Consider the following 67,779-nt stretch of genomic DNA (forward strand, 5'->3'; position numbering starts at 1 on the left):
AAAAAACATATGGCTTTATTTATTTTTGTCGACAGTATATAATTACATAGATAATTTAAAAAAAAGTTTACTAGTAATATTTTAGTTTTACAAACGTCATATTATACAGTCGTGTGACTGATGTCACGTCACTTCCGTTATATATTTTTCTTACGGTTTTAGTATTACATGTTTTCAGTTCGCTCGTCCAGCCAAATTTCAAGCCTGCCGTAAGGAACTTCGTTCCAATAATGGTATATGTAAAACAAGTCGGAGAAATACGAGCGAGATGAAAACTTTACTATATATTTGCATTACAAACATTATTAACGCCCAATGAAGTGGGCTCGGGTCGGGTAGCGTTATATTATTGGTATTTATTTATTTATTTATTTAACACTTTATAGTACACCATACAAATAAAATAAGCAAGCAACATTAGCAATAATTTGTAGAAAAAAAAAAAATGTACAAAAGACGGCCTTATTGCTTAAGAGCAATCTCTTCCAGGCAACCTTAGGGCCAAGGAGATGATATATTGACGGTGTAGGTGAAGAGTATAATTTTATAAAAAATAATAGAAAGCAATTCAATAAATAAACATACATACAAACATGATAGTGGTAAAGATCATATTTAAGAAAAGGAGTTAATTTTTTAAGTTAAGACTTTTTTACGCAGTAAGCTGGTTAATGCGTGACTTCGATCACTTTGATTGTTGTATACAAAGGATTTGTACACATTTTATTGTTAATCAGACATTTCAGTCAAATAAAAAGTACCTGTCAGAGTTTTATTATGAATTTATTAATCTGCTATATATATAGGAATGTTTGTCTGTATGTCCTTTATAGAATCGTAAACTATGCATTTGATTATGTCTCTGATCATGTCTGATCTGTCATGATCTTTAGCATGTTGTGCATGAGTCCAAAAAGGTTTACGAGTAGGAATGACCAAAAAAAATAATACAAAAAAATCGTTGCAACGCCGCAGAATACAGCTAGTAAAAGAATATAAATGAATAAATATATAGTATAGGTAATTTTAGATAAACTATGGAAGTCTAGACTGTGTATTTAAACCAATTATGTACATAATTTATAACTATTCTAAGTTCAGTATAAATCGGCCCGTCATTTTCCAAGTTAAAACGGTAAATAGGTATACTAATCATTGTTTTGATTGTAGTAGTGTCATTAGTGCAAAGTACTCATTTAAAATCTATTGTACCGAAATATTTCAATGTTACCACCTTGATTATGATTTTTAAATTCATAGGCTACAAAACATCAAGCTATATAAACGAATATTAGCTTCATAACAATAGGTAACCGTAATAAAAAAGTGTGTGTGCAATTTTATCGAGAAAATAAAATATTGTGTTATATCTTATCTCTCCTTCACATTTATGTAGTTGTTTCTTTATCGTAACGCATTTTCGTTTAATATAGTTTCAAATCACAACGATTGTATAGAAGTTTCACTTCAAAAATATCAATAAGTATGCTTCATATGTTAATAGGCCATAAAGTAACAAGCTATGACTCGTAGACACAAGTTGTACGTATCTTGTAGTTGTTAATAGCTGTCTGTAGTCAATAATATCAATTTGCATTTGTCAATATATATAATTATATATTAAGATATAATACATAAATAACAATTTCACTAAAAAAATTGTAAATTCTACGAAAACAAACAAAATTGACATCGTAACAATATGTCGGAGCGTCTAGGAGATGGCGGAAAAAACATGGCGATCGACAAAATGGCGTAAACGCGGGAAAATGATATTAGTAACTTATAAATATGTAGGTATATGAATACTACTGTTTTTTTTTATATTTTGATGTAGTGACAATAAAAAGGTTTTATATTATAAATTAGCGTATTATAAAAAAAAAACTGCACAATCCAAATTATCTGTAACTAAACATATTTCGTTTAAACTTGTTTTATCATTTTATTTGACATAGTCTTACTCTTGAGTCATGCTGTGTTGTTTTAAAGCCTATCGACAATAAATAGTCGTTGTTACATCAAATTATTCTTTTAATATTACCGGTAGATTCTACATTAACGCAAACAAATAAGAAACTTAAATATTATATTCTAAGTATAGATAAAGACGTACACAAATAAAAATACCCCTAACCTTAATATTATTAAATAAAAATAAAACTACCTGACCCGGTGAACTTCGTACTGTCATAGATTTTTTAGTAATTGAATTATATTTCCCCATTTTTTTAAATTGTCTAACAATAAGGAAAAAAAAAGAATTCAATGCAGCTCGGTTCAGTCGTCTGAAAGTTATATGCGTACGAACATTTTAACAATTCATTTTTGATTTCCGTTTTTGCAACAAGTTACATTACAATTATTTCAGTAGTTTTTGGGTAAAAGAATAAAAAACAGCCATCCTCGCAAACTTTCGCACTTATAATATTATTAGTTTAAGTAAAACAACAAAAATAAATAATACACAATTAATTTTATAATTTTATAATAATAATATTACAAACAAAAATATTAAAATACGAACTTATCCAACTTCACCGATATCCCAAATAGAGGCGACCCTAATTCGTTGTACGTGTGTTTGCGTGAGACGATTGTCTCTGTGTGCTGTGATACAGTCAGGGTTGTCACTACGTGTGTTACTTATTTTATGTTATTATAAAAAAATTATTTTAAACTTTTAATAAATATTATTCATAATACTTTGTGGTAATTTCTATGTGTTATTACTATACTTTTTATTCTCTGTTTATAAGAATCTCGTATCATGCATGAGTGTTAATCTCTGAAACCACAATACCGATTTTTAATAAATTTTTGCACAACTAAGTAAGTTTCAATTAATTATCGCGATATTTTTATTGCACAATAATAAAAAAATATGGCAATCCGAAGTTCGCCAGGTCAGTTAATAAAAGTATGTAGAAAGATCTAATCTTTATGAAGTTAACTTCTTCAACTGTTAACTTCGTTAACTGGGTTAGGGAAAAATGATGAGAGTAAATTTTTACGATGCGCGCGCAGACCATTGCAAAATACCGATACCCTGAAGCTAGCTAGGAAACATTTTAGTTTTTCAAATAAAGTTGCCAACAAAGTACAAGTGAGAACATCTACGTATGTTTGCGTGAGAACTGGCAACTGTATTCACGGTACTTCGTCAAGTGTTTCTGAACTTACACCACGTGTTTTGTATCTGTCCGAATAATATTTATATAAATATACATCAATGTATATATCTTTAAATAATATATCGTGGTGACTGATATTTATTAACAATTAATTGATTTAAAGATAATTTACTGCGATAATAAGTGATAAAAATGATTTGATTGATGATTATTTTTCGCATACGGAACAGCAGCTACCAAATTTGATCGTCGAGTCAAATTGTGTTTTTAAACCACCCAGGAACCAATTGAAATGTATATCCAAACATTCAACCTAATTGATCCAGCCGTGTACGGGTAGTTATGTGATAAAAAAGTATATATAGTATAAATTATAATTATATTATATTAAGATAAAATAATAAATATAAAATAAGTATAAATCGTATGTCAGCCCTGCACCGTTTAGTTTGCATTCCGTTCACCGACACGCACGCCACAATCAAGCACAATACACGGGCAGATATAATAGTATTGATACGACTTTTAATATATTTAATTATTTAAATATTATTACTAGCTGGTCACCGCGGTTTCAAACGTGTTAATTTGAGGAAAAAAAATAGCTTATAGCCTCGGTAAATGGGCTATCAGAAGTTGTAGTACATTTATTTATTTATTTTTAAAAACACTAATATCTGAATAAATAGTGCCGGATGTTAAAAAGATCTAATTGGGAAATCGTTAGTCTAGAATATGCCTATGTATATTTTAAAGGTACTCCGTTGTTTTGTGTTAATATTTTTACTAAGGCTAATGTTTGACACTATATTCGTATTTTAATTTTTTTTCATGCATTCCTGTTAAGACTACACAAATATAAAACTAGTTCCTATGTATAATTTAGGTTTCTAATATTGAAAAAAAACCTATATTTTTAGGTCTCGAATCTTCATAACATAAACAAGAGCTCTGTTTAATAGCTATAAGAACTATATGTTACATTTACAAAACAATAAATTAAAATAAATTAAATAAAACTCCAACAAACAAAGTTATAATTATACAAACTTTTACTTACAATCAAAATTATATATTAAATACACAAAATAATCCATACAAAACCAACGTACACAGACATATACAAGACAATTTACATAACACGGTATATAAACACACACGTATATCGTTTTAATTTTAAAATCGCATGGACAAAATTTATTCAGATTTTACTTAAATAACTATATTTATATAAATAATATTATACATTAAGTTTATAATATTATATGTCTGTATGTATGTATTGATCTCGAACAATTGGTATTGTTCGAAATATCGATTTTTCATTGTGTGGGTTTACTTTTAATGATAATTAAAATGTTGTATTTGTAAGATGAGTATTCGAAGGTGCTTTTGAAGCCTATTTGTATAAAGTTGTTATCGTAATGACATTAATAACAATAATTTTATTATATTTAGAATTTTTAATTAAAGTTTATGATTATGTTATAATAATTGTGAAGACGGATAGAAACGCGTAATTGATTGGTCTTTATTTTAAATAATAGTAAGTAATTTTCTATTTTGATTTATTTTTGCTGTAATTACGACTATTAGAACAGTATCTATAGTAGGGATTATGTTAATAAATACAATTAATGTAGTCGTATGAATATTTAACAGTATAGTATAGTAATTTTATTAAATATTTTTTAAACATTAATACAAAAACAGAGTCGCGGTCATAACGTTGTTGTAATGAAAATTGAGTCAAGGATATTTTATGCTACAGTTTATATTGAAATCGGTTATTTTTGATAATAACCAGTTATGTTATCTGTGCTTTTTATTATATAATATATGTGCCCCGCGGTTTCACATACGTTAATTTGGGAAAAAAGAGGTACTAAAATATTATATAGCCTACAGCATTTCTCGATAAATGGGCTATCTAACACTGAACGAATTTTTCAAATCGGACCAGTAGTTGCTGAAATTAGCGCGTCCAAGCAAACAAACAAACAAATTCATCAGCTTTATAAATATTAGTATAGATATGAAGAACTTATAAACGTTAAACTAAGCCAAGATTGATAAATTCAGCCAGTAATATCCTACTGCTGGGCATAGGCTTCCTTCTCCATGTAGAAAAAGGGTTGGAGGAACCACCACGCTGCTCTACTACGGGTTGACGGATATCGATCGCAATCAGATGTCTATGATAACAACCGGAGCGACTGTTTAACGTGCTCCCCAACTTCTCCAAGGCACAGTGGGGAGACCCACAAGGATATCGTGACCGGGAACAAATATTTTACCACGAGCGCGAATCGAACCCGCAGCAGATCTTGTCTTGTAAACTGTCATATGCGTGAGGGTTAAAAAATTACATGGGTTATGTTTTTTGAAGTTTTACAATTTTCTGCGGGAACCCTATATTTTTTTTAAATCTTAAATACCTCTCATATCTCAGTTTATTTTATTATAGTTTTGATAAAATCACACACAAATATATCTTCAATGTATGGTATGTGCCTGTATATACTGTTACAGTTATATTCAAAATAAGACATTTTTCTAAAATTCAGTGCTACATTTTTAAAATGTATTCAGTGTGAGTACCTAATGACCTTTTAAATTATTCAAATGAATATTTACACGTGTAAAAGTTTAGGCTAAAAAAAAACTAATTTACTATTAATGAAACATAAATTAAATTATAATAAGATAGCTATAGTTATACGACCTGGTTTTGTCTGTGTAACATCTGAAAACGTAGCCTATGTTTTATTATGGGTCATCTGGGTTTCAAACTTACCAATTACGTACGAAGTTTCTTTGCAATTGGCACCGAAGCTTTTGGGTAAGTTACAAACATCCAACCAAATTATTAAAAAATTAATAATTATTTAAATATGACTAGCCCTATAGCGCAGCTTGTATTGGCCCTGCTTTCTTTTCCGCGGGTTGTGGGTTCGATTCCCACCTAAGTCTGGGTGTTAAGATTCAGCTGTTACCTATAAAACAAGTATTAAGTTGCTTACTTTAAGAACAGATGACCGTGTGTAAAAAAAAATGATAGCCTATGCTTAACTAAACATACACATATGTATTGCATATTTATCTTTTTTGCAAATTTATTGTCTAAATATTGACTTTTAATGTTTTACGAGACATATACTAATATTATGAAGGTGAAGAGTGTGTTTATTTGTTTGTTTAAGCGCGCTTATGTCAGGAACTATTGGATAGAAATGAAAATTTATTTTTGTGTTGGCTAGTCCATTCACCGTGGACGGCTATATAATATTTTAGTACGGTTTCCTCAAATTAACGGGTGTAAAGCCGCGGGGCACAGCTTGTTATTATACAATCTGCAAGTTTAAGCACCTCGCAACTGGGCAAGGGTCTCTTTTCCGTAATTTGGAACGGTAAAAATACATAAGTGTTAATAATAATAATCATGTCAATGATAACATGTTTTATTTGTTTTTATACAACTAGATCGGAAAACATGCGTACGGCTCACATGGTGGTAAGCGAATACCGTATCTTATAGACGCTTGCAATTGCGTTGCCGAACCTACTCCCAATTTCCATCTCCGATAATGTCCCATCCCCATTCCCCAATAATATAAATACATAAATAATACTATCATATAAACGGTACATAACGTTGAGCAGTTAATACCTATTTATTTCTAAAACAAAAACTGACTGCCAATCTCTAAATTGATTTACTTCCAACATCCATAAGGAAGAATTTCTCTTTTAAATGTACGCGAAATAATACAAAAATATCCTTTACAATAAAGACCTCTCATTCCTATTGAGAATATATATATAAAAAAAGCAACCAATCATTTTTCACAACGACCCAAATTGCTAGTCTAGCGGCAGCAGATATAAAACACAGTACACAACAGACCTATGTATAAATACATACGTTTTGATGTTAATCTAGATTCACATGCGGTTTTTGTGAAAATAAGATATTTTTATTGCATTTTTCATATTCAATCAGTCAGTCAGTTCAGGCTGTTGCAGTCCACTGCTGTATATAGGCCTTCCATATTACCCGGCAGACATCCCGGTTTTCCGCAATCCTCATGCAGACTACACCGGCTATCTTACGTAGACCGCCAGTCCAGCGGGCCGGATATTAAATACAATAGAAAAGTTATTCGTCCAAATATTACAAAGTAAATTTTTTTTTATTGTGACACATGAAATTTTGCATATGAAAAAGCGCGGGATATGATAAAAAAATTCGTGTCGTATTATTGATTTTGTACTAAAGCTTTTCTAATTCTGATTAATAAACTAAAAAGAAATATAGGAAATTGTAAATGAAATATACTTTAATATTTTGATTTTTGAAAATCGGCGAATACGAGTAAAACATACCACAAAACTGTTAAAGTATAAATTATTTTAGCTGTACATCTTTTATAATGGCCGCCATTTTTGCAACTATATTGAACATTTTTTTAAATAATATTTTTTTATTATATTATATATTACACCATCATGTAAGCGTGCCTTAAACAGACGAATACCTTGATAAACATGATGCGAAGCGGACGAGCTTGTAGCGATTCAAATGGAATCAATAAGTGTAACAATATTTATGACTTAGACTTTAATACTTCATAAAACAATGTTCCTTGCATTTTCTATGTACATAAAAACTTTTTTAAATATTTTTTAAAAATAGTTTTAAATTGTCAAAGTAGGTACTTAGTAACTGAAATGCTTTTTGTTCTATAATGTACGAATTATTTATTGTATACATTAAAAATAGATTACAAAATTGGTATTCTTTTATTACGATAATCTCACGATAGTTAAATTTTATTGATAAAGTACTTTTCCCATAATATAGGTACATAGTTTTTTATAAAGTAAACATTTTATGCTCCTAGTGACATCTAGGCTTACAATCTGTAACGTTTGAATTTGTTAAATATTATAGATGACGCTGAAATCGATATTTATTTTATATTGTTTATTTACATACTGTTTCACTAAGTTTATTAGAAATATTAAAATATTTTGAAAAATATAATTTAGATATAAAATGTATATAATTATAAAAAAATGTGTATATTTTAATTGTACAGTTACTGAACATTTCGTAACTTTGACATTTAAGTAAATCGACGCAAAATTTTCTGTTTTTCTAAAATACTATGTTTATATTGCAATATTATTGAAAATATTATCGTTTTTAACGTTTTAAACAAATTATAATATATTTAACATAGCGGTTAATAAGAACATTCGCCGTGGATCCCAACATAAACAGTAAATATTGTTTAATTTTCTTATTTTGGTACATGCCGTACAATATTGTTACATTCGCTACTTTCATATAATTTATTATTACTCATAATTATAACTACACGTGTAATATCTTGAAAACGGTTCGTAAAACGTATTTCTGTATAATGTACAATATTTTTTAAATTAGAAGCTATTTATAGTCATGAATTGAATTACCTAACATCCATACTAATTGATTATCGATTTCAGTAAAATCTACTGTAATAAATACTATATTTTAACTCGTATAAATTGTAAGAATAGGTGTGTTTATTGTAGAAAAATAGTACTATAATTTGATTTTTATGAGCTAATCAAATGTACCTACACAAAGTATAAAAGTATGTTACTCAGTAAATGTGTTCAAAATCAAAATCAAAATTAAAGACAACTTTATTCAAATAGGCCCAATGAGCACTTTTGAATCGTCATTTTACAAATTAAAACTTTAAAAATAAATTATTATATTTGTAAAAGTGAAGCTACCACCGATTCGGAATGTAGATTCTGCAGAGAAGAATGGGCAAGAAACTCCGCAGTTACTCTTTTGAAAAATAATATATAAACTGTGCTGTACAAAATTAGTAATATCTATATGTTTATATGCGTATATATATTATTATATATGTATTGTATGCGTATATATATTATTATATATTGCTAGCACTGACACAGGTAACAGTTGAGATAAATATAATATTATGTTAATTAAAATATAATATTATGCTTTCAGTCGAGATGTGCACGGGGGAGGCGTGGCGGAGTGCCGGGGTGGCGCGCTCGCCGTCCCACGAGTCCGTCACCACTGAACTGTCACTGTTCAGTGTCTCCTCGGCTGCATCGGATGCACGGGTGCTCAGAATATTGGCTAGCAAGGTTCATATCAAATTATGCTGTTAAATGTTTTCATAAAGTAAATGTGAACTTTTTGTTCAAGTTTTTATTTGTTTTTTTTTTTTTGATTTTTGTTTTCTGTTCTTTTTTTTATGTAACCTAGTCGGCAAACAAGCGTACGGTTCACCTGATGCTAAGCAATTATCGTAGCTCATAGACGCCTGCATCACCAGAAGCATCGCAAACGCAATGCCTACCATATCCCCAATTCCTCCCAGGAGCTCTGGTCACCTTACTAGCCAACAGGAACACAACACTGCTTGAAAACAGTATTATCTAGCTGTGATCTTCTGTAAGGTCGAGGTACCCCAGACGGGCACCTACCTTAGATGTAATAATTCACAGATCTAAAAATCTTTGTATACTCTATATTACCGAAACCATAAGTTAATGATTTTAGGTGTTTTTCCTTATTTTCCTATGCTACCTCAGTTATACATAAGTTGTTCATAAGAATTGAAAAAAAAAAAAACGTTTTTCAGGCTGGACAAGGTCCTGATCCTAATTTGAGGGTGGCCAGTCCTAATCCTGAGGGAAAATTTAAGTGAGTTGATACTAAATAAGTTATAGTTTCTGTAAGTGAGTGAGAGGATATAAAAATGAAAATAATTTAAATTATTTTTATGTTTGACTTAAACTATTTTTTGTGAAAGTTGAAATCCATAGACGTTTAAGTGAAACTCAGTTTTTTTTCACAAGAAAGAATTCTCGTTTTCTAGGATCACCAATCATGTCTCCAGGCGTTTTCTAAAGGACGATAAAACTGGAGTGACATTAATAAATATATTTGATAATACAGGCGCGGCTCCGGAGCCCTGCAGACGGGAGACGCTTGCCGGGAACTGTTGGCCGGCTGTGCGGCGCTTTGCGCGCAGCTCGGCCTGCGGCGGTCCTTCAGCGCGGGGGACGTGGCCGCGCCCGCCGCTGGCGCGCCTATGCGCAGGTACTGCACACACACACCGCACACACACCGCACACACACCGCTCACACAGCATACACACCGCACACACACAGAATACACACCGCTCACACCCAGCACACACACCGCTCACACACAGCATACACACAGCTCACACACAGCATACACACAGCTCACACACAGCTCACACACAGCATACACACAGCATACACTCAGCTCACACACAGCTCACACACAGCGTACACACAGCTCACACCCAGCATACACACAGCTCACACACAGCGTACACACAGCTCACACCCAGCATACACACAGCTCACACACAGCATACACACAGCTCACACCCAGCATACACACAGCTCACACCCAGCATACACACAGCTCACACACCGCACACACACCGCTCACACACTGCACATACACACACGCGCACTGCATACACACACCGCACCCACACCGCACCCACACCCAGCACACTACTCCAGCACTACAGCCCGTGCTCGCCCGCAGCGCCACGTCGGAGGTGGGGCTGTGCGCGGCGCTGGAGGCGCTGACGCTGAGCGCCGCCTCGCGCTCCTGCAGCACGTGGGTCGCGGGTTCGTAGCCTCTTGTTCATCCTTGCTACCATAGAGCAATAAGGAGGGGAGTAGCCATGTACAGGCGTTCTCCTCTGTCGAGGTGTAAGTCCAAATGGTCGTACGCATACAATAAAACTAGTCACTAGACCAGTCACTAGATCACTAGACTAAATCTAGTTGCGCGATTGAATCAACGTCCTTCAAAAAATGCCGAATTGTTCTTTTTTTTGCTGCAAAAAGAGATCTGCCACGTAAAATTTACTAAAAGATGTCGTTACCTTTCATAAGTAAGTATTTTTGGAACGAAGTTCCTTACGGCAGGCTTGACATTTGGCTGGGCGACCGAACTGAAAAAAATGTGATACTAAAACCGTAAGAAAAATATATAACGGAAGTGAGGTAATATCAGTCACACGACTGTATAATATGACGAATATGTTGAAGTACATAATAAAGGTTTATTAAACATTATACATATTTACAATTCACAACTTAAGAACTAAATATTTACAGATAGTTTTGCTATAAATCATGTCCGCGTGGAATTGTGCCAAGATTGCTGGCAGCATTTCCCCGTTGAATCGCTATGCCGATTCTCTGGGCAAAAAATCCACCAGCTCTCTTGTCACCAGTGGAGGCAATAAGGCGAGGAGTTATCTCATTTAAAAAATTTTTAGCACTGCTACTCCAAGCTCCATAATAAATAAAGTCCATCTCTATAATAACACCTTATCTTTGTATCACTTTAAATTAATTTTTCCCTAAACCGAGTACTTAAATTTATCGATAATGCGTATCGACAGTTGTCAACTACGGCTGTAAGCAACTTGTCAGTGTAGTTGCGGCATGTCATTATACTGTAATGACACAGAATGTGTGTGTGAAAAATGTAAGTGTGTTTTTAATTTAGTATGTGTGAGTTTCATAGTGACATGATTATTTTTGTGTGGGAATTAGATAGTGTGCGTGTCAGTGATTTTCCTCCGCAAAAAATATCAGACAGTTTAGTATCGACAAAAAACGCTATGGCGGCTCCCCTCCGTATTGCTCTTTGCTTACTATATACAAATATTAATATACAATTTATTTAAAAAAATTTTTTTACTATTTTATATTCAGAAAGTACGTATACCAGAAGTCTTCTAAATGCATTATCGGTAGTATTTCATTTGTACTAAAATATTACTAATTAAAATAATCCAAAATAACTTTAGCTAATTATAACCATTTATTTATCTATTTATTTTTATATACTTTATCCAGTTGGAGGGTCACAATTGCCGTCGCCACAGAGGTCTCATCCGGTCCAACCGCCTCATAGACCTCTGCCCAGCGACAATAAGAAGGTAATTTGAAAAACAAACACGATGCTTATTTATGTAGCCGTATCCGACTTGAAGGACCAAAAAATTACTTTATCCGGCCTGAAGGACCATAATCTACAACTTACACACATAACAGTATAAGTATAGGGGCTTGTTTTTATTCACTATTCTTAAAGAAAGATTGGAACCTAGTTCATAACATCAAACAACTTCAACCTAGGTCTAGTAGCCTAGGAATATAAGAATGTAGTATTTTAGTAAAGACTGCTGTCATAGTTGTAAGGTTTCTCTGTAAATAGCAAGTGGAATATGTCTTAGGGGTCGTCCATAAATCACTTGACCATTCAAAGGAAGTGTTCGGTAAAACATCACGCAATATCGCAAAGAGGGGGGGGGGGGGGGGTTTAAATAGAGATATCACGTGTTATTTTGCCAAAAAAAAATCATCGATGCTTCATTTTCCAAAATTTAATCACATCAAGTGTACCTGTATGTATTTAAAGATAGTATACTTAATAATTATAATTTACTTTGTAGAAAAAATACACGTAATTTTTGGGTAAGGGTAGTTTAAAACCTCATCGCATATCACCAAGGGGATAGGGTTAGGGGGCTAAAAAGTGGCTAAAAACACCACGTGATTAATGGAAGACTCTTTAACTAAATAAATATTATTGTAAGCTACAGTAACCACTTACCATCAGGCGGACGCACGCTTAATTGGTACCTTTGAAGTGTAAAAATGTAATGTGTACAACCGTGCCCAAGGTCCGTCAGAACTACATCAAGCGTCGCCTGCTGACCACGTATCGCGCGCTGGAGAGGATGTCGCAGTCCGAGTTCAATCTGGACAAACTTGAGGTAAGGGAGACCAGGCCGATGGCATATAGTTGGTTTAGTGTTAATTTGTACTTTTAAGGAAGTAACGATACCTACGTCAAAAAAAAGCCGTTTCAACTGATACCATAAACAGTAGACTTGGGTGAATGAGTTGTGTGGAATGAGTGAATGATACAAATGAAACATATCTCCAGCTCACTAGGTTTATGTCTCATTTTCGAGATACTGTCGTACTGAGCGAGAGTAAGCGAGACTGCGCTAGTGAGCAACTCGATCGGACGATGGCGTTTATCATGCGAAAGAGAGAGATAGCTAGCTATGGCTCCGTTTCTTTTCGATTCATATTTCACAAGGTCATAGACTCAATCGTCTTACTTTGAACAAGCCAAAAAGTATTTTTTGATGACAACATAAGGTTGCATTTTGGTTGTATTATAAAATTACTTCACTGAGCTAAATGAGCTGAAGAGCTAAATGAGTGATATATATCCTAAGATCAAAATGATATTTAGCAAGGCTAATAAACAGTTTTAAGGAATTATTGAATAAATTATATTTTGGAAATCTGAATTCTGATCTTATTCGATAGTATTTCGTGTTGGATTATTACGGGCTGTTTCTGTTTAAACGATCGCTCTGGTCTTAACGACCACTCTGATCTAGTAGTGCGTATGCCGCGTTGGCGCCTACACACGGGCGGTCGTGGGTTCAATTACCGCTTGGAGTGATATTTGTATTCGTACAAATATTTATTCGGTGTCTGTGGGTCTCCCCCCCGTGCCTTGGAGTGCACGTTAACCCGTCGGCCCCGGTTGCTATTATAGTCACCCGATAGCGATCGTTGCTCTTAGTAGGAAACATATCCAGCCAGTAGCGGGGTTGATAAAATCTAGTTTCTTGCTTCGACATTTTGACATAAACACTATATAATATACACTCGCGGTCGTCTGTTCCTAAGCTAGGTGACTGAAGAAATACGGCTCAGCCTGTAAGATCACACAGCGGGGTGTAGGCCTTTTCCCATGTAGGATCAAAGCTTCAAAGATATAAATTCGCTTATTTCTTGATTTGCCATTTGTTGATGGATGCATGATTTTGCATATAACTATGTGAAGATGAAATCTAGTATAAAAATAAAATTTCCAGGCCGTAGCATCAGTGCCCGTGAGTTCAGGTCCGGGACCCACCACACTCGCTGTACCCGCCAAGAACACTAAATATGTACACCCAGGTATGCGTATTACCTTGATTCATACAAATTTAATTATTACTGATTTTCAATTCAATCCAAACTTCTATAAGAATTATATGTAGCATCGTCAGATATCCCTTATAATATTTTATTTGTGGGGTCTTGATGTACCCCTTATTTATTGATATATGAAAACCAAAATTTAATTTTAGTTCATATTTACTAAATATACGAGACTTTTAACTATATTGCCTTGTTCCGAACTTTTACAAGTGTAGAATATGTGTAACACAATCCTGTATAATTTCGTTATTGGGGTCTCGATGTACCCCACATTATTTTGTATCCACGGCCATGACGCTATTGTGACGCGAAACAGAAGCTGCCAACCTGGCTCTGACGGCTGCTGACCTGGAACGTGAGCGCGGGCGCCCTCTGTCGAAGTACGAGCGCAACATGATAATCTTCAACTGGCTTCACACCCTCGACGAGGCAGCTCCCTTCTAGCTCCCCTCCATACTTTTCCACCCGGTCTGTGACGTCGTGACGCGTTCTGGCCACACTATAATAATACGACGCGTTCTGGCAAATTGTTATAACATTATGACGCGTTTTAGTTGCAGATTATAAAATTATGACGCATTTTAATCACATATTATAGTAATATGACACGTTCTGTATATGTTATTAAGTTAGATCAGGTCAAGATTATAAAGCTATGAAAAGTCGTAGCCATAGATTATAAATTATAACGCGTACTGGATATATGTTATAATGTTATGACGCGTTATAAATAATAATATAAACTAACTTTATGACGCATTTTACACAGAAATTATAACACCAATATTTAACTCAAATATTATAATATTATGACGCGTTCCGGCCACGTTCTGTAATAATTCTTCTAACCACGTTTTATAATGTCGACGTATTTTAATATTATTTGACGCTTCTATATAAATAATGTTCGTGTCTGACGATACGCTACACAATATTTATATATGGAACAGAGTACGTATAACAGTGTATATAATTATTAATTTTTGTTTTCGTTGTATGTGTGTTTCACTCATAGTTCTGTTGTTCTGACGCGTTACAGATAAATAAACCATACATAAATGATATAAATAATCAAAAATGTGTTTTTAGTTAATATAATTTTATGTAAATTATACTTGCTTGTAATTATATAACGCGTGATCTCAATGTTAATAATATATAATGATATTATGTATAGTAAATAGAATTAATGATATTCGAAATGACATTTTTCACACCTGACCTCCCATTGCTCAATGTTTTTGTCATTTTTCAGGTTTATTCAGTTTTAATTTTGTTTTCCGCCTGTTCAATGTGTAATGTTTACCTCAGGCTATAAAACAGCGTATTACGTCTCATAACAGCTAAAGCAGTAACCGAATATGACAGAACATTTCATTAACTTTAATAATAAAAGACAGAATTAGACCAACTATATAATATTTTATTATGTTAGAAAACAATTGATATTTGCGAAGTTTTTAATTTTAGTAATTTAATCTTAGTTAGTGCTCCTGGGGTCATTGTCACCCCAATGGAATCTCAACCCATGAATCTCAACACATTGCTTTAATTCAATAAAATTACAAAAATGTATTATTATAAATTAAATATTTTTCTTAGTGAATAAATAAAATAATATAATTTAGAAAGCAATGCTACTCATATAATTATATATTTTTAAGTAATTAGTTGACTTGAATTTCGCACCGCCATATTTTGTTGACTATTTTTTTTTTTAATTTTCTTGTTGACCTTGTCCTAATAACATAAAAAAGTCTCATTCGGTGGCAGACGCTTGGAACTTATGCGCGAACATACATTTCAGCGATTCGATTTTTATTAATGTACTATTTTAAAACAGAACTGACTGAATTATTTTTATTGTTTTTGACATTCGAATAAATTGTGCCCATGTTTATTTTTGCCTATGTCCAGCAGTGGACTGCCATAGGCTGAAGTGCTGATGATGATTTTTATTTTTATTTTTAGTTTTTTGAGTTTTTAATCTGATTCGACTGATTATTTTTCATTTTTTTTTTTAAATTAGGTAATTTAAGTTTCATTTTTAAATAATATTAGGTATGTATGTATAATAAATATAATATTAATATGTAAGGTTATCGATGCAGCTGATACTGCGTCGGATCATTTGTTTGATCTATACATATAAAGAAACATTATCAAATTCGGCATATCCTATTATATTATTTCGTCCAATAATTGCACTAGTATCATTCCTAATTAATAATATACATATATGTTTATCGAATGAATGTTTATGTAACTAAATTACATAAAAATGCATATTTAATGTGAGATTTAGTGATGTTCCTATTTTATTTATTTTTTATGAATCTCAAGTACAGATTAAAAATCGGTAATCCGTTGAAAATGATTATTATTAGTTTATAAGGTGGCAACACTTCAATTCTAGATAATTATGATGATTGACATGTTTTTTTTTATGTTCTTGTAATAATTATACAAATAAATATATTTTGAAAATTTATTCAAAATATTTTTTTGACTCTGAAGAAAATTTTATAACTTTTTTGTCACATGGTAAGTTTTGGCGGATAAGGGTTATTACACACAGCGTTATTTAATAAACGCGCAGTCAACACACTTGTAGGCTTTTACACACTTGCATAAATTTAAACGCTCGTTTGAATTGATACAGACGCTATGCTTAGCTCAGATGCTTAGCCGTCGGCACGGATATTGAGCGATGGCTTAACCTGTGCAAAAATGAATAGCGGGTCTCGTTTGTAGTAAAAGTGAGGCATAGGGCCGAGTAATAGGTATTCAATATTCATGCCGATATCTATACATGGGCGCACTGTACGGTGGGGCAAGGTGGGGTTCAAAATGGTGGCAATGGGTCCCACTCTGACTCGAAGACAATAATTGAGATTTTAGATTTTAATACGAAAATTTTAGGTAAACATAGTGTAAAAACCACCGCAAGATATTATTGTATTAGTGTAGATAGTGAAAATAAATTGAAAGTTGCAGTAAATAAAAATAATTTGATTTTCTACTTTGCCCCACGCTTACAAAATTCTGCGTACGCCAATGTACTATACGAACAAAGTCCTTTCAGCGTTACAAATTATTACATCTTTCGGGTCGACGCTGCGTTTAAAAAGCGCCGTGTGTACACGCCCTAAAAAACGGATTACCGATGTTCCATTCTATTGCTATTGTTTAATGTGAATAAGTTTAATCGTTTATTGTCTATCCATTTAAGATGTAAGTTATCTTTGAAATGTTCAAGTGTTATGGTAATTTGGGGGGGGGGGGGGGGTGGGGTTATGTGATACACACATACGTGACTGATATTTAGTTAAAAAGTATTTTTTTAAGTAAAAAATTAAAAATTTTTTGTTTACGTTTGTCTTTCCTCATGTAATACTTGAACTTTTCAATACAATGCATGAGATTTTGGAGATTGAATGAAATGTTACGAATAAAAATAAATGTTATGTGAATGATTAGGTTGTTTTATTTATAAAATACCTTCTGTTTTAAAATTGTAACACGTACATTGTTTGTTAAATATCATTAAAAAAATATATTAATTATCATATTATTTAACAAAATAATACTAAAAGAAGTCACACGTAATAATTTATTTACCAAGAACAAATTTATAACAGAAGATCAAATAACTGCTTGTGTTCCTGTGTAAGGTGATCGGAGTGCCTAGTGCGAGTTTTATTCACAGAAACATGAGAGAAACGCGTTTATACGTGAAGATTATTTTGCATGGGAATTTAAACACTGCAGCCTAAACGATAAAGAATAGTATACGATACAATCGATACAGAGTCATCTAGCGGCAAACGCGAGAACTAGGTTGAAATCCCGAATTTCCCATACAAAATGAATTTAATATTTACGCCCGTTATTGCGAGACGGATTAAACAAAACTCGCACTAGACACTCTGAGCTCCTTATTTTATTAAGAATTATCTTTGACTTGGCGATCGCTCTGGTTTAATCGAGCGTGAGCCGTGTCGGCGGCGCCTAAATACCGACGGTTATGTACAGGTTCGATTCCCACTCGGAGTAGATATTTGTGTTTATACAAACATTTATTTCCGGTCTGGTTGTTAGTCCTTGTGAGACCGTCCCCACCGTGCCTCGAAAAGCACGTTAGGCTGTCGGTCACGTTTGTTTCCGTTGTTGTTTGTTGTTTCATCGCTCAAACAACGACCTACTTCAGGCAACCCTAGGTTGAGAAGTTAGCTCTAAAAATATGGTAGGGGTGTAAAATTTACATATTAGTACCTATGAATATACATCCCTAATTATAAATATTAGAAATATGAATGTAAGTTGTTTTGTTACGCTTTCACGCGATCATCATAAAACTTTGTACACATATTCTTGGAGGTATTAGAAGATACATAGGATACTTTTTTATTTAAAAAAAATCAATGCGAGCGGACCCGCGGGTAAAAGCTAGTATTTATAAAAATAGCAGTGTCTAAAAACAACGAAGGGCCTGTTTCACCAGCTGTGGATAACGCTATTTGAGAGATAACAATGACAGTATCCGTCAGTAGAAACTTTTTGATTCATTATTATTTTTTACCATTAAATTCTACTATATTCATGAGATATTTCTATTCGCATATAATTATTAGTCTTAATTATTCTCTAAGTTTCAGTCTATTGATTGAGGAGAAACATTTCCTTGTGGCCTCTCGCTGTCAAAGTCTATTTGTATCGACATCCGTCAAATAGTGTCATCCAGAACTAGCGTAACAGGCCCTAAGACTTATATTTACTAACAATGAGTTGAGCATCCTTATGAATTAAGATTAAATCAATATTTTTAATAAAAATATCCTGTAATACTTATATACTAATTTACATTCTTATATCCCACAGTTGGGCAAAGTTGGGCTTATTGTTCACAGGAAGAAAAATAAAACAATTCAAAACAGTAAAATGTATATATTTATTATAAAATTTTATTAAATATGAATTACAAGTCTTATAGTTTATCACGATACAAATTATTACATTATTTTTTTTAACAGACTAAAAAGAATTGGTACCAATGTAGATACAAATTATTACATGTATATAAAAAGGTCTATTTAAAAAATTTCTATACATTAATTTCTAGCGATAACACCAAATACATACCAAAATATTTCTATTTATATATATATATATATATATATATATATATATATATATATATATATATACAGGGTGGGGATGACAATACGACAATAACTTTGACATCGTATATGTAATGATATTCCAAGCCCACATACAAAAAATCAATAAAATACATCCAGTAGTTTAGTCAAAAAATATGATTTTTCATTTTTTAAAATTACTACGTGTTGTATAATATTAATAAACGGTCACCCGCAGGTTAACGACCCTTTGAGCGCGATCGGTACAAACATAATATTACGCGTACGCGTAATTTAAAAACGTGCAAAATTGTTATCTATTTTGGTAGGTCAGTGTTGTGTTAAGACATATTAAAAACATTTGTTAAATAGTTTTAATATTCAGTATGATTCTAATAATTTTCTTTTTATAATTGTTTGTTTTTTAAAAATTTATTGTTTCTTTTAATGCTTAAATTTTAAATTCTCAAAATCTAAATTCTGAATCTAACATAGTTTTTGCAAGTAGGTAATATCACGGGGAGCACATATGGCATATCAACAATATTTAATAAATTTAAGTATTTCATTGACTATATTTATTTCAAGATCAAAATATTCGCGAAACTTTTGCTCGAGCAGTTCAACAAATGCAATAAAGACAACAAATAACAATAACAACAATTATTAATAATAAAATACCACGTTATTACATTAAAATATTAAATCTTGCAACAGCTGAAAAAAACAATCAACGTGGCACGTGTGTTGCAATGACCCTGAGAACGTCTAACGGTGTAAAGGACAACTGGCTGTGCCAGGGCTGCTAGAAAAATTTGTCACACTCATACAAAATTTTCTGTGGTCATATTTTTTAACAAAAGAATTTGTTGGCTTAAAATTCGTATCATTTTCGTTTCTTCTTATTAATTGCTAGGCTAATAATGTGCCCTTAAGGATATCATTGGATAAACTGTTTCTAAGTTTTGTTCTGATTAAATTAACTTCGCTGAATTCTCTTTCACATTACAGATTGCACTGTAATGGGGAAAACATAACAAATTTAAAGCAAATTGAGCCAGTGTTTTATAATTTTCAAATTGTTTTTTATTTCAAAATGTATTTTTTTTTCAAGTCGCAATTATTACCACAAGATAAATTATAAGTTTCATTAGAAAGCAAACAAATACAGCCTTTATATGATTTTTCAAAGAGTCCTCATTCATATAAAAGTGGTAGGTTCATTCAAGTAAGGGAAATTAACGAAATTCAAGCTTGCCGGTGAATGATGTTTCTTTAATTATGAAATGCTTCCAGGTAATAGGAATATAAAAATCGTACATTTTGCGTATGATTTTAGTCTAGCGATCGTACATGAGTAAAAATTAAAAAAAAAAATCGTATCGATTAAAATCGTACATCTGTCAGCCCTGGTGCGTAGGCTAGCGTAAACAAAACATGTTATAACCTGTTTTTGGTTTTTCCCTGAGTTGCCGCGTACGCGACAAGCGGCCAGTGGTCTCTGTGCCGTTTATTTAGGTACTCATGTTTCTTGATGTCATACGCGTTGATTTGTCAATTTTCTACATATGCGCACGAGTTTTATTCGTTTTAATTAATTATTGGATTATCTCGAAAGACTTGGAGTGATTGTGCGATATTTTAACGCTTTATTTTTATAGTGACAAGAACATTAACGTAGAATAAATGCCTAGTTTAATAGTTATGAGGTGAATTGTGCGAAATTAGGCGCTAGTGTTAATAGTAAGAATAGTTTTTATTTTATTTACAATGCCACGTTATAATTACACAGCTTCGGAGTACATGTTTTTTGTTTACGGAGAATGCCACGGCAAGGCTAATTTAGCAATACAGAAGTACCGGGAGAGATATGGGAACACCCGTATTTGTCCAACCGATGGCCGCACTATTTCAAATGCTTTTCAGAGGAGACGGGAAGATCAATGCTTAATCCCGCATTTTATGTGAAGTTTTGTAACAAACGACTTGTACTCAACAGACGTAAATACAGTTGATGAGTTAAAAAATAGAATTATTAGACCTTTTAATAAATTAAAAAATATGGCTACTAATGGCGACATCATGTCAAAATTAATGAATTAAATTATAAGAAGATAATTATTTTAGATAGAATTTAAAAATTTATTAACCTACAATGACCGACCAAACAAACCAACGTACCTAGTTCGTAGTAGTTCGTTGTGTCACCGCGCGTCATAACAGGTCAGTGAACCTATAGGCACACATGTTGTAGTATAATTTTATTATATTTTTCTTATTTAGTTTGTTTGAAAAAATCATTTTTTTGATTTTGACGTTAGAACTTTTTTGATGGTTTTGAAATACTCCTATAAACTAGTATTACCTGTGTTATCAATTTTTGTCGTATTGTCATCCCCACTCTGTATATATATATATATATATATATATATATATATTTAAAAAAAAAAACATCCTTTTCTTTTAAATTATTATTATTTTTATATGTTAACTACTAAATCTTAATTGAATTGCAAGTAATTGAGGGTAATGTACAGACAATTTTAACAGTTCCGGGTAAAATTTATCAAGGACTTTAGTCCCCGATAAGCTATCAGGGGTTTTTTCAAGTTTTAGTTACACGGCTTGTTCAATAGTTCATATCTAACGAATAAAGTGAAAATTGAAAAATGTCCCTTTCCCTGGAAACTGTCCCTTAATGTAGTCGTTTTTTTATGTATAAACAATATTAAATAACTAAAAAAATATTGTAAATCTTTTCAACATACACAAAGAAATTGAAACAATAAAATTAAATAACTTCGTGAAAAAAATAAAATAACAATTACATTTATTTAAAACATTGGTAAAATCAGTCTGTTTAATTATAAATATGGCCGTAAAATTGCTTTCAAATTAAAATACATTTAATAATTAAAAAAATAATAATTAAAAAAATATGACTTTATATTTAACAGTTACATTTGTACCGTTTCAATAAACAATTTGTTTTATCGTTGTTCATTACAAACATGTATTTATTTATATATAAAAAAAGGTACGTTCAAAACTAGAATTATAATAATGAAATTAAATATAAAAATTTAAATTACTTGATAATACATTCTCAGCAAATTAATACTTCTTCATAAAAATTTTGTTTCGTTTTTTTTTTTTATAATCAATTAACTGTAAATTATCTGAATATTAAAAATATTTCAACGTTAATATATTCAAAATATTTAATTTTATGAGCCGCTATTTCTTCACGCTTTATAGTCTGCGCGTTGCTACGGTATTTTTTTTTGGTTGTATCAACTCAGAAACCTTTGTGGGCTCATGCACAACACTTCGCTGAAGAGCATGACATTATCAAATGTATAACTATACACGATACGATACGATTCTATAAAGGACATACAGACAAACATACATTTTTATATATATCGATAGAATAAGAATATTACAAGTGCTAAATGAAAATTATTAATTTTAATAACAACAAATCATTCATATACTCGTTTTTACGTTTAACAATATTATTTATTACTTTAAAACAAAGTAAACGACATTTTTACGTATTAACGTATAAATATGAAATAAAAATAATTAAAAATATCTAAAATAAAAACTTTAAAGATATCTGTTAAAGTGTTAATCAATATTTGGCACAAATATCATTGCAATAATATATCTTTGAATTAACAAACTTTATTATGCAAATATTGTATATATATATATATATATATATATATATATATAAAACAAACTCACAAAGTAAAAAAAAAACAAACTCTAAACACATTTTCCTTGTTTTGGACGCAGTTGATTATATATAATTTAAAAATTGAAAGATCAATTGTATCCCTTTTTTATTTACTACACGGTAACTCATTATATACTAGAATATATACATTAAATTAAACCACACACACACACACACACACTACATATCATTTATAAGTTATATACAGAACAGATGACAGCTGGAGATGATCCTATTATGTTATGTTATCCTGGTACCTGATAACGATTGATTTTACTTTTTATATTCGAATAGCGTAAAACTAAGAAGGTAAAGCCGCGAGCCGCAGCTAGTTAACCTTTATACGAAGAACTAGTCTAACAGAAGCAGTAGTCTAGACACGAGATGGGCTTACAGCTGTACTTGGACTGCTTCTAATGACTGATGTTCTGTATGTATCTTATAAATGGTATGAAGTGTGTGTGTGGATTGATTTAGTGCGCTAGCACTTGTATAAGTAACAAAAACGATTTAATTTTAATGAATTTATAAATAAATTTAGTTTTGGAGTATTTTTTACATATTTTCATAATATCTCAATAAAATAAATTCCAATAAAATTATTTATTTATAGAAAATTAATACAATGCAAATACTAAAATATTTCAAACGCATATCACACACAAAACCCTCAAATATACATGTGTCAGACATAAAAATGTTAATTACTAGACATTTAAGAAAATCGATTCAATATAAAAAAAACAACTACTATTTAAAATGTGTAACTTTTTATGGCCTACGGCCTGTTTCAACAGTTATGGATAAAGGTTATCCTGCAAATAAGTTACGATTAAACTTTAACAGCAGATGGAATGACCATTAGGATGTTTCACCTCAATTAAGAAATTAAAAGTTCGAAATATCTCAAAAATCATAAATACAGTATAATTCGATAGTAAGAAAGAATAATGGATCAAGAAATTTTTACTGTCGGATACTGTCATCCGTCAAATAGCGTTATCAACAACTGGTGAAGCAGGCCCTTAGTTTATTAATAAATTCGGATTACAACTCACTGTAATTTACCAGAAGTTTCTGTTAAAATATATTCTTTAGTCAAGTTATCGTATGTCAGAATTTCTAACAGAATAATATTTACAGAAATATGTGTATATACTAGCTGACCCGGCAAACGTTGTTTTGCCGCTAGACGCTATTTAAAAATAGGGGTTGATGGTAGAAGGAAAATTTAGGGTTGTACGTATTTTTCAATACCAAATCATAATCATAAAAAAAATTAAAATTCTGGTCAAAAAATTAAAAAATATATTTTAGGGTGACCTTTATAACTTAGGGGTTTATATTTTGGGATGGGCAACCCTTATAATTTAGGGGTTTAAAAAATAGTCTACGACCGATTCTCGGATCGGAACTAATGATTTTCATAAGAATCGGTCAAGCCGTTTCGGAGGAGAAAAAAAACTAAAAAATCCTTAAAACTGTGAATATATATATATATATTTTTTTTTTAAATTTTGAGACACATCGTAAAGGTATTAAGGATTTTTTTAAATTGTAAAAATTGAGAAAGCCTACCGATTATTCCAATTTCACATTTATTATTTATATTTATTTGAAGCAGGACAACGCCCGTATGATAAAAACTAGAAATATAAGATATGAAAATATTTTGCCCCCTAAGGGAGTACTCCATCTACATGAAGTTTGAATTCCATCTAATCTCAAACTAAATTTGCTTGTCCTACCCTCCTTTATCATTGCATACACTTCAATAGTCACACAGTCGGGGTTTAGATTAACCCCATGTGGGAAAAGGGTCGAAGTTTAAGTCTTACTGGGGTTCAAATTTACTGTAAATTAATTTATTATTAATTTGAGGCTAAGGTTACCTGTTCTCAGTCTTACCGTCGAGTGGTACCACCGTGTCGCGGTAGATGGCGTTGGTGATGTTAAGTTCGTGTTGCAACATTTTCTCACCTTCCGGTGACGTCACTTCCGTTTGTTTTTTATCTGTGAACAAGTTATAATTTGACCGTTAGCATTTATAGATATTGGCTTGTTAACAGACTCCGAGAAAAGGAGAAGGTTCTCAAATCAATTACATGCTTACTTAATACCGTACCGATTTTGATGATGCTTGTTTTATTTTATAGCTAGCGCATAACGCGTGGTTTCGTTTAAATTTTATTGAGATTTGACGAATGGTTTTTTTAAATTATCTCTTCTAAGTCAGTTATTTTTGTTTGAGAGCAAAAACAATTATAATCTTAGATCAAAGCGTCAAATTGTAAACTATTACAAAGTGTAAGTAATTGTGTACTTGACGCCTCTCATATGGCGGCATCCATTGATTACGTGAGCGATTTTTCGATTAGTTCAGATCCTTGGTGAGATTTAGTGAGATTTGCCTGGACCCGCCCTCCCCTTACGTGAGATTGACGGGAAATAAACTGTTCAAGTATACTAAAGTTAATTTTTTTTAATTAAATAAAATTCAGAGCAAAAGCTAAATGATTTTAATAGCCATTACTTATTTTTTTTCAGCAAAATGAACACTCAAAATACATTTTTTTTTTGTATTTTATACTTTTTGAAGTTGATGTAAGATTTTCGATTATTAAAACAGTTTAAATGAGATTTGGTGAGATTTCACTGGACCCCTCCCCCCATTCTGAGCTCACGTAATTAGTGGATGTCCCCCATCTAACATAATCCAAGACTGCACTAGCATTTGCTGGTGTCGATTATCGTACATGACAAATATTTGTATAGGCTATACAGATTTTATTGTGTTCTGGGCATTTCTGTTTTTCTTTAGAGGTAAAAACTATCGGTACTCCTTTAAAATTTACAATCATATACAAGAATAAAAACGCAACAATATGACCATGAAATGATCAGGACAAACATAAGACAGACACGAGACAGCCAATCGTGTGTCCCGAAATTACCACATGCCACCTTCTCACAATATTTGTAACTATTTACTTACAGGGCGGGTCATAGACATAGCCTGGTCGAGCTTTATTCAATCCCATGCTATTTCATCATTAAGGTATTCATTGATATTGTAATAGGCTTTACTACATAAAGTTCGCTTAGTAATTTTAACTTCAGTAAAGGCAGAGATTGAATCGCAGCCGGAGTCTTATTATATATTGAAATAGTCATTCCTGTGTGTGTGTGTGTGTGTGTGTGTTTTGGACTCACGACACATGATTTAACCCCTGCTGGGGTCTGTTGAGTATGAGGCGCTAATACTAAGTTAACCTATATTTTTCCTTTATCTATAAGATATACTACAAAATTAAAATACATACATACATATATCTGTCAACATTGTATATATATATAATTTGATGGAGAACAAAAAAAAATCACCTTTATCATTACGAGTGACGATAGAAAACAGAATGGCGTGTAGGACAGCCGCTATTACAGCCAAGCCGGCTAGTATCCTGAACGACTGCCGGCCCCCCGAGTAGCTGTACAGGAGGCCCCCCACCAGGGAGCCTAGGGCGAATCCTGGGAAAATATACATATAAATTAATAATATTACTAAAAAATAAAAGAGTATATAAGAAGTAAAGAGTATGTACGCAGTAAGTTCATAAAAAAGGTAGTTTCTTTTTTAATGTGTACGATTTTATTTTTATGTTACCTACACATTAGGAATTCTAAACATTTTTGAATATCATATCAAAAACTGACCGCTCCAGCGGGGTTCGAACCCGCGTCTCCGACTGACCGTGTCGGTGCTCTAGCCGATTAAGCTATGGAACGATGTACCCGCTAGATCGAAATTTTTGATATGATGATTTTATTTTCGGTTTAAGCGAACCGTGGCGCCTCTCCTGGCCGTGGCTGGAACGGTCAATTTTTGATATTATATTTAAAAAAAGGCAGTTTTACAAATAATTACGTTAATAATGAAAGACGCTCGTAACTAAACGGGCTATGAGGGAAAGAGAGGAAGAAAATATGTGCACGCATCTCCCTCTCTTGCTCCGTTCCCCTTACCCGATCACACTTTTCGTAACGTTCTGGTCACGTATTCACCGGCTCACTTCCCAAGTCAAGTGTGCGTAAAGAAGTTTTAAGTTTAACTGAGGTAGGGCACAGCAGGCATTTCCTGCCCAAAATAAAGAGCAGCCCGACTGGGGTAGTACCTCGACCTTACAGAAGATCACAGCTAAATAATACTGTTTTCAAGCAGTATTGTGTTCCTGTTGGTGAGTAAGGTGACCAGAGCTCCTGAGGGGATTGGGGATTGGGTCGGCAACGCGCTTGCGATGCTTCTGGTGTTGCAGGCGTCTATACGCTACGGTAATCTCTTACCATCAGGTGAGCCGTACGCTTGTTGCCGACATAGTGACATAAAAAAAAACTTCAAAAGTTCATATAAGGAGGGAGCCCCTTCAAAAGTTTAGGCTTAAAGCTTTAGATTAGGAAAAACCGAATTTCGGGACCGTGGTTGTGGCAGTGTTATCTCGTATAGCTTCCCCTACACCCTTCGCCCTCCACACCCAAAAACCCCATAATTCGGTTTTTCCTAGTCTAGAGCTTAGCCAAAGTTTATATATATATATAAGGAGGGAGAGGGAGCCCCCCCCCCCCCGGGGGGGGGGCAGGTCCGCGTCAGCTCACCCAGGCCGTCGTCCATGCCGGCCACGATGCCCTGCACGGTGGCGGAGTACCCGCCGGGCGCCACGCGCGCCGCGTAGCCCACGATGGCGGAGTAGCACAGCGCGTACGTGGGGCCCTGCATCACGCCCTGGGGGGGGGGGTCATTACAGCCTATACAGTCCACTGCTGGACATAGGCCTCCACAAGTTTACGCCAAAAATAACGTGAACTCATGTGTTTTGCCCGTAGTCACCACGCTGGGCAGGCGGGTTTGTGACCGCGTTGGCTTTGTCGCACCGAAGACGCTGCTGCCCGTCTTCGGCCTGTGTATTTCAAAGCCAGCAGTTGGTTGGTTATCCCGCCATCGGTCGGTTTCTTAAGTTCCAAGGTGGTTGTGGAACCTTGTTATCCCTTAGTCGCCTCTTACGACACCCACGGGAAGAGAGGGGGTGGCTAAATTCTTTAGTGCCGTAGCCACACAGACATTATACTAAGCTAACTCTTAAAAGTGAACTTTACAATAGAGGCGTATAAAAGGGAAAAACGTGATACCTTTTACATTAACTAAGAAACCTTTCTGAAATTTGATATCTTTAATAGTTAATTTATTCATTGCGATTTTGATATTTTTTTATTACATATAAAAAACACATTTTATCAAGTTCGCATTAGAAAAACAAACTTATCGAAAAGTCGAATTAGCGTAGTATAAATTGTTGGTGTCGATTTGAGGGTACATAATTTTTCAAAGAGTAACTGCGGAATTTACTGTCGGTTCTTTTCTGAGAATCTGCGTTCCGTATCGGTAGATCCCCTTTTTAAAGTAATTATGATTTTAATTTTTAAAATGACGATTTCGTGCTGCTTTTGAAACTTATTTATTTATTCATACTTTATTGTACACCACAACTACATTTTAAACAATAAACACACTTAAAAAAAATATTTACAGACTGTGAAGTACAATATGGGCGGACTTATGGCTATTTAGCCATTTCTTCCAGACAACCCAATTAAAGGAAGGATAAATTTAATATAATCTCGAGACAGGGTAGTTGGTGCAAACTTGTTAAATAAAGTTTTTTAATTTCTGATTTTGTACATTAAATATATTTTCTTATTTTTTTTTATATTCTTGTGGACCGATAAAAATGTAACATAAACTTAAACGAAATTATTTTCTCCTAATCTTACAAGAGATGAAGTAACTGTAAAGAATTATAAGTACCTCAATGAAAACAAGATGCCAGGGATGCTGTATAATCGAGATGAGGACCAATCTCAAACTGTAGCAGAACAGGCAAAACGTTATGGTCGTACCGTAACCCCAACGCTTTATTATTTTACCTGAAAACAAGGAAAAAACCATAAAATTATCAACCTCTGATTTTGGTAATGTAGGGTAGACAAAGATTTTTTGATTTTGGAATGATTACAAGTGTTTAACTGAAGTAGGTCACAGCAGGAAATGTCCTGCTCAAAATCTGCAGCAGCCCGACTGGGTAAGCATCTCGACCTTACAGAAGATCACAGCTAAAAAAAATACTGCTTTCAAGCAGTGTTGTGTCCCTGTGGTAAGTAAGGTGACCAGAGTTCCTGGTGGGAATACGGGATAGGGTCGGCAACGCGCTTACGATGCTTTTGGTGTTGCAGAATTAAAATAATTTAAAGATTATAAAACAATATTATACAAAAAAAAAACATTCAGATCCATACTGACAATCAAAAGTACAATATTAGGATAATATGTAAAAAACGGAGAAATAAATTATAAAGAATGGAAGAAATTTACCTGAGAAGAAAAAGAATAGCAACTCGCCGATAAAACTCTGCGCCGCAATCACAACCCCCTCTATGAGCTTGATCTTAGCCATCGAGTTGGTTTCCTCGGCTAGCTCCTCCAGAAACCTTCAAATATATGTAAATCAAAATTAAAAACAACTATTCAAATAGGCCAAAAACACTTTCGAATCGTCATTTTACAAATTAAAATTTTAAGGTGTTTATTATTTGTAAAAGTGAAGCTACCACCGATTCGCAATGTAGATTCTGCAGAGAAGAATCGGCAAGCAACTCCGCAGTTACTCTTTTGAAGATAATATATAAACTGTGTTTTAGGACACAATTAGTAATATCTTGCATGAAATACAGCGTCACTAAGTCCACACATCTTTATCAATTATGTAATCTTGCACCGAATAATACGCTTTGTCCATAATTTTTTTTAGTAAAAACTTTAAATTTATCAACCAATGTCACACGTAAATTTGTCAGTGTGGGTATTTAAATATCCTTTTATGCTTGTAGTTATACCCTTTTATAGAAAATTAATCTTTCAAGGGTTAAGTGACCCTTCTCCTACCCATAGAAAGAGGCTTATGCCCTGCTGGGTTCTTACAGGCCGGAATCATTAATATTTTAGAAATCGTGGATTTGACCAAATCCAAAAATATAGGACGGAGAAAAAAGATTTATAAAACTTTGGCGTCAGATTACGATGATAACTAAATACATTAGTCGTACATTGATTAATTTTCTAGAAACTGTTTTCCTCAATCGGGAATCTAATCCCTTCGAAAATGTCCATATTCTCTCACAAGTGAGGATATAATGGGACATACAAAACTGAAAATAATTTGATACTCTCAACTAAAGACATAAAGATCAAACACCTCATGAGAACCTATTTCGACAATTACTGACCCTTTTTTTGACAACAGAAGGACACCTTTTGGACAATTATAAAACCCGTATTAAAAAAAATATTTTTCCTTTTTGGTGCCCAATTTTAACATGGGTTAATCCATTTTCAATGATGGGCATAAAATATCCCACTCACCAGAAAGTATAATATATCATGAAGCTGTCGAAGGTACCGGCAACCACAGCGAACGTTATAAACACCAGGACCCTCGGTATCTTCAGGACTTCCTTTAACGCTTTGCCTGAATCATCCGGACTTGATAGTGGTGGTAGCTGAAGTCATAAGAAAAAAATAATTAGTATCTAGACGTCCTTCATCATTCATCATTATCATCATTTCAGCCTATTACAGTCAACTGCTGGACAAACTAAGTTAATACTTACGTTAAGTTTCCTACAAGCGAACAAATCGATACAGGTGGCTACTATAGCTATGATGAACGCCGGGGTAAAATCCTTGTACCTATCCGACATCACGTCAACAAGCCAGCCCCCAAAAAACGCGGTAGCCCCGTAGCCAGCCGTGCCCCAAGCCCGCTGTGCCCCATATTTTGAACCGCGTTCAGGTCCTGATACCAAAGAAAATAAACACGTATGAAGATTTTAAAATAGTTTTACTTATAAAAATAGGAACCTGGCAAGTAGTCCTATTTGAGACCTCATTTCTCTGACAATTTTTTTTGGTTATCCATTACATTACAATTAAAGAATATAGCCACACCCTCTCTTCCCGTGGGTGTCGTAAGAGGCGACTAAGGGATAACACAGTTCCACTACCGCCTTCGAACTTAAAAAGCCGACTGATGGCGGGATAGCCATCCAAGTGCTGACTTCCAAATACACAGGCCGAAGAAGGACAGCAGCGTCTTCGGCACGATAAAGTCAGCTCTGCGGTCACCAACCCGCCTGCCCAGCGTAGATACTATGGGCAAAACACATGAGTTCACGCCATTTTTGTCGCGAACTTGTAGAGGCCTATTGCCCAGCAGTGGACTGTGATTGGCTTAAGTGATGAAGTGATGATGATGATCCATTAAATTGCGAAATATATGAGTGCATCAGTTCTAAAATGAACTATATCCATTATGTAATAGTATATATTGTAAATAAAAATATGCAAAAATCAATGTTTATTTGCCCTCGATTAAATATTACAATGAAAACAACTGTCGTTATATGATATCGCATGTGATTTAACATAGTCATCGAAAATTCAATAATTATGACATACATAGTCAATTTAAATATTTACTGAGGTAGGGCACAGCACGAAATTCCCTACACAAAAAATAGACCAGCCTTACTGGGGGTAGTACCTCGACCTTACAGAATATCACAGCTAAATAATACTGCTTTCAAGCAGTGTTATGTTACTGTTGGTGAGTAAGGTTACGAGCTTCTGGGGGGAATTGGGGGTAGGATCGGCAACGCGCTTGCTTCTGGTGTTGCAGACGACTATAAGCTACGGCAATCGCTTGCCATCAGGTGAGCCGTACGCTTATTTGCCTACCTAGTTCTATATATATACATACATATATAATAGTTCTGATACAAAATTTATGCATGCGGATATATGTATGCGGACTTTATTGTGCTGATCATAGCGGATGACAAAACATAAAAATAAATTGTTAAAAGTTGTCAAAAAAAATTGTTTAGCTCAGTCTAATATTTTGTCTACTTAATATTTTACATAAACAAAATAGATTTAATTGTATTATTTATTGTTCACACACACAAGTGTTTAGAAAATACTAAAGGAGTAGTACATGTAGTTGTTGGTTCGATTCCCACTCGGGAGCAGATATTTGCATTTTAAGGCAGATAAAGCCGTCGGTCTGTTGTTACCATATATATCGTTACTCATGGTAGAGAAGTTATCAGTAATCTGCTCCGACCTTTTTTCTAAATTGGGAATAAGGCTTTTGCCCAGCAGTGGGACGTTACAGGCTGATTAATTTGAACCTTAGCAAATATATAAATTGTTATTTTATTTAACTTACCCAATACATCGAAACACACAGCATCTCCTATACAATTCGCAACATTAAAAGCGACCGTTCCGATACACACCAAGACAACAAATGCCCAAAATGTCACCGTTACGTAGAAACTACCCTCCGATTCTACAGTTTCAGGAACCTTTTTATTCCCATCCTTTTCTAACATGTCTAAACTATTCACTTTCGAACTATCTATCTCTCCCTTACTCCTATTAAATTCTACCATATCTTCGAAACAAAGAAGGTTGCAATCTTTCTTCGGTAGACAAGTCACCTCTCCTTGTCGCACGTCGTCAGACGTCATGTGTAGGAAAGAGCAAGATATATTCCTCTCGTCCGTGTACATAGTGTTTATGTACGTCGAATTTGACAAGTACACGTGGAATTTATTATCTGTCGTGCAGTTCCAGTGACACGTGTACTTTTCCAAGAAGGCGTCTGTATTGTTTGGGTACGTTTTAAGGTAGATCGTGTCGTTTAGTTGGTAGATCGATTCGAGGAGCGGTTCCGTATTTTGGGGTTCCTCGGGCATGTGAAGGAACCACAGGCCACAGTAGGACCCTGTCATTACTACGATTAACATCATGAAGACTATTTTTCGCTTAGACTGAAAAGGGAAAAGTAACTTGTATTAATTATGGGTTAATTTAAAGTAAATTTTAAATGTAATTTGGTCCAACTTGGGAGATGGGTAGTTTTATCTTAATCGGACCCGGTAGGTGGCGCTGCTATTGGTATGTAAGCTATCAAATTTGGTAGCTGTTTTCCGGGCATGACAACGTCTGCTGGGTCCGCTAGTAATCTAATAAATTATAGTTTGAAGCCAAACTACGCATAAACAAATGTCAATGGTCTATGCTTATACTCATAAATAAAAAAACTCATAAATAAAAAAACTCACAAATAAAAAATCTTCATACTTTGCGAGTTGTTATTAACACACCTTAAAATCAAAACTATATTTGTGAGTTGGGGCAGATTTACCATTCCTGGAGCATAATGTGAAATAGTGGTGGCACTTACTGGCCAAAAGTCGACGATGTAGCCAAACAGGGGCTTAGCGACCGCCCACAGTAGGGGTAGGACCGCCGTCACCAGCCCCATGACCGCTGGCGATACACCCAGCTGCCGTCCGAAGACATTCATCTGGGGTAACAGTGGGCCGAGCGCTGGAAATAATAAGTTTTGAGTTAAAATATAACAATTTTGTTATTGTTAGTTGATTTCTTACCATGACTCTTAATTAATTTTTTTTAATGTAGCTTTTTTTGACGTTCGTTAAGTGTGTGAAACTTTTGGGGAAACAAATGTTTCCATAATAATAATTTTTATTTGCATTAAACATGAAATACATTATACAATATAGTTAATACATATACATGTTTAGTCAACACTATGACATGCAAAAAAAAATACAAAATATATGTATAACTAATATCATCAATTACGTTACTTCGATTTCTCCTGTTAAAATAGAGTCTAATTTAATCGATAACATATCAAATGGTAAAATAATTTTAAAATCGGTCAGTCACTTTTAAGTTTATCGATAACAGAAAAAAAAAAACATTAAAATCATATCCTTATAATCTATTACAAAATTACTATCTTTATTTCATATTTTTCTTGATTTTGTTTGTTTTTTATTTTTTATTATTTCACTCTTAACCTACTTAATACTAAATTATGTATGTTATCTTTTGTAGAATGTAATGTAACTTTATAATCTATAATGTAACTTTGAATTCCGAACAACTCGTGGCAGACTAATGAAAAGTAAAAATTGTAGAATTCTTTCTCCTTAATACAGATAGCTCAGCTACCTAGCTAGGAGAAGTAGAGATCATAATAGTAATTGCTTTCAAAGTACACCTAGAAACTGATTGTTCCTTTTTTGTCACTTGTTACTTGAATATGTTGTGTAAATACGGAAATAAATAAATAAAATGAATAATATTAACATTAGTATAAACGAATACTTAATTAAGTCTAAAATATATAATATATAATATTATAAAGCTGAAGATTTTAAGAATTTGAAAAATCCTTTTTGTGATGGATAGCCTATTTAACGAGTAAGGCTATATAGCCTTGTTTTACGTCAAAATCACGGGTGATAGCTAGTTTCTTTATATATGTTTTCCTTATTTTTACAATTAGTTGAAGTATTTTTACTTCAAGTTGTAGTTCAATACTCGCTGTGCCCGCAACTTTGTCCTCGTGGAATTTAACAAAAAAGTTATTGTTCAGTTGACAGAGTTATAAAATAAATAACTTTTAAAATAAAAGTAGCCTAAATTACTCCTTACTACGTCAGCTATCTGTTAGAGAAAGTGGCGTCAAAATCGGCCCAGCAGTTTCATAGATTAGTCGGGATAAACAGACAGACACACAGACCGACAAAAATTGTAAAAAATGTTATTTAGGTATATGTACCGTGTATACGTCCATATGTATTTAGTAAAAAGCTGTTATTTCAATATTACAAACAGACACTCCAATTTTATTTATTTGTGTCAGATTTTCATCATCATCATCTTCCTGCCCTTATCCCACTTATGTAGGGTCGGCATCTAAATAGAAAATTAGTTTTTGACACGAGCGTAAAGCGTGGCGATAGCATCAGAGCTATATAAAGTCTTAATTATTCTCATAAAACTCTGTTATTCACAGTCACATTGTGCAGAGGCAATAAAAATACGCATGACACACTAGCTTCGTTTCGCGGTTTTACCTTCGTAATTATTATTATTTTTAATTATTATTAGTCCCCAAAACTGACTTCAATCGTTTAATATAGACTTGTAAGGTGCAAAAGAATAAAATAATGTATGTAATTAGTACGATTTTTGTGCTACCCACACATTAGGAAATTCTAAACATTTTTTTAATATCATATCAAAAATCGACCGTTCCAGCGGGGATCGAACCTGCATCTCCGACTGACCGTGTCGGTGTTCTAGCCAATTAAGCTATGGAAAGATGTACTCGCTAGATCCAAATTTCTGATATGATGATTTTATATTCGGTCTAAGCGACCGTGGCGTGGTAATGTATGAACATACGTATTGACCTACTAGATGTGGACGCATGCTACATTTATGCTACATTTTGACCAGCCGGTTGGCGCAGTTCGTAGTGGCCTCTGCTTTCTGCTCCATGGGTTGCGGATGTAATATTTGGTGTAATAGTTGGCGCAACGGTCACAGCTATGGATTGTGCCTGTTATGCTGGCGGTTGCGGGTTCGATCCCCGCACATGACAAACATTTATATTGGCCATACAGGTGTTTGCCGTGGTCTGGGTGTTTGTGCAGTCCTTGTGGGTCTCCCCACCGTACCTCGGAGAGGACGTTAAGGCGTCGGTCCCGGTTGTTATCACGTACACCTGATAGCGATCGTTACACATAGTAGGGAACATACATATCTGCAAACCCCCAGTGGAGCAGTGTGGTGGACTAGGCCCCATTCCTTCTCCTACATGGGAGACTCTAAAATACTATTAAAGTTGGCAACTCTAAAGTTAAGATAATGAAAACCCCAGAAAACCCATTTAGAAGTACATAATTCATAAAACAATACAATAACGATCGTAAAAGATTAGTATGTAGGTACAATTATAAATGATAACAGCTATCATTTAAGTATACAATTTTACATTTAAGGTTACATAACATTTTATGGGTTTTATCGTAATCCAAGTACATATTCATCGCATCAGCCTATCGCAGTCCACTACTGGACATAGACCTCCACAAGTTCGAGCCGAAAATGGCGTGAACTCATGTGTTTTGCCCATAGTCACCACGCTGGGCAGGCGGGTTGGTGACCGCAAGGCTGGCTTAGTCGCACCGAAGACGCTGCTGCCCGTCTTCGGCCTGTGTATTTCAAAGCCAGCAGTTGGATGGTTATCCCGCCATCAGTCGGCTTTAACAGTTCTAAGGTTGCAGTTGAACTGTGTTATCCCTCAGTCGCCTCTTACGACACCCACGGGAAGAGAGCGAGTGGCTATATTCTTTAATGCCGTAACCACACAGCAAGTACATATTAGGCCAATTAAATTTAAACACCTTCCAGTGCCATGCTTGTATAAGGATCTAAATGAGTTAATATATTAATACAAAGATAAAAAGAACCAATCCAAATCTCAATTCAAGTCCAATCATACTGAATATAACCGCGAAATACATAGGTATAAAAAAGTCGAAATCTCTGTATACCCAGACTACGGCAAACATGTCGCCCCATGACTATTAAAAACGTCGTTTGTGAAAAACAGCAACTTTACAGGAGAGCGATTCAAAGCGTAAATTGCGTGTATCTTTTTACTTATTTTAAGCAGGATCATGAAATTTTAAAGTAATGCTGTACAGACTATTTAAATAAATAAAATAAATATTTACACAATACACACACGGTCGTCTGTTCCTAAAGTAAGCAACTTAATACTTGTGTTATAAGTAACAGCCGACTGGTATATAGCTACATATTTTTTTTTTCGATAAACTTACTTATAAATAATACATATATAAATATATAAATAAATATTTATATTACACCCAGACTCGGGGTGGGAATCGAACCCACAACCCTCGGAGCAGAAAGCAGGGTCACTACAAACTGCGCCAACGGGCTAGTCAAATAAATAAATCAGAAGTGAAATAGTATATATGTTTAATATTATTACTAGCCGGTATTTAATGTGTAAATATGAGAAAAGTTGTTACATTTTTAACGGGTTAAGATTAATAGGTACTTATTTGTCAGACGTACCACAACTAAATAATATATGCATAAAATAAAAAAAATTCTCTTCAGCTGATGATAGACTTGGTTATGTGTTATTATGTTTATGTTGTGTATGGCCAAAGCTAATGTACGCCATGTGCGCCATCGAACCCACGGACCCGTTCTAACATTTTAAAAAAATTGTCACGTACAATGATCGCACGTGAACGTTATTAAGACAAATAAAGTACTCATATTTATCATTTAAACTACGTTAGTTACCTTAAGCACTTTATGATAATCCTTTAAACCATAAACCAAGTTTAAAAATGAGTTAAGTGGGTTTTCTCTGCGAAATTTCAAATTTTTGGTAGCTTCAAATTAACTATAATTAATTTATTAACGTCTAATCCATACGAATAAACGGAGAGCCGGTTTATCTGTTCGGTTATTCTGTAAAAACTACTGAACCGATTGGAATGATACTTAGACCATAACATGCACATATTTTGTTAGCAGTGTTGTAAGAAAGGGTGGGGGGGGGGGCAAGGGGCATCATGCCCCGGTCGCTACTCACAAGGGAGCGCCAAATAGTCCGGAAAACAAAAAATTGCTAAACATATTATATGGTTTTCGAATGGGGTTGGCTTTTTTTTATGTTACTAGGTCGGCAAACAAGCGTACGGCTCACCTGATGGTAAGCGATTACCGTAGCTTATAGACGCCTGCAACACCAGAAGCATCGCAAGCGCGTTACCGACCCAATCCCCAATCCCCCCAGGAGCTCTGGTCACCTTACTCACCAACAGGAACACAATACTGCTTGAAAACAGTATTATTTTGCTGTGATCTTCTGTAAGGTCGAGGTACTACCCCAGTCCGGCTGCTCCATATTTTGAGCAGGAAATTCCTGCTGAAAAAAGGTATTGTGCCCCGGGCGCGAGTTAAGCCTGCTACCCCACGGTTTGTGAGTAGTTTTTTTAAATAAATAATAAAATATTTTTTTATTCTATTTTTATTATACTACTAGCTGACCCGGCGAACTTTGTATCGCCTAACACAAACTTTATCGTATGGCATTAAAGTTCAAATTGACTTTTAAGTATTATCACAAATCTTTTGTATGGGAGTATAGAAAAGTGTTGCTTTTAGACTTTTTCAGGAAATTTAAATTTTTTTTTTAGAATTTTTCTCTCCGTAAGAACCATCCTCGTACTTCAAGGAATATTTTAAAAAAAGAATTAGCGAAATCGGTCCAACCGTTCTCGAGTTTTGCGCTTAGCAACACATTCAGCGACTCATTTTTATATTATAGATAGGTTGGTTGCCTTGCGTGCTTCGGAGAAGGTTTTAGTATATATGATATATTGGTGATTACTGATCATGTAAAAAAAAAGACGGACAGAGGTCGCTAGTGTATTTATAATTTGTAAAATAACGGTTTAACTCAAATTCAGTGTTTTGTTGCTGTGGTGAATACGGTGACCAGAGGTCCCGGGAAGGATTGGGGTTAAGGTCTGCAACGCGCTTGCGATGCTTCTGGTGTTGCAGACGTCTATAGGCTACGGTAATCGCTTACCATCAGGTGAGCCGTACGCTTGTTTGTCGACCTAATTGTATAAAAAATATTTTTTTTATATATCAAAGGATTAACAAACAAAAAAAACAAAAACTGAGATTAAAAAACTATGTCTTGTTTCATTCCGACAAATCCTTAACAATTAAGAGTCATATCTCAATTAATTTACATAATTATTTACATTAAAACCTTCCTCGGGAATCACTCTGTCTATTGGTAAAAATCGAATGACAACCCGTTTAGGAGCTTTTGAGTTTACCGCGAAAAGACAGACTAACGCGAGTTAACTTGAGTTGTTTCATATTGTTTTGTAAAACATTAAACTGTACACCTACACCGTCAATATATCATCTCTTTTTTCCTAAGGTTGCCTGAAAGAGATTGCTTTTAAGCAATAAGGCCGCGTTTTGTACATTCTTCTACTAATTATTGTAAATGTTGCTTGTTTATTTTGTTTCTTGTTTGGTGTACAATAAAGTGTAAATAAATAAATAAAGCGGTTTAAGGGCTTTGTTTTATAATATATTCAGATAATAATAATAATAATAAATAGTTTTTTATTTGCTCAAATTATGTAGTTTACATTATCAAGAAGCCCCGCGACCCGTGCTAGCTTAAAAAGCTGTGATACAGGTCACAGTGGCTTCCCCAAAAATTAGTTTATTGTTACATTATCAGACTTTGCGTTCAGATAGCGAAAACATAAATAATACTAGTCTGTATACAAAGATGACAACACAATAATAAAACAAGGATTATAAATACAAAATTTGGAAAAAAATAAAAAAGGTTGACAATTATTAAAGTTTGGAAAAGTGTGGAGAAGTGGGTGTCGTAAGAGGCGACTAAGGGATAACAAGGTTCCACAACCACCTTGGAACTTAAGAAGCCGGCCGATGGCGGGATAACCATCCAACTGCTGGCTTTGAAATACACAGGCCGAAGACGGGCAGCAGCGTCTTCGGTGCGACAAAGCCAGTACTGCGGTCACCAACCCGCCTGCCCAGCGTGGTGACTATGGGCAAAACACATGAGTTCACGTTATTTTTGGCGTAAACTTGTGGAGGCCTATGTCCAACAGTGGACTGTATAGGCTGTAATGATGTAATGATGAAAGTTTGGAAATATTATCAAGATAGAAACAACTAAGCTTCTCCGATCCAACAGATAAAAAATAACAATACATTTTTTCACCATCAACCATTTTATTCCCAGTTCAGTCGGTTAAAACTACTTAACACGTCCCAAAACTGATTAGCAGAACTGGTCACAAGCGAACACCCATTCTACCATTTACAGGACCTCTACCTACCTTATCGTAATGGCATAAGGTCTAAAATGGTACAGTTTTAAAAACGGCGACGGTAAGTGTAAAATTACCGGGGGGAATGACAATTTGGGACCTTGATCATGTTGTATTCTCGTTATAGGACGGAGCGGGTCTAGAGCTAAATAAAATAGGAAGAAAAAAAAATTGAACTCAATTAACATCGACAAGTAATACAAACGAGGGTAGTCGAAAATATTGCGTATTTTATTTTACTAGTTGTCGCTCAGTGGTCGAAATTCGACCATAATTAATTTAGACTATATCTATATACCTATATAATTATATTATATTCTATAATAATAAAATCTTTTGTTTATAATTATATATTATGTTCAAACTTATAATTTAAATTAATTATGGTCGAATTTCGACCATTGGGCGATCACAAGTTATAATTATTATATAACACTTTATGACATTTATAAATTACATAAGGAAAATAACAATAGAATTACTTACATCATCATTACAGCCTATACAGTCCACTACTGGACATAGGCCTCCACAAGTTTCCGCCAAAAATAACGTGAACTCATGTGTTTTGCCCATAGTCACCACGCTGGGCAGGCGGGTTGGTGACCGCAGTACTGGCTTTGTCGCACCGAAGACGCTGCTGCCCGTCTTCGGCCTGTGTATTTCAAAGCCAGCAGTTGAATGGTTATCCCGCCATCGGTCGGCTTCTTAAGTTCCAAGGTGGTTGTGGAACCTTGTTATCCCTTAGTCGCCTCTTACGACACCCACGGGAAGAGAGGGGGTGGCTAAATTCTTTAGTGCCGTAGCCACACAGCACAGAATTACTTACAATCTAATATATAAATAATAAAGTATGAAAATTAATTATTTAAATACATATACACATTATATTTAAACTACATATTATATATATATTATCGTTTAGCGTAGTTCGTGTATTCATTTATCGCATCTACCTACGTATAACCTACTTATTATTTTAAATGGTCTAGCCTGTAATCCCACTGCTGGATATAGGTCTCTCTCTCCATATAGTAGAGTCTGAGCTTAATCCACCACACTGTACTAATGCAGGTTGAAAAACCTAGATTTATAAAAAAAAACTAAATCGTAGAGAAACCAGAACGCGAACCCACTATACATGTTATCTGTCTGTCCAACAATTTTTTTTACAATCAAGATAAAACCCGGGAGCAATAACATTTAAAAATGATAAAAAGTTGATATTGAACGACCTTAAAATAAGTTATCTAAATTTACCTAACATTATAAAATTTAAATGTTTATTATAAATGTAGGCATTCAAACAAGAGGTATTAAATCGATGGCTCCTAAGTATACTGAGTCAACTAACAACTTTTGACTATATCATTTTTTTAAGATATTAATAATATTTACTTCATTTCCTATCTACCTATGTAACAAAAAAATAAAGTTAATAGGAGTAGAGTTGACTCAGTATACTTAGGAGCCATCGAAATTATCCCACACACAATATACCATTTATAAGATAGATACAGAACATCACTATAATAGAAGCAGTAGTTTAGACAACAGAAAGGTGAGAAAAAAATCTTTAATTTTACCAACAGAAAGGTGAGAAAAAATCTATAATTTTACCAATTTTTATGATAGCTGTTTTGTTCGAAATAACATGTTGTAATACAGCCTATTATAAATATCACTAAGCCAGCATTCGAAGGAATAACCAATTATTTTACTAGAACTATTTAGTTCCTATATCACGAGATACCTCGACAGTATAGATGCGAAAGCACTTGAGAAGGGATGTGTGGAATATGGATATTTCTTACTCTTTCACGCAAAATCTACTGAAGTGATTGTAATGAAACTCGTGACCTAGATAGCTGGAGATCTAGGATAACACGTAGATTATTTTTTATCCCAATATTCTTTTGGGATTGGGAATTAAGCGGGCTAGCGGGCGATTTATATTCAAATTTTCTCAATTTGAGAAAATTTGAATATAAATCGCCATTTAATAGAATCAAGAATAGAATTAGCAACGTAAAATATCAATTTTAATCAATCAGTTTCTTATAAATAATTTTTAAATACATTTATAAGAATGCCCTTCCGGCTTCCGTTTTTCCAACAAACTATAACTTAGGTATCTTTAAATCAAGAGTGAATAGGCATCTTCTAGGCAAGCGCGCACCACCTTAGGCTGCATCTTCACTTGCCTTCAGGTGAGATCGCAGTCAAGCGCTAGTCTATATATTAAAAAAAAAGATACTAGCGACATCTGTCCGTCCATATTTTTTTACGCGATAAGTTATCAGCAACATAATTATCATACACTAAAACCTTCTCCGAAACCCGCCCCATCTTATGGTATGAGTATCATTCCGATCGGTTCAGTAGTTTTCGCAGTATAACCGAACAAAAACCGGCTCTCCATTTATTAGTATTATTGATCAAAATAACAGTTTTATTTATTTATTATTATTTATTTAATTTATTTATTATATTTTATAGAGAAAAGTTTAGTAATAGCTGTTTCATACAGGAAAATATAGAAAAAAATATGTCTAATTATTAAGTAGTTTCCAAGCTTACAAGTTTTTTATAATGTAACTATTAATTTTAATATTATTAATATCATATTTGGTTCCACGTACGGTAATGAATGTACGCACCATTACTACATTACATTACTGTTTTATAGTAATAACTAGCTGCTGCCCGCGACGTCGTCTGCGTGAACGCTATACAGCACCAAAAATACCTACGATTATACCTATTAAAATAACATTCATTTACCCGTTTCTTCTTTACATTTCATATCTACAGAAAAATCTCATAGTTGGTGCTGCTTTAAAATTGTCTTGTGTACTTATATTCATTTAATTATGTTTATCGGCTTAGTTACTTATATTGGGTGATTTTTATACTGTGAAGCTAGCTTATATAGCATGGTAATTTACATAATAACAACAACATTCAAATATGCGTCGTTAGATTACACGTTGTTACAGAATGCGTTGAGGAAATAAAGGTTCACTGCTCGTTCCCCATAGGTGATAGATTGTAGATCAATGAAAAATATTCAATGTACAGTTTGGACTTTCCTACCATTTTATTATATGTATAGATAACAACACTTCTAGACTTTTTAAGATAAAATCAACACATATTATTTATACATGTATTACTCATTTGTATATTTCCCACAAACGATTTTGCCATTGTCTGAGAATAAATTTAAAGTCTGTATTACAGAAATTAATAACTAAAGCTTATTATTCGGTGCAGGATTACAAAGATGATAAAGATGTGTGGATTTAATGATGCTTTGTGCAAGATGTTTCATGCAAGATATTACCAAGTTTGTATCATCATTATCATTACAGCCTTTACAGTCCACTACTGGACATAGGCCTCCACAAGTTTACGCCAAAAATAGCGTGAACTCATGTGTTTTGCCCATAGTCACCACGCTTGGCAAGCGGGTTGGTGACCGCAGGGCTGGCTTTGTCGCACCGAAGACGCTGCTGCCCGTCTTCGGCCTGTGTATTTCAAAGCCAGCAGTCGGATGGTTATCCCGCCACCGGTCGGCTTTTTAAGTTCCAAGGTGGTAGTGGAACTGTATTATCCCTTAGTCGCCTCTTACGACACCCACGGGAAGAGAGGGGGTGGCTATATTCTTTAGTACCGTAGCCACACAGTACCAAGTTTGTATAATTGTATTAAAACACTGTTTATTTTTTAATAAGAGTAATTCCAGAGTTCTTTGTCGGTTCCTTTCTGCAGAATCTACATTCAGAATCAGTGGTAGCTTCACTTTTGAAAATAGTTAAAATTTGATGATGATTTGATGATTAGAAGGCGCTTTTGAAGCATATTTGAATAAAGTCATTTTGATTTTGTTACATTAAACAGACGCTTTAAGAAGCCCATCTTAGGAATAGACAGTTATGTGTGTATGATATACTTTTATTGACTGGGGACCGACCTGAGTTAATTACTGGGAAATTTAGAATATGCTGCTATGCCGGGGCTCACGCCCAGTACCAGACAACAACCAAGCGGTGCCCTTATCGTTATAGCGGGGCGCCATGGGATCGCTTTCGCATACTACCGTGACGCCCGCCTGTTCCTGCTCTACCTAAATAAAATGTATATGTGTGTATGTCTAATATATTTATTATTATACTAGCTGACCCCGCAAACGTTGTTTTGCCATATATGTTAGTAACTTCCTCAAACCCCCCTCCCCGTTATAACTTAGGGGGATGAAAAATAGATGTTGGCCGATTCTCAGACCTACCCAATATGCCCACAAAATTTTATTAAAATCGGTCGAGCCATTTCGGAGGAGTTCAATGTTTAACACCATGACACGAGAATTTTGTATATTAGATATTGACAGCGTTCCATCACAGTTTAGTGATATACTTTTTTGCAAGGTTGTTAAAACTACAATTACTTTAATGAATGTTTAAACAAATTATTGCAGTCTAAAGTACAATAAAACTAGACTATTGTAAGATAAGCCGTAAGTGAGATAAAAACTTATCTCGAGACAAGGATATGTTTTTATGTGTTAGTACTAATTTCAATTGTAAAGATGTTAAATTATGCAAATAAGTGTTTCGTGGTCTGTAATATAAAGTTGTTAACCAACTTACGGAAAGGAGGATGCCTTTGTCGAGTTTACCGATTTTTGTTTTTTTTTTTTTTTGTTATACAAAGACGTACTTCTTGTGTGTAAATAATTATTATTATCCTTCAAGTACCATCTCATCATCATCATCATTACAGCCTATACAGTCCACTGCTGGACATAGGCCTCCACAAGTTTACGCCAAAAATAACGTGAACTCATGTGTTTTGCCCATAGTCACCACGCTGAGCAGGCGGGTTGGTGACCGCAGTACTGGCTTTGTCGCACCGAAGACGCTGCTGCCCGTCTTCGGCCTGTGCATTTCAAAGCCAGCAGTTGGATGGTTATCCCGCCATCGGTCGGCTTCTTAAGTTCCAAGGTGGTTGTGGAACCTTGTTATCCCTTATTCGCCTCTTACGACACCCACGGGAAGAGAGGGGGTGGCCAAATTCTTTAGTGCCGTAGCCACACAGCACAAGTACCATCTAAACGAAAAAAATTAAAAAAAAAATGTTTAGATATAAAAAAAAAAATATTATTTGAACTCATTTGCAAAAAGCTTGTCAATGTCGGAGTAATACCCCTCGTCTCCTCGGCAGTCTGAAGGCTGTGAAGTTCCGCAATATTACGTATATAATGCTTACGATTCAGCCTGTAATATCTCATTGCTGGGCACAGGTCTCTTTCCCCATGTAGGAGAAGGATTAGAGCTTAATCCACCACGCTGCTCCAGTGCGGGTATATACCCTCCTAAATTTTTTTTAAGCAACCAAAAAAAGCAGATCTCTATTTGATACGATTTTTTTTAAATTGGGTTATGTTATAACTTTTTACTGGGTGTACCAATTTTTATAATTTTTTTTTTTTGTTTTGGTTTCGAAGGCTGTCATGTGATCCCATTTAAATTTAGTCAAGATCGGATTAGTAGTTTTTGAGTTACCTTAATAATGTGTATATGAATTTACTTTTTATTTTTTTTGAGAATAAACACAATTTATTTTTTGTTTTATCCATAGTGTAGAATCTTTTAATTCTTTAAAAATATTTTAATGAAAAATTCTATGAGGATGAATTGTTTTATTTAATATTCCTTTAAAAGTGTTTGCAATTAAACTTATTGTGTAGACAGTTGGATATCCAGAATAACACTTTGGATTTCTGTTATCCCAAAATTCCCACAGGATTAATAATTAGATAGGCAAAATAGTAAAACCAAGATAGTAATTTTTTAATCTGTGTGGTGTTTTTTTTTAAGTGGTAATTTAATTCATTTACAGTTATTTGAATTTCAAATCTAATTTAATCTAATTGTTTTTGATAAAATATCACAATAAAATAACTATTTAATTAAGTTATAGTCATTAAATGAATACTAAAACTATTTTATATGTTAAAATTATTGGTAATAAAATACTCAATATGTACTTATATTGTCGTTTAGCTAAACCCATTAAACAAATTAATTATTCATTATATTATTCAATGCCACGTTAAAAATAAAATTCTAAAATTATACTGACATATGTCATTTAATAAAATTGAAATAAAAATATTTAGAACAAAGGAATTTACAATAGTCAATAAACATAATTAAGTAGTATAAAATTAATTTTAAAACTTTTATCTCACTTACCAGCAAAGAAGAAGAAGAAATGCACCTTTACAGGCAAAAGATCTTTGTCTATTTTTAATTTCATTTTGATTTTTATTTCGCACTACACAGAAATAACTAACTCAATAGAACAACTTTATTTTCAAACATTTCAATTGTAAAGGTCGACGAACTCGTTTCGCGTTATAAAACTAAACCGACCACTTTCTATAATAACATAATTTAAATGAACTCAGTACGAGCTGCTTCATTACAGGGATATCATTGTTTATTTACACTGATACCCGAAGTTCCGAACTGACTTGGGTAATAGGTTTGACTTTGACAGTTTGTTTGAGTGATGCCAGAATGTTGGAAAAATCTCCCTAGATTTAATTGATTAATACAAATTAAATTACAAAAAAAGTGTTTATTGCTCACAAACAAACAGACGCAATTAACACTTTTACAAGTAATATAGTACAAAGATATATTAAAAATTCATCATCATCATCGTTGCAGCCTATTGCAGTCCACTGCTGCAAATTTGGCTGATTTTCTTAAGGTAAGGCGAAAGTTTACTCATCACTTCAGCCTATCGCAGTACAATGCTGGACATAGACTTCCTCAAGTTCACGCCAAAAATGGCGTGAACTCATGTATAATGCCCAAAGTCACCAGGCTAGGCAGGCGGCTTGGTGACCGCAGGGCTGGCTTTGTCACACTGAAAACCCTGCTGCTCGTCTTCGGCCTGTGTATTTCAAAGCCAGCAGTTGGATGGTTATCCCGCCATCGGTCGGTTTTTTAAGTTCCAAGGTGGTATTGGAACTGTTTTATCCCTTAGTCTGAAAAAAATTAAACACAAATGTAATATGAAATGTGTGCTGTGTGGCTACGGCATTAAAGAATTTAGCCACCCCCTCTCTTCCCGTGGGTGTCGTAAGAGGCGACCAAGGGATAACAAGGTTCCACAACCACCTTGGAACTTAAGAAGCCGACCGATGGCGGGATAACCATCCAACTGCTGGCTTTGAAATACACAGGCCGAAGCCACAGCCTGTATAGGCTGTAATGATGATGATGATGTAATATACTAAAAATATCGTAAAATATTCAAAACACCGGCAGCAACTCGTGCCTAGATATATTTTGACAAATATTTGACAAAACATAAACTCTAGAAAACGATACTAAATTTTGAGATCACTTTCTTATTATTTAAGCAACAAGTGAACCAATATTTTGGGTAAGAAACAAAACTTGGCAATATTAAAATTTTTACAAATAATAAATTTAACAAAAATAGCTATAAAACATAAAAATATGCTTATTAATATTTTAAATAATTTAAAAGCTTATTTTAGATACGATAAAATATAAAAGACTTTATTAAATTCAATAAATATCATACTTAGGCTTTCTAAACGAAACTGATCGTCAGCTGTCAAACAAACGCGGTTCTTTCGAAACTTGAATGTATCGACGAAATCATTTTTAAAAAGAAATACAAGAAAAGGCTAAATATGGAGGAAGAAGATGAATTTGTAGGTTGCATTAGTTGCACGAATACTAATGATTTATGCGACCTGTTTGTTGCGTACGGTAACAATGAAGAAACATACGGGCAGATGCTTGAAACCTGCTTTGATGTTAAAGTAAGATCTTTTTAATTTCATTTCAAATTATCGTGACTTAATATTCAGTGAATTACGTTGGTGTTCTGTGAGAAATTGTTTTTTCTTTTTTAATTTATGCGTATCGTTTTAGGTGTCTAAGTATTTCAAATATATCTGCACAAATTGCGTCGAAAAATTGGAAAAGTCTTACACATTTAAAAGTCAAACGATTAAAACGATAGACACGTTGCAAACTATTAAAGGTAATTATTTCAATTCTGTTACATTTAACTAAATATTTGCTGAAATAGTTATTTATTTTATTTCATTTGTAACCTCGACTTAGCTTACCCGGCTAAATTCGTTAAACCATAATTTTTTTTCGTCAATGAACTTAACAGCTTAAGATATAAGGCCCGCGGTATTAAAAAATATGAGAGTGAAATAGTGAAATACAATTGAGGCGTGACAGTGACGCTGCAAGTGCTTATTATAATTATGGTATAATAATTTACCATATTATTATGTACTGTTCTATCATATAAATATTAAAATGTAATTTATATTTGTGTATATAATTACGTTTTTTTTAAAGAGTAACCTTGGAGTGTCTTCATATTTCTGCAGAATATATATTCCGAATCTGTGGTTGTTTCACGATTAACTATAATTAATTAATAAAATTAAATATATTTTTCGGCTAGGCTTTAGATGAGAACTGCATTTGAAGTTAGATAGGTTAGGGTTATTTTTTTTTTGTAACGAAATTATGCCGATATACAGTCAAATTTTGAGCTTAGATAATTTGACGGTTCTTAATCTAAAGCCTTACCTATTTTTCATTTGTAAAATAACAATTTAAAATTTCGAAAAGCAAAATTAAAAATTGCTTTTTAAGCCTACTCGAATAATTGGACTTCAATTTACATCCACTTATAATTACTGATTCAGAGTGGGTAGTAAATTGATCTTATTATCAGGGATAACTCAAAAAGCAGGTACTTGGAAGATTTAGATCTTGTTCGATTAGTAATTTTTAACCGACTTCAAAAAAAGAGGCGGTTACTCAATTCGACCGATATATTAATGTATGTTCGGGCATAACTTTGTCGTTTATGAACCGACTTTGATAATTCTTTTTTTGTTGGAAAGGAGATATCCCAAGGGCGTTACCATGATAAGGAAACCAGGATTTGATGATGGAATCCCAGAGAAATCAAGGAAAAACCCTCGAAAAACGTAGTGACGACTAGTGCGTTTGTTAATATTTTCGTCTACTTAAGTTGTATTACTTGTCGATGTAATTGAAGTCGGTTTTTTCTTTCCGTTTGCGAGCAAACACAATTATAGATTCTGTCTTTGATTTTGAAATAGATGAAGAATATCTAGACGAGGCGATATTGGAAGATGAAGAAGATGAGGTTGGATCTAAAAAAGGTGTAAAGAAACTCGGTGACTGCGGTGATGACGAAAATGATGATGGTAACCATTTCCAAGACTATTTATAACTAACAATAAGTAAGAAACAATCAACCTGTAACATCCCACGTCTGGACATTGGCCTCTTTCTCCATGTAGGAGAAGGGTTGAAGTTAGCAATTCATTTTTATTATATAGAAGATCCCTCCCCCCCTCTTCCCGTTGGTGTCGTAAGAGGCGGCCAAGGGATAGCATAGTTCCACTACCACATTGGAACTTATAAAACCATCCGATGGCGGCATAGCCATCCAACTGCTGGCTTTGAAATACACAGGCCGAAGACGGGCAGCAGCGTCTTCGGTGTGACAAAGCCAGTCCTGTGGTCACCAACCCGTCTGCCCAGCGTGGTGACTATGGGCAAAACACATGAGTTCACGAATTTTTGGCGCCAACTTGTGGAGGCCTATGTCCAGCAGTGGACTGTATAGGCTGAAATGCTGATGATGATGATGATGATATAGAAGATTATTTTTATCGCTATTTTTGGTATTAATGTCTATTTCCTAAACTAGCTGTGCCCCGCGGTTTCACATGCATTAATTTGAAGAAAAAATAGCCTATAGCCTTCCTTGATAAATGGGCTACCTAACACTGAAAGAATTTTTCAAATCGGACCAGTAGTTGCTGAGATTAGCGCGTTCAAACAAACAAACAAACTCTTCAGCTTTATAATATTAGTGTAGATTTAGTTTGAAATTTCTTATACTCATCTCGTCTGTGACGACCGCTCTGTTGTAATGGTGCGCCTAAATACTGTCGGTCGCGGATTCGATTCCCGCTCGGAATGGATATTTGTGTTTATACAAATATTTATTTTCGGTCTGGTTGTTAGTCCTTGTGGGTCTCCCCACCGTGCCTCGGAGAGCACGTTAAGCTGTCGCTCCCGGTTGTTATCATACACACCTGATGGCGATCAGGGATATTACAGGCTGAAGCGTTCGTCTGTAGTTTTACACAAGTTACTAGTATATATACCACTTTCTGATAAAAACACCATCACCATATACTACTCACTGATGAAAATGTCATTACCATCAGATCAAGACGAAGAGCACGAAATCGAAGCTCTCGATGAAACAACTTGCATATACTGTAATCTCCAGCTGTCAACCGTTGAAGGTACACACCACCACATCAGGTTGGTGCACGGACTCGAACCTAGGACCGGAAGGAAGGTTCGCGATTGTCACTTGTGTGGTGCGTCGTTGAGGAATCTGGCTGATCATTTTAATAGGTAAGTTATTGGTGTTAATTGTAGGTCACAGCACATTGAAGTAACTCGGCCTTGCAGAAGATCACAGCTAAGTAATACTGCTTTCAAGCAGTGTTGTGTTTCTATGGTGAGTAATGTGACCGGGGCTTTTGGAGTTGGACTGGAGGTAGTTTTTTTTTTTTATGTCACTAGTTCGGCAAACAAGCGTACGGCTCACCTGATGGTAAGCGATGACCGTAGCTTATAGACGCCTGCAACACCAGAAGCATCGCAAGCGCGTTGCCGACCCAATCCCCAATCCCCCCAGGAGTAGTCAGTAGCGCGTTTGCGATGCTTCTGGTGTTGGAGACGTTATACACTACGATAACTGCTTACCATCAGGTGAGCCGTACGCTTTTTGGCCATTTTCATTTTATAAAAGGGTTTTTTTTGAAGATTAATTGCCAAGATTCTCGACTATTCTTCTCAGCAGAATCTACATTCCGAATCGGTGGTAGCTTCATCAAGTTTCATTGTAAAATGATGATTTAAATTTGCTTCTTAAAACTATTTAAATAAAGTGGTTTTTGATTTTGATTTGACTTTAATTTTTTTGAAATTAGATGTCATAATCCAAACATGGAAAGGCAAGGACGCCAATATGCCTGTCACTTCTGTGACAATGTCTACAACAGCAAGAAGGCTTGCTTCACACACCTCAGGATGAAACACGGCTGTACGATATATTAAAACATTTTCCATACATTACCATAGAAGAAATATCAATTTAGACTTTATTATCCTCGATTTCCATAGAATATATAATATCGTCTCTACCATAATCTAGATTCATCCTTTAGATATCATCATAGTTTTTCATAGAAAGCTTAAATTTTTCATCCATGAAAATGTACTGGACTGAGTAAACTTTATGCTGTTTGTTTACGGCAGTACAGAATATAGCCACCCCCTCTCTTTCCGTGGGTGTGGTAAGAGGCGACTAAGGGATAACACAGTTCCACTACCACCTTGGAACTTAAAAAGCCGGCCGATGGCGGGATAGTCATCCAACTGTTGGCTTTCAAATAAACAGGCCGAAGACGGGCAGCAGTGTCTTCGGTGCGACAAAACCGGCCCTGCGGTCACCAACTTGCCTGTCCAACGTGGCGACCTTGTGGAGGTCTATGTCCAGCATTGCACTGCGATAGGCTGAAGTGATGAGTAAACTTTCGCCTTACCTTGAGAAAATCAGCCAAATTTAGGTCACCCAGTTTAGGTTCATTTGTAAGCCTATCTCGTGTCTAAACTACTGTTTCTATTTGACTGATGTTCTGTAGATATCTTATAAATGGTATGTTGTGTGTATGGGTTAATTTAATATCTCTCACTTGTATCCATATTATGTGTATTTTATTTAATTAGTAGTGAAAGGTTGGTAAACTTATCAAAACTTTGCTGCTTCATAAGTAGAGATCTAAGCTCTATAGTAGGATGTTTACAGACCTATCCAGTACATACTGCAGATCGCAATTTTTTTATGCAATTATACTTTCTCGAAGAATTTTGTGCTTTATATATTATAATGTAAACTGGATGACGTGAACTTAATTGGCTTTTTCGTCTATCTGAAAGAAAATAATTGTTTGGTCGCAAACGAAAAAAAGCCAACTTCAAGTTACATCGACAAGTAATACGACGTAGGGTAGTCGAAAAAAATACACAATATTTGTCATAACTCAAAAAGTAATCGTCAGATCTGTTTCAAATTTAATTATTATCTCACGACAGGCGCTGTTGGCTTTAAAATACACAGGCCCAAGATAGACAGCAGCGTCGTCGGTGCGATAAAGCCAGCCCTGTGGTCACCAACCCGCCTGCCCAGCGTGGTGACTATGGGCAAAACACATGAGTTCACGCCATTTTTGGCGCGAGCTTGTGGAGGCCTATGTCCAGCGGTGGAATGTATTAGGCTAAAGTTTGATGAGTAATGACAAGCACTTGATTTAGATTAAAAAAGGGGTTATTATGTACAATAAAGGTAGATTTTTTTATTATCGGAGGTTAAATTTTTGTTAAACCCCGCTGTTACAGAGATATCGTAGTTGAAGTTTTGAGGTTAAAATTAACCTACCACCTTTAAGGTTAGAGTAACGCTTGGCTCCGGCGCTGGGGGAAGTGCAGCCCTTCCGCCCTTGCGTGCGAAAGGACCCTCCGCGCCTCCGCGGCTTAAAAAAAACACTCTAGGGGTAGGGCAGACCAAGACCACGTGGACAGTGGGGTGCTCCGATTCGGTTTTGGGTATTTTTCGAATTTCTAAACCTATATTCTAGCACGCAATGTTACTAATTTTATTATAATATTATGTCTGACGCGTTATTTTGTTTAAAAGTGTCGATTTGTTAGTCGTTAAAGGTCAGTTCGTATCGTATTTTGATCTTGCAGTAAAAATCGTTTTTACGTAAATTTGTTGGAAAATAACGCGTGATAGTCGCAGTACGGAGCATGAGTACACTTACCGCAGCACCGGAATTAAGGTAAAGTCAGAAAGAACAAATATTTAACCTCCGATAAAAAAATCTACCTATATTGTACATAATAGCCAAAAAAGGACAATCTAAATCGGTTCACCCAGTAAAAAGTTATGAGATAACATAAAAAAAAATACAGTCAAAGGGGAATCCCCTTTTTTGACGTCAATTAAAAATGATTTGCCATTATATTTAAGAGTAATTTGAAGCTTCTTCAGAGTTGTTTAAAATCCTAATAAGTATGAAATGATTAGTGAAACTCTGTAACGACCACACGCCCAAGTACTCGTCGCGTGACCGTAAGAAGTGTCACATATGCGGAAGAGACTTCAGTCAGAAGCAGATCTTGAACAACCATCTGTGGAAGGCTCATGGTTTTGAGGTACTCTCATATTTTTAATGTTTAGTTATTTTGCCATAACTTTATAATATCATTCATATCATCTTCCGATTCGCTCCAGCCTGTAATATCCCACTACTGGGTATAGGCCTCTGTCCCTATGTTGGGAAAGGATCAGAGCTTAATCCACCACGCGGCTCCAATGCGGGTTGGCGGATATATTCCAACGGCTTAACATGCTCTCCGAGGCACGGTGGGGAGACCCAAAAGGACTGCACAAACACCCAGACCACGGAAAACACGTGAATGGCCAATACAAATGTTTGTCATTTGCGGGGATCGAACCCGCAACCTCCAGCGCAACAGGCACAACCCATAGCTGTGACCATTGCGCCAACGCGGCGTCTTCTTCCGATTGATACCTTTGTTAAAACGAAAAACGAGTGTGCTTCAGACCACACGACTGAAGTAAAACTTCTGCGCAATAGGCCTACTGTGTCTTAGATATACGAAACGTAACTGGCTATGGGAGAAAGAAAAGGTGTGCTTGCACCTTTCTCTCTCGCTCCATTCGCCTGGTCCGATCACACTTTTCGTAACTTTCCCCGCGCATTCACCAGCAAGCGTGCGTCAAGAAGTTTTACTTCAAAATAGTTGTGGGTAAGTTTGAATGGGAAATGGAGAAGTTTCGTACAATTCGTGCAACGCTCACAGCACTGGCTTTTGGCTGATGCGCTGACATTTGTATTGGTCATACAGATGTTTGTCGTGGTCTGGGCGTTTGTGCTTGTGTATTTTGTGAGTTTCTGGACCCCCGACACAAAAGTAAATCCTAGAGGGGGCCGTTGAGTGCCAGGCGTTTACTTAATTATTTGTGTGTACTTATATGTTATGTCTTAGTCCATGTTATCTCTCCCAAGATGCCCAATGTGGCTGATAATATGAGAATTGTATGTGAATATTTAAATAAAGTTGTGTATGTATGTGAATATTGCTTAAATGGTATTAAAACATCGCGATTTGAGGGTGTTATTTATTTATTTATTTAACACTTTATTGTGCACCAAACAAATAAAATAATCAAGCAACATTAGCAATAATTTGTAGAAAAAAATGTACAAAAGACGGCCTTATTGCTTAAGAGGGGCGGGCTCAGTATTGAGCATCTGAAGTATGCAGAGCCTGACTTGTCTAGAGTTCTCGCTATGTTTTTTAACTTATGTATAAGTCACAGTTATCTGCCAGAGGGTCTTATGTACACCATAGTAGTACCTATATTGAAAAATAAAACAGGGGATGTATCCGATGTGTCCAACTATAGACCAATCTCACTCGCTACGGTCATAGCTAAGGTACTGGACAGTCTGCTTGATAAGCAGTTAGAGGGGCATATTAAGCTTCAAGACTCCCAATTTGGTTTTAGACCGGGTCTTTCTACAGAGAGTGCCATCCTATGCCTCAAGCAGACTGTACAGTACTATACAGCTAGAAAAACTCCAGTTTATGCCTGTTTTCTGGATTTATCAAAAGCTTTTGATACAATACGGTATGATGTGCTCTGGACAAAATTAAGGGAGGAGACTGATGTACCCTGCGAGGTTGCATCTGTGCTAGAATACTGGTACTACAACCAACGGAATGTTGTAAAGTGGGCGGGCACGCACTCAGAAATGTACGGGTTGGAATGTGGGGTTAGACAGGGGGGCTTGACCTCTCCTCGTTTGTTTAACCTTTATATGAACGGGCTGCTTGCCGAGCTTAGAAATTGCAACATTGGCTGTCATATCGGGGGCGTCTGCGTAAATAACATCAGTTACGCTGACGATATGGTACTGTTAAGCCCGTCTATAGGTGCACTGCGCAAATTAATGCGGATTTGTGAACGGTACGCTGAGGCCCAGGGACTCAGATATAACTCGAAGAAGAGTGAACTCCTAGTGTTTAAGGCCGGCAAGAAAGTCTATGCGAATGTGCCACCTTTATATCTTGGAGGTGTTGCTTTAAATAGAGTAGAACGTTTTAAGTATCTGGGTCACTGGGTTTCGGACAACCTCAGTGATGACGAGGATGTGGAGCGAGAGCGCAGGGCACTGGCCGTGCGCTGCAACATGCTGGCCCGAAGGTTTGCAAGGTGTAGTGATAGTGTAAAAGTAACTCTGTTTAAGGCATATTGCCAATCCTTCTACACCTGCAGCCTTTGGGTCAGGTATACGCAGCGTGCGTACAACGCCCTGAGAGTCCAGTACAACAATGCATTCAGAGTGCTGCTCGAGTTGCCGCGTTACTGCAGTGCCTCCGAAATGTTTACTACGAGGCGCGTTGATAGCTTTAAGGCTATTATTCGTAAGAGGTGTGCATCCATGCTCCGGAGGCTACGAACCAGCTCGAACGGCATTCTGAGTGCACTGGCGGACCGCTGGGACTCAGCAATACTGCGCCACTGGATACGGCTACATTCTGACTGACGAGGGTCGTGTCCAGATAGCTATTACTTTTACTTTTACTTTTTTACTTTTGCTTGTTATGGATTTGTATTGATTTTATTTGTTGTTTGATATCTTTATTTACTTTTATTCATATTTATATTGATTTACTAACATTAGATATAAGTTGTTTTTGTAATACTAACATTAAGATATGGACTACTTATGTCTGAAACAAAATAAATAAATAAATAAAAATAAAAAATTAAGAGCAATCTCTTTCAGGCAACCTTAGGGCAAAGGAGATGTTTTAAAAGACAGACTTTGGGAAGCTCCTATTAGGGGGTGGAGTTTCCTAAAACCCTTTCTTAGCTGAAGACATCTGCTTATAATTAATTTTAATTCAAAACTTCGACTTGAAATACCTGCGCAGTGCTTTTTAGAACTTTCGTGATTAACTAATAATCATATTTCGACAATAAATGCCTCACACTCAATGATCCCCAGTAGGATTTTTCTTTTCTGGTAGGATTTCATTCCTGTGTCGGGGATACCATAACACATAACACAAAAAGTACAAGCACCCGTAACACGAGTAACGTCTACTACTGATAATTGCCATGAGCTGACATCAAACTCCAGACAGTGACCACTGCGCCGACGTAGTATAGTCAAAAAAGTTGTGTAGGTAAACTTTTAATTAGGAACAAAAGTTTAGGGCTGGTTTCACCACTTGTGGATAACGCTTATCCTGCAAATAAGTTATGAATAAACTTTAATAGCAGGAGGTAGAATAGGCTGTTAGGACTTATTCCTCTTCAATCAATAAACAAAACTTTTGAATTCACATTAGCGAACAGTAATATGCCGTATAGTACAAGTCGATGGTAAAAAACGATGATATTTTTTACCATTTGGATACCTTCATCCCTCAAATAGCGTTATCTACAACCAGTGGAACAGGCCTTTAGGGGTCATACATTAATAACGTGTGTTTTTTAGCAATTTTTAAACACCTACCCTCCCCTTTGTTGATATGTGGCGATGTTACAGATACCATACCCAAAAAACACGTGTATTTTTTATGTTGATATTTTCAGAATATTACCTTAACATTTGGATACAAATTTCTAGGCAAGCGTCAAGGTTGCTGAGTGTTTGTTGGTTGTTTCTTTGGTTTAGAGATCGCGCGTTCAACGAAAAATAAATACACGTGGTACCTCCATATGGGGGGTTGATCTTCTTGTAATGTTTTGTGATGCTTCTCCGGACCCATCCCCCCTCGATATATAAATTAAGTAAACGTTAACAAGGTGGAGAAGCGCAAAGCGTTTTTCTGTCCACTGTGCTCTGAGCGGGTGAGCTACGGAGCTAACTTCAGCGCTCACCTGCTACAACGGCACGACGTGTCCGAACAAGTTGAACAGCTCGAGTTTAGTTCTATGGATGGTAAGTATTGATAATTTATTTTGTATGAGACACCCAAGACCGGTTTACCCTAGGGCCAAAAAGGCCACGGCATGGGGTGGTATTCTGCGAGGGACGGCGCAAGCCAAGCATACGTAGAGACTAGCGATGTGAAAAAGTGAATCCATTTTATACAAAGGTGCCTGAAAAAAAGGGCAGACGACATATGCTCCTATGCTCCAAATGTGTTCCCTTTACTGTACGGAGTGCGTGGCTTTTAGGCCACCGAAAAATTTCAATATAAATCGATAATTTTATTGGTCGATTATTTTCCAAAATGTCACATCTGGGTGCTGATTCTTAAAATACGCTATTAGAAGAAATATAAAAAAAAAATACCTTCGAATTGCGAACCTTCTCCTTTTTGAAGTTTCTTAAAAATACGGCTGATGTTGGCAATGTTCAGGTCATGACAAACATCTGTTTATTCCATACAAATGTTTGTCATGTGTGGGGATCGAACCCGCGATCGCAAACGCAACAGCCATAGGCCAGTCCCGTGACCGTTGTCCTAACGCGTCATCATATATGTCATAGACTTCATGATGTACAAAAGCGCGATACAAGAGGAAACCAAATTCCGTTTCCGGAAGACAACAGCCAGCAAGCAGACGATCGAGGGTGTACGCTCTCACTACATGTGCAGCCAGTCGGGGATATATGTATATCAGGTAAATATTAAACATTTAACTACTGATATTATAATCAGAAGAAAATAACTGAGGTAGCAGCAGCACAGCTGGAAATATCCTGTTCAAATTCTGCAGCAGTCCGACTGGGGAAGAAAAAACCTCGACCTTACAGAAGATCACAGCTAAATAATACTGCTTTCAAGTTGTGTTGTGTTCCTGTGTGAGTGAGGTGAGCAGAGCTCCTGGAAGGGATTGAGGATAGGGTCGGCAAAGCGCTTGCGATACTTCTGGTGTTGTAGTAATTGCTTACATTTATAAAAATAACTTTCTGTTAAATTGTTTTTACACCTTATATGATCTAAACATTGTTGGTAACTATCTGTCTGTCTTTGTTACGCTAACACGACCAAAGCCACGGGTAATGACAAACGCTACAGGTAATGATATATTTAACATTGAAGGAAGTATAGGACTAGGAAAAAGTCAATTGAAGCTGATGAAGTGGCACGTGTTGAATATTTTATTACAGTTTCTTCAAAGTGAATTAAAAATTACATAGTCTTCGTATTGCCATTTATGTCCGATGTATTTGCGATAACCAGAGACAATAATCTGTTGCCCTTTGACAGCTAAATAAAATAATAAAAAATGCCACCCACCACACTGTGTGTGATGAGAATTTTGTCGGAAATACTCACAACCCAATCACAAATGATCAGATAATAATTTTTACGGCTCATATAATATTTGTAATTTACTTTTTTAAATATTTGATGACAAGTATCGTTTATTACCTGTATGCTACATGAAAAGTATTTGCAAAATAAATATAACGATTTACGCCAAATATAACCGTTTCCATACTAAAGGGTAAGGGCAAGCGTCCGGCGCCCGAGCGTCAGATATACAAAACAGGCAAAGCTTGTCCCGCGCACATGATCGTCACAGAAACGCTGGACAAGGTGTTGGTCACGTTCTACAAGACGCACGTCGGTCACGGACGTGAGTTTTAATTTATAACTAGCTGACCCGGCGAACTTCGTATCGCCTAACACAAACTTTATCGTATGGTATTAAAGTTCAAATTGACTTTTAAGTATTATCACAAATCTTTTGTATGGGAGTATAGAAAAGTTTTGTTTTTAGACTTTTTCAGGAAATTTAATTTTTTTTTTTAGAATTTTTCTCTCCGTAAGAACCATCCTTGTACTTCAAGGAATATTTTAAAAAAAGAATTAGCGAAATCGGTCCAACCGTTCTCGAGTTTTGCGCTTAGCAACACATTCAGCGACTCATTTTTATACTATAGATGACGTAATAATATCGAATTAGGACACAGCAGGAAATTTCCTGCTCAAAGTCTGGAGCAACCCGACTGGGGAAGTACCTCGATCTTACAGAAGGTCACAGCTAAATAATACTGCTTTCAAGCAGTGTGTTCCTGTGGTGAGTAAGGTGACCAGAGCTCCTAGGGAGGGTTATTAGAGGTCATCAGAGGTTAATCAGTTTCTGGACTAAGGGGCCTAATTCTCATGTATTCTAATCACGTTTATAACATTTCTCTTCTTAGATGGTAATAATCTGATGGTAATGGCAAGTATTGAACAGCCCCCAGTAAGATAACATACTCAGTCGGAGGTCTAGAAGCAAACGTCTAGACCTAGACCTCGAACCCGTGAATACAAGCGCAGGAGTTGAGTTCTTAGTTTCGCTACATGGTTTTAAATGTTTAAATGGTGTTTTATTTGCGCATAACTTAAAACCTACCTTATACCTAAGCTACTGTATCTATTTGACTGTTTGTATATATTTTATAAATGCTATCTAGTACATGTAGGTACATATGTTACATACATATATTTATGCATACTTTGCTAAGTAATACTCCTCTCAAGCAGTGTTGTGTCCCTGTGTGAGTAAGGTAGAGAGCTCCTGAGGGATCGGGGGTAGGGTCGGCAACGCGCTTGCGATGCTTGTAGTGTTGCACGGGTCTATACGTGACGGAAATCACTTGCCATCAGGTGAGCTGTACGCTAATAAAAATTAATAATTAATGCTCTCTTACATAGATATTTTGTATCTACCCTCTATAAAATGTGTATAATCGCACGTAGCGTGTCCGTACTACGAGCCGCGTGAACCGAAGCGCGCTAAAGGTAAGTGTGCGAGCGAGACGGACACACTCGTGTGCGACACGTGCGGCGCACGCGTGCCCCACGAGCGCATGCGCGACCACGCGGACCGGCACGGACACGGACTCGGACTCGGACATGGACCCGGACATGGACACGGACACGGATCCGGACCCGGACACGCACGCGAGGTAAGTGTGCGAGCAACACGGACACGTAAAGGGGTAAGTAAGCTTTAAAGTCCCGCTGACCAGAGCAAGACAGGTCAGCGCGTAGTGCGTCAGCACGAGACGATTTCTGATCTGCTGCTATGACTCGTGCCTCACCCTACCCCTGTGCGAGGAACAGTTCAAATCACACAGCTGGCGAGAATCCTCAATCAATTAACCAGTGAGTTCAACAACTGGCATTGCACGGTCGGAGTCTTTTTCGATATGGAAAAGAGCTTTGATCGTGTGTGGCACGCCGGACTTCAGACTAAGTTGATCAACGCGATGGTATCGTCCGCGTTTGTGCTAATGCTAGTGTCGTTTTAGAAGCTTTTACGCCTCGGTGAAAGGTGACCTACTTACCGGATATGATTTAAACCAGGATATGACAACCTATAGGTCGTAGCCTATTGTATAGGTATAGCCTTGGTCCACTGGACGAAAATTCTTGGACCACGACGATTCCACTACCACCTTGGAACTTATAAAGCCAACCGATGGCGGGATAACCATCCAACTACTGGCTTTGAAATACACAGGCCCAAGACGGCCAGCAGCGTCTTCGGTGCGACAAATCGAGCTCTTCGGTCACCAATCCGTCTGACCAGCGTGGTGACTCTGGGCAAAATACACGAGTTCACGCCATTTTTGGCTCGAACTTGTGGAGGCCTAGCAGTGGAGTGTGATAGGCTAAAGTGAGTAAAGCTTTCGGTTGCCAGATCCTATGGTTTTATTTTTATTTTTATAAATAGAGTTATGTCCACAGGCTTAAAGTGCCCATGCTTTTGTTATTCCGATGTTTAGTTTTATTACTGATCGTTTACTTGTTACACTGCTGCAGCTCACATTAAGAGAACTAATTATTCTATCTTATTATCCCTAATGCAGACGTGAGTCCACCGACCAAAATTATGCTAAACTTAATTGATATCTTACATGCAAAAAGACATAGAATTATATTGCGCCTTACTTTATTGTTGTCACTATTGTGTTATAATTATCTTATAATTAAGAGGCTTAATGAAACGTGCTTTTACTTGTGCTGCCAAAACGGAAGAGAAATATATTTTAAATTTATGTTACACAGAGTACAACAATGACACAGACTAATTATATCAATCACCACAGATAACTTATAAATAGCAACAATAGTAATTTGAGTACTCACAATTTAACACCCCCACTCTCAAATTACAGCAAATTTTAAATTACAATACATTAGTTATAAAACAATTACAATACCCAGCATGTTCATAAATTTAAGGTGCTTAACTAAAACTAAACTTTTTGTAAACATGTCTGCTGGCATATTGTCTGTAGGTAAATAATCAACTTTAACTATCTTATTAAAAATAACTTCCCTGCAATAGTGATAACGGATATCAATGTGCTTAGTTCTGTTATGAAACACAGGATTTTCTGATAACTTTTTAGCACCTTGATTATCACTATATAATACAACAGTATACAATCGCTTAGTTATCTCATTTTGTAAATTTTGAAGATACACTGCTTCCCTACAACCTTCTGTGAGTGCCATATACTCTGCCTCAGTACTTGAGAGCGCTACTGTTTTTTGTTTTCGACAACCCCACGAAATGACAGAACCCGACAACATAAAACAAAAGCCTGAATAAGATTTTCTATCTACAAAATTATTTCCCCAATCGCTATCAACATAGCCCTGAATATCAACATTTCCATTTTTACAGTATTTTAAACCCACATTTTTAGTCCCTTTTAAATATTTCAAAACTCTTTTAGCATAAGACCAATGTTCATTACTGTGACAATTATTAAATTGACTCAAGTACCCAACAGAATAAGCAATATCTGGCCTAGTAAGAACAGCAAGATACATAAGGCTCCCTATAAGCTGCTGATAAGGATTATCACTTTTCTGACACTCATTTCTAACAATATTTAATTTAGCCTCCATGGGGGTATCACTAGCTTTACAATCAATCATATAAAATTTATGTAACAGCTTATCTATATAATCTGATTGACTCAATGTAACAACATTATTTATTTTATCATAATTCACACTCATACCTAGACATTTTTTAATTTCACCTAAATCTTTAATATTAAATTTTCTACTTAAAGTATCTTTTAACAATATCATTTCCTTTTCATCATTTGAGAAAATAAAAAAATCATCAACATACAAAGTTACTATTGTTCTTAGTTCATTAACAATTTTGGTATACAAACATGGCTCTATTTTTGATTTTTTATATCCATTACTCAACATTACATCATCAACTTTTCTATACCAAGCACGTGAAGATTGTTTGAGACCATATATAGCTTTATTCAGTTTAAGAACTTTATTTTTATCAACATTAGAACATTCAAAACTATCTGGTTTTTCCATATATATAGTCTCCTCCAACTCTCCATTAAGAAACGCAGTCTTAACATCTAAATGACTAGTTTTAAAATCAAGCTGCACTGCTAAAGCAAACAATAACCTTAAAGTAGTATGACGAACCACAGGGGAGAAAGTCTCATTGTAATCAATACCCCATTTTTGATTATAGCCTTTTGCAACTAGTCTAGCACGGTAACAAATGTTATTGTCTCCATCATGTTTTTTTTTAAGTACCCATTTACACTTTACAATAGTTCCACCTTTTGGAGCATCTACAAGCTCCCACGCACTATTATTATTGAAACACTGTATTTCTTCTTTAACAGCACGTAACCAGTTTTCCCTCTCAGGGCCTCGCAGAGCTTCCTCCAAAGTTAACTCGCTGTCATCTAATGCACTGCAACTTTCTGTACACATATTTGAGAAACCATACCTATCTGGTTTACTCCTAGGTCGAATAGGCAATACTCGTATTGCACTTCCAGTACTCCCTGCAGAACTGTCTGACTCTTCAGTCTCACTCGGCACAAAAGAAGGATCTTCTGGGTTATCGGTAAATGAGATAAATGAATCATCTGACTGACAACTGTCCCCCACTGAATCTGAAGTTTCTTTTGTTTCATCTATGGGAGATGTATTCAAATTTAAGTTCTCTACAGTAGCTGTCACATTGCTATTATGCAATTTATTTTCAATTATTATGACATCACGACTGCTGGTTATCAACTTCGATTCTGGATTATATATCCTATATCCTTTAATATTGTCTGAGTAGCCCACCAGAATACATTTAACAGACTTCTTGTCCCACTTTAACCTTTTTTCTTTAGGAACATGCACCATAACAGTACTCCCAAACACCTTAAGATGACTAATATCAGGTTTCTTATTAGTCCACAATTCGTAAGGAGTTTTATTGTTCAAGCCAGCTGATACTGTCCGGTTCTGCAAATAAACAGCCGTATTAGTTGCCTCTGCCCAGAACTCTTTCTTCAAACCAGCATCAAACAATAAGCATCGAGCCTTTTCAATAACAGTTCTATTCATGCGCTCACTTAAACCATTCTGTTCAGGTGTATATGTGTTAGTCTTTTGGTGAGTTATACCCTTTTGCTTTAAATAATTTTGAAATTCATGACTACAAAATTCTCGACCATTGTCACTGCGAAGAATTTTTATTTTTTTACTCTGTGCATTCTCTACACTGGCTACATAATTTCTAAAACATTGAAAAGTTTCACTTTTGTTTTTCATAAAGTAAATGTGAGTCATGCGACTATAATCATCAATAAAGATAATAAAATACCTTGATCCTCCAAGAGAGACAATTTCCATAGGTCCACATACATCAGTATGGATAACCTCTAGCAACTGAGTACTTCTATTGCCACTGCTTGGAAAAGGTAAACGACTCTGCTTACCTTCACAACATGTCACGCAGGAACTTTTACTTATCACCGCTTTCTGCTCCATGTTTAAACCTTCCACAGCATCCTGCATTTTATTTAGGCAGGAACTGTTGACATGTCCGAGCCTGCGATGCCACATTTCACTTGAAACCACCGCTCCAGCTGACAGATGCACGGGCATATTGAGTCTGTATACACCATTGACTAAAGTAGCTGCAGCTACCAAAACTCCCTCGCTATTATAAATGTCACAACCACCAGCTCTAAAGTTCACTTTATTGCCATTTTTAATAAGTTGACTCACTGACAAGAGGTTTGTTGTGAGACTTGGAACACACATAACCTCTAATACTGTCACATCAAAAACACATTCATCAGTACAAGTAGTTATTTGTACACTGCCGGAACACTTAACTGGTACTTTATTTTCGTTAGCAACAACAATTTCCTTTACACATTGTTCGTAAGACGGATTTATAATCCAATGTTCATTTGTTGTTAAATGTACACTCGCACCAGAGTCGACATACCAATCAGATTTGCTATAAAATCCACTAAGAAACACAGCACTGAATGCGTTCGTTTGCTTCCGATCTATTTCTTTGGAATTATTTGCATTTGGACACTGATTCCGAAATGTCCTATTTGTTTACATCGAAAACATTTCACTTTCGATTTTGACAACTGACCGCCATCTTTGCTGCCGCTTCTGTCTTTGTCGATTTGCATAACCTTTTTCTTATGTTGGCTCCATTGATTTTTACTATGAAGTGTACCAAAAGCAGTTCCGTTAATTTCTCGAACTACCGACTCCATATCTAATAATTTTGATTTGATCGAATCCGTTGTGATATTAATTCCAGAATGCTCGATCGCCATTATCATTGGCGAAAATTTATCAGGCAATCCCGCCAACAGCAATGAACCTATCCATTCGTCGCTGATATTAAAACCAGTTCCAGCCAATTTCTGTCCTGTTTCAACTAATTGAGTCACGTATAAATTCATAGAATCACAATCCTCTAACCGTATTGATATTAATTTTCTCAATAATCCAATTCTTCGAGTAAATCCAGAGTCATCATAAAGCGATTTCAATTTATTCCATAGTTCCCTCGTAGATTTTACTTCTTTGATATGAACATAAATGGAGGTATCTATAGTTAAAATCAATTTGGCTCTGGTTTTAGCGTCATCCACTGCTCCAACTGGCGCTTGTCCTTGCTCGGGCTTGATGCATCCTAGCGTCCCTTCTAACACCAAGAAGTTCTCGGCCGCAAAACACCACTCATTATAATTTTCTCGCCCTTTGAGTTTAGGCATGTTCACCATGTAGTTTGAGTTAGACGCCATTACTAATTTTTTAGCACAAATTATTTTCCGCACCAACCACAACTCTGTCCTTATTCTGCAACTATTATCAATCTCTAGATAATACACTGTCGCAAGAACTAGTTGTACAGCCACTAATTACCTGGGTACCTGGGCCCATAACCTGTTATAATTATCTTATAATTAAGAGGCTTAATGAAACGTGCTTTTACTTGTGCTGCCAAAACGGAAGAGAAATATATTTTAAATTTATGTTACACAGAGTACAACAATGACACAGACTAATTATATCAATCACCACAGATAACTTATAAATAGCAACAATAGTAATTTGAGTACTCACAATTTAACATATTGTTTATACTAGCTGACCTGGCGAACTTCGTATCACCTTATTTTTTTCTGAAATATAATAATAACATAAATATATCAAAATAAAATATAGCCTATCTTTTAAGTTGGATCAAACTGCATACGGTGTGCAAATTTGACTAAAATCGGTTAAGTAGTTTAGGAGTCCATTGAGGACAAACATTGTGACACGAGATTTATATATATTAAGATATACACTTACTTGCTATCTATAATATATGTACACTTATTGTCTAGTTAACGTATATGTACACTTATGGCCTACTTGGCCTACTTACAATATACACTTAACCTATGTTATTATTAGTATTTTTTTTTTTACTTACTCCCTAAGTTTTTTCCTTATATTAAATTACAATTTATTCCTACAATAAGGTGTGCTACAATTTTAACATTTCGAGCACACCTCAATGACGGCGGCATCCCTGTGAGAGCCTATAGTTAGCGTGATGACTCTCTAAATTGAGCATTACACGACCCGCAGCTTGCGTGTTGTTGTCGTTGTTCTGTTGTTATTAGTTAGGAGATGGAACCACCTACCTGATCTACGGGTCTTACCACCTATAAAGGAAATTCTAATGTTCTTGTAGAGCCTCTTAATTATATGTAGTACGTATTATATTCATTATGATTTCCGGTTAAACTGATTATCAGTAAATAAGTGTATACTTAAATGTGTCTTGAAATTATATTTCATTTCAGCTATTTCAATCAATGGACGAATGGACGCGTCATATACAAACGGAAAACGAAATTTCTTCTTTCTAGTCACAGAAATAACGTCGATATACTAAGCAGTCTGTAGTTATATATCATATTTTAAATTTAACATTAAAAAAAACATGACGTAATGTCTGTCCAAAAAGTTATCTAAAATCCTGTATAAAATGTACTACGTGACATTGGCGATATCGTATGTGCACATTTGGCACTATTGAAAGCCATTTTAACCTAAAAAAGAAGAAGCAGTAAAACGTACTACATAGTACTGTCATTCAGTGGCGTAGCGAGCTTAACTCGCGCCCGTGGCACAATACATTTTTACCGCCCCTCCCCCCATTCGAAAACCATATAACGTGTCCAGCAGTTTTTAGTTTTTCGGACCATTTGGCGCTCCTTTGTAACGTCCGGGGCATGATGCCCCCTGCCCCCCCCGCCCCTTCTTATGACACTGCTAACAAAGTATGTGCATCTTATGGTATGGTATGGTATTATGGTATGACCCCATAGGTATCGGCACGAGCATTGACCGCTAAGTTCGGATTGGGGATCACTTTGCTCATCGTGCAGGGTCGCAAACAGAAAATAGTACAAAATTTAAAAAACAAAATTGAAAGTACTTAGTACTCATTAAATATAAGTCATAAAATCACTAAAATAATGAATTTTCGATCGAGGCACAAATTAATACCAAGGGTTTAGCACCCCTGAAATAATTTGAAAGCAACCAATCACACTCGACGTACGATGATAGTTTTGATTCAGTGTGGCTGACCAATCATTGGACGACAATATTTTTTTATTCAACTCGTAATAAATAATCAAAAATAAAGAGTCAAGCGTATGGCTGGCCTGATGGTAAGCGATTACCGTATCCTATAGACGCCTGCAACACTAGAAGCATCGCAAGAGTGTTGTCAACCCTAGTCCCTACCTCTATCCTCTTTAGGGCATTATGATCATATTGCCCCTGTGATCACTTCTACCATCAACGAGAAAAATATCAAAATGTTGTAGAGGTCAGCGCTCAATATGCCGTGTGCCGTTAACTATACTTCATAAATTTTGACAATTTGCTTAATTTTTTTTTAATGTCGCAATATGGCGTCGAAGTGTCAAACTGATCATACATATATTTTTTTAATATTAAATTTAATAGATGTATGTCAAATGGAATTTAAAAATTGTTTTTACAAAAAAATGTATTTTTTTATTATACGTGACGTAAATCTGTAACGTATTATTATTAAGAA

General features: G+C 35.3%; 2 protein-coding genes across 2 annotated transcripts; one reads left to right on the forward strand and one right to left on the reverse strand.

Annotated features, from left to right (window-relative positions):
* Nucleotides 1-24,685: 24,685 nt before the first annotated feature.
* On the reverse strand, nt 24,686-46,404 carry LOC123667266 (major facilitator superfamily domain-containing protein 6-A). Its single transcript, XM_045601224.1, has 11 exons — nt 46,366-46,404; nt 33,872-33,902; nt 33,495-33,640; nt 32,472-33,078; nt 30,853-31,037; nt 30,605-30,741; nt 29,558-29,673; nt 28,994-29,112; nt 27,787-27,913; nt 26,521-26,664; nt 24,686-25,149 (listed from the first exon to the last, which is right to left on the reverse strand). The coding sequence occupies exons 1-11, from the start codon at nt 46,402-46,404 to the stop codon at nt 25,025-25,027; spliced, it is 1,776 nt and encodes a 591-aa protein (XP_045457180.1). The 3' UTR covers nt 24,686-25,024.
* A 1,417-nt stretch (nt 46,405-47,821) lies between these two features.
* On the forward strand, nt 47,822-60,421 carry LOC123667267. Its single transcript, XM_045601225.1, has 11 exons — nt 47,822-47,953; nt 48,066-48,177; nt 49,289-49,387; nt 50,546-50,627; nt 51,209-51,321; nt 53,368-53,495; nt 57,190-57,325; nt 57,881-58,014; nt 58,845-58,977; nt 60,090-60,298; nt 60,362-60,421. The coding sequence occupies exons 1-11, from the start codon at nt 47,822-47,824 to the stop codon at nt 60,419-60,421; spliced, it is 1,338 nt and encodes a 445-aa protein (XP_045457181.1).
* The last annotated feature ends 7,358 nt before the right edge of the window (nt 60,422-67,779 follow it).

This window comes from Melitaea cinxia, chromosome 27 (assembly GCF_905220565.1).
Source record: "Melitaea cinxia chromosome 27, ilMelCinx1.1, whole genome shotgun sequence".
Lineage (NCBI taxonomy): Eukaryota > Metazoa > Arthropoda > Insecta > Lepidoptera > Nymphalidae > Melitaea > Melitaea cinxia.

What these genes read in the sequence shown, in the direction of transcription:
- LOC123667266 (XM_045601224.1), bottom strand. Translation starts at nt 46,404, where the DNA reads ATGAAATTAAAAATAGACAAAGATCTTTTGCCTGTAAAG. An exon ending in ACATCGTCGACTTTTGGCCA is followed by an intron (nt 33,079 to 33,494) that starts GTAAGTGCCACC and finishes TTCCCTTTTCAG; the next exon opens with TCTAAGCGAAAAATAGTCTT. An exon ending in TGTGTGTTTCGATGTATTGG is followed by an intron (nt 31,038 to 32,471) that starts GTAAGTTAAATA and finishes CTTTGGTATCAG; the next exon opens with GACCTGAACGCGGTTCAAAA.
- LOC123667267 (XM_045601225.1), top strand. Translation starts at nt 47,822, where the DNA reads ATGGAGGAAGAAGATGAATTTGTAGGTTGCATTAGTTGCACGAATACT. An exon ending in CTGGCTGATCATTTTAATAG is followed by an intron (nt 50,628 to 51,208) that starts GTAAGTTATTGG and finishes TTTTGAAATTAG; the next exon opens with ATGTCATAATCCAAACATGG. An exon ending in CGGGGATATATGTATATCAG is followed by an intron (nt 58,015 to 58,844) that starts GTAAATATTAAA and finishes TCCATACTAAAG; the next exon opens with GGTAAGGGCAAGCGTCCGGC.